This window comes from Hibiscus syriacus, unplaced genomic scaffold (assembly GCF_006381635.1).
Source record: "Hibiscus syriacus cultivar Baekdansim isolate YM2019G1 unplaced genomic scaffold, ASM638163v2 tig00003403_pilon, whole genome shotgun sequence".
Classification (NCBI taxonomy): Eukaryota; Viridiplantae; Streptophyta; class Magnoliopsida; order Malvales; family Malvaceae; genus Hibiscus; species Hibiscus syriacus.
Genome location: NW_024061970.1, coordinates 558009 through 630097, shown reverse-complemented (window position 1 = coordinate 630097; position 72089 = coordinate 558009). Strand labels below are relative to the sequence as shown.

At 35.1% G+C, this 72089-nt stretch overlaps 3 pseudogenes; 1 reads left to right on the top strand and 2 right to left on the bottom strand.

Annotated features, from left to right (window-relative positions):
- The first annotated feature begins 29515 nt into the window (after nt 1–29515).
- On the top strand, nt 29516–30724 carry LOC120176778 (annotated as a pseudogene).
- Nucleotides 30725–39558: 8834 nt separating this feature from the next.
- On the bottom strand, nt 39559–40352 carry LOC120176719 (annotated as a pseudogene).
- A 7250-nt stretch (nt 40353–47602) lies between these two features.
- LOC120176707 lies at nt 47603–54619 on the bottom strand (annotated as a pseudogene).
- Between the last annotated feature and the right edge of the window lie 17470 nt (nt 54620–72089).

Genomic DNA, 72089 nt, shown 5'->3' with positions numbered 1-72089 from the left:
ATATTCCAACAAATTGAGAGTATTATATATGTTTCTAAAAGAATTATTTGGATTACCTCTATATTGAGATGTAATATATAAAAAGGAGATGTTACCAGGTAATGTGTTTATTTCTATAGCCTCATATTGAGTGGCTCTAACTGAGCCTAGAGAACTAAAGGCATAGTTATTAGGATTGTTAAGATCCAATATTTACAAGACCAAGTGTGTTATATAAGACGCACTATTATTATTTGTGAGAAAGAAAGACGAGTATTTGCAATTGCATATAGATTATTGTCAGTCAAAATAAGGAAAAGTAAATAACAAATATCTTTTTATGAGGATTGATGATCTTTTGATCAATTAAAAGGTGTGTTGCTGTTTTCTAAGATTCATTTCAGATTTGGATATTATCAGTTAAAGATTCAGGAAGAAGATCTTCCTAAAATAGTTTTCATACTTCAGTATGGACACTACGAGTTTACGGTAATGTCGATTGATTTAACGAATATTCCTATGACATTTAAGGATTTGATAAACTGATTATTTCAGTTATACTGAGATTAATTGGTGGTAGTATTTATGTTAAGTTGGTCTATTTTAAGACTAAGAAAGAATATAATGGTATTTTTTGCATAATTCTCTCAACATTTCGAGAGAAAATGTTGTTTGTTAAGATGAAAAGTGTAAATTTTAATTGTCTGAAATTGCATTCCTTGACCAGGAGGTCTTAGAAGAGAGGGTAATAATAGACCTCAAGAAATTACAAGCTATAGTCAAATGATAAATTTTAAAGAGTGGTTTCAAGATTTGAAGTTTCTTGGGACTTGTTCGTTTCTGTTGAGTTAAAGGTTCATAAAGAACTTTTCAATAATTATCTCCTCTATAAATAAGCTATCGAGAAAAGATTTGTATTCATTTAGACTGATAAGTGACAAGGAATTTCGAGACATTAAAGAGAATACTGACAGACGTCCAATGTCAGTGCAATCCAATCTGGAAAAGATTATATGATTTATAGTGATGCGTCTCATAATGGTTTGGGGATACGTACTCATGTAAGAGGAAATGTCACACCCCAATTTAGGGGCTAAATTTTAATAATTTTAAGTATCAAATTAAATTCGTATCAAGGTAGAAATTGAGGACTAAATCATATTTTTTAAGGTTTTAGCTTAGTTTTAAAACTTGTGGGAAATTTAGGGATTTGAGCCCGAATTATTCCATTTTTATGGGTAAGTGAAAAATAAACCCATTTCCCCCGGTGAAATTCCAAAAACCCATAAAATTCCCTTAAGTTTTCCTTCAATCGTGAACCACGATAACCCAAACAACACTACCGTCACCCCTCCGGTCAGCCCCTCAAACTGGTGGTTGATTGCGCTATCGGTGTTATCGGCCTCAGCAATGACAGGCGGTCCAAGCTCGACCCTTAGAATATCATTTCGATCGTCATTCATCGCGTGGATAGAGTTAGGGAAAGAATCGTTCGATTTCCCTCGTCGTCATCCCTACTCCGGCCGATGGTGCAGGTTACCTCCACCTACAATCGTCACGCCTCGTTAGCCCGAACAAACTTACCCGTTTAGTCATCGAAACCCTGCGCCATCCGTCGTGTAAGAGGGTTCGAAAGCTCGACGAAAACTTAGCAACCTCTCAGTTTTTCAAATTTTTTGGTCACCACAATTGTCCTCTTGCCTCACCGCCATCACAGTTGTGTTCCCCAGACGATTCCGACCAGAACCCGACTGGGTTTGTCGTCTGAAGCCCTCCCGTCGTCGATATTTGTTTTGGGAGGGGTAAGTTTCGAATGTTCCATTTAGTTAAGATGTTTTGGGTTGATTTAATTGTTATTGTGGATTGTTTTGGAAGAATAAAAGTTGTCGGAGTGCTCGCTCGCTGACTATACCCCGTTTCATCGCTGCACGCGCCGCCACGCGTCAACGGTGTGCGTGGGCTTGTTTTAGTCCAAGGACTTTTCCAGAACCGGGTTGACCAGACCCACCTGCACAACATGTGTGATCCGACCCGACTCAACCCGCCTGGTCTAGTTAAGTCACTGAGACAACTCGGTCGAGTCAACTCATTAACTTTGACAGAGTCAACCCATTGACTTAGACCAATCTGACCGTTAACCTTTGACTTTGACCGAAAAAGTCAAATTTTAAAAAAAAACCCCTATTTTATTATTTTTTGACGTCCTGAGTCCATATCCGAAGTCCGTTTTGCCAAATTCGCACCCGGTAAGTCATTTTCAGTGATTTACCTTCGGATTCAATATGATTTCTCAATTAAGTTCAGTTTCTGACGTAAAATTGTTTATTATGTATCCGAGGAATTATTGGACGTTTAATTCAAGTTTGAGGGCGATCGAATGGAGTTGAAATGGTCGATCGATATGACAAAGAAAATGAGGTAAAATATTACTATCTATTTCATGCTTTGTGGAACATGTTGATATTGATTTCTGCATGGATAAGTATAATTGGTCACATGTATGTAGTGATCACTCCCTAAAATCGATCTGAATATTATAAAAAATTCGGTAATCGAATATGACTTATATGGTTCGCTTAAAAAATGGAAGATTAATCGAAATAATAATAATAAGTTCGGTGATTCTATATTAAATTATTTGATTTTAAGATCCGTGAATTTTGATAAATTTTCTTAAAGGTTAAATACCGAGATTATTTGGATATGAAATTACCGAAAAGAGCACCATGGATAAATTACGAAAATGCCCTTGTTCTGTAAAAGACTAAGACTTCCCCAGAGGGTGTAAAATAACTTGGAAAGGACATACTTGACCAATTATCATAAACAATGCATATGATTGAATTGAAAAAAACTACTGAAATGTCCTCGAGCTTCGTAATTACTATAATAACCACTAATGATCAAATGAGCAAAATACCCTGAGCGCTAAGGAAATTAGAATACATTCAAGTCTAATTTATCGAAAGTGTGTATCTGACAAATTTGAATGAAATGAGGATGATACACTTATAGTGTAAAAAACACAATGGATGGCTAGGATGATGGAGACGACATGAGAACTCATATCTTGATACACTTGAACCTTGGAATCATCGATTTAAAGTCTGGATCTAAATAGGAATGTCCTGAAATATAAAAATAACCCAAGGAACGTCTAAGCACTGTAATAACTAAATACCCTCCAGTTCTGAAATGAATATATCAACCTCGAATACCAAATGACCTAGAAATTCTATTTCCTGAGATAAACCTCAGAGACTGATTTATCAAAGGTACTTTACACGTCTGAATTTCATGAAATGACTAAAGTATATAGCCAAGTTGAATGGATTGGAATAATTGTATGTATCTGAATTTTGGAATGATTGAATTACTATGGAAACTCTGGAGTGATTAAGAGACTTAACTACTAAATGAACTAAGTACCTTCAAAGACCTAGAATTAAGGAATGACTTAGACAAGTCTGGAAACGTTGGTATACTTGTATGTTGTACAACCCTCAAGGGTTTTAAACCCCAGATCAAGAAAGTCGACATTTATTTATATCATTACATTACATAAAAGAAATAAATAACACTGAAATACCTACTCGTCTCCTCAAGAACTGATCAAGGATGATTCTGATATTGAGCAGATCAACTGGTGCATTCAGTAATAAGAAGTGAATAATAATAAAGTATCACGGTCCAAATGATTGACAAGTATTACAGAGTCGGGATTGTTAGTTCAATTGGACTTAAAATTCTGATAATTCAATACATAATTTTGAATACCCTTGATTGTTTGAGTAATGGAATTACTTTTAGTAAATTTGTATCTAGAATTATTCTGATATAAAGGTTCCTGAAGACCTTCCTGAATGCACATGAATAAAAAAGAGTCTTAAAGTATCAATTTTAATGGTCTGATAGATATGTTAGTAACGATCCCTTTTCAATAGGACCTCATTCCTGGAATCCGATCAAATTGCATAAGTTTCATGTTTTTCATTACTAACAATTACAAAGTGCCTCTGAAAAATACTTGAATCCTCTAGTGTGTTCCCCATGTACTACTTGACTATTTTGTATGTTATGAAATACGTTTCACCAAAATTTATTGATGTACTAGCTTATGAACATGGCTACATGGTATGTGTTCTTTGATTACGGTTTTCACTGAAAAATATGATTGTTCCTGATTTATGGAATCATATAATTTACTGGTTTATGAATTATGGTTTCCTGTTTTCAATTATTTTATTGGGAAATTATCTTGGTAGGCTAGAGTATGGAGATTCAGCTCTGATCAAGCTTGTAAATCCTTACAGACCTAGGGGTACCCTTGGGTAGGCTCTGAGGCCCCGAGAAACTTTCTTGGGTAGGCTCTCAAGCCCCAAGGCACTCCCTTGGGTTAATCATGGGACTACATATGGCGTACGAGTGGAGGGAAATTACATGGTTTATTTCATTGTCACGTTTATGAGACTTCTAAAGGATCATGATCCATATGTTATGGTTTACTGTTATAACTGATTCATATTGGATTTTATACGGGTAGGATTATAAAGTGTGGAGGTTCATCTCTGATCTAGCTGGTAAATTCTTACGGACCTAAGGTGACCCTTGGGTAGGCTCCGATGCCCCAAGATCTTTCTTGGGTAGGCCTTGTGGCCCCGAGATCATTCTTGGCCAGTCCCCATGGCCCTGAGAAACTTTCTTGGGTAGGCATTTGGGGCCCCAAGGCATTCCCTTAGGGTGGCTCCCTTTGCTGTGTGCTTCTAGTAAGCCTTTATGGATGCAGTTCTGGGAACTGCATAACGGTGTATGGTTGGAGGGTTCCACTATGATTTTTAAAAATATGTTTTAAACATCTACTGTTTTAAAAAGATCTGTACATTTCACTAGTTTTGTGGGAACACACTAGACACCCTATTCTAATCTCCTGAATCTGGTTCTCTGAATGTTTTCTTTGAACTATAATCTTTATGCCTGTTACTCAAAGAAATATTCATGGAACTTCAGCTCAATCCGAAAACCTATAGACGCTTGGATCGATAAGGAAGTTTTATGTTTGCCTATCATCTGCATGTCCTTCAACATCACTTGGTAGTTTTGTATTACTCAGCTTTCCAAAGCTCACTCTGTTACACACTATTTCAAGTTAAAAGGATTGAACCAGTGCAACTATCGACATCAGTAAAGAAGTTCCACTGGCGTTGCTTCCGGAGTACGGTGCATGTGATTAGGGGGCATGTAGCTTGTATTTTGTTTTTTTGTATCCAAGTACAAAGTCTGTTTTATTTTTTAATATTGTTAAATACTACTTTTTTATTTATAAATTGTTTTATATTTTACACGTTTTAACATAAATTTTAAAATTTTCCAGGATTTTTACTGTGGGTCACTCTGGTGACCCTAATGTGACACCTCGGATCGGGTCATCCGCATCAGTCTGAGTGGGTTACATTTAGTGGTATCAAAGCCTAGGTTGAGTCAAATTTTTCGAAATAGACCGGCTGGTCGATAGTCAAAAGATTTCTAGTTTGTACATGCCCTTGACTACAACTGTACTTCTCTAAGCCGGAACTCCATAGTCGAGCTTTTCTCAGTAACGAGCTAACATAAGTTTTCTATCTGTTAGGGCTCGACCTATGCATAAAGGATACCATTAACATTTGTCTAAATTCTGTAAAGTAACTCACGAGTAATGTAAGAGTTACTTATTCGAGAAATTCTGACCCGACTCAAGAAATGAGATTGAGAGATGTTATCGCTATGTGAACCTAACCTCGTAACCAAGGCTGAATTGATTCCACAGGGATAATTCAGTTCTGATTCTTTTATTAGAATGAGGGAGAGTTATGACGAGAATATATACTCAACTATTTAAAGATTAATAGAGGACCAATACTTATTAAAAGTTACTTGAAGATATGGAAGAACTGATGGAAGCTTCATTTCTGAATTTTTATGACTTGAGTGAATTTCGAGGATGAAATTCTTTTAAGGAGGGGAGAATTGTCACACCCCAATTTAGGGGCTAAATTTTAATAATTTTAAGTATCGAATTAAAGTCGTATCAAGGTAGAAATTGAGCACTAAACCGTAATTTTTTTAAGGTTTTAGCTTGGTTTTGGAGCTTGTGGGAAATTCTCGGATTTGAGCCCGAATTATCCCATTTTTATAGGTAAATGAAAAATAAACCCTTTTTCCCCGGTGAAATTCCAAAACCCAAAAAAATTCCCTCAAGTTTATCCCCTATTGGTAAACCACGATTACCCCAAACAATACCACTGTCGCCCATCCGGTTAGCCACTCTAGTTGGAGGTTGATTGCGCCGTCGGTGTCATCGGCCTCAGCAACGACAGGCGGTCCAACCTCAACCCTTAAAATGCCATTTTAATCACAGTTCATCGTGTAAAGATAGTGAGAGAGAGAATCATTCGGTTTCCCTCATCGTCGTCCTTGCTTTGGCCAACGGTGCAGGTCACCGCCACTTACAGTCATCGTGCCCCTTCAGCACAAACAAAACCCACCCGTTCAGTCATCGAAACCCTGTGTTATCCATCGTGGAAGAGGGTTTGAAGGATCAATAGAAAACTTAACAACCTCTCAGTTTTTTGAATTTTTCAGCCACCACGATCGTGCTCTTGTAGTCACAGTTGCGCTCCCCAGACGATTCCGACCAGAACATGACCGAGTTTTTCATCTGAAGCCCTCCCGTCGTCAATCGTCATTTTGGTACGGGGTAAGTTTCGAATGTTTCGATTAGTTAAGCTGCTTTGGGCTGATTTAATTACTATTATGGATTGTTTTGGAAGAGTAGCAATTGTCGGAGTGCTCGGGTCATCGACCAGACCCTGTTTCATCATTGTACGCACTACTACGCATAGGCGGTGCTCGTGGGGCTTGTTTTAGTTCAAGGATTTTTCCAGAACCTGGTAGGCCCAACCTGCCTGATCCGACCTGACCCGTCTAGTCTAGTCTAGTCACTGAGTCAAATCGGTTGTATCAACTCACTGAGTCAACTTATTAACTTTAACCGAGTCAACCTGTTGACTGTTGACTTTGACCAGTATGACTGTTGACCATTGACTTTGACTTTGATAGAAAAAGTCAAATTTTCTGAAAACCCCCTATTTTATGTTTTTTGACGTCCTGGATCTGAGTCCGAAGTCTGTTTTGCCAAATTCGCACATGATAAGCTGTTTTCAGTGATTTACATTCAGATTCAATATGATTTCTCAATTAAGTTCAATTTTCAACGTAAAATTGTTTGTTATGTATCCTAGGAATTATTGGACGTTGAATTCATGTTCGATGGCGATCAAATGGAGTTTAAATGGTCGATCAATATGACACAAAAAACCAAGGTAATATATTACTACCTGTTTCATGCTTTGTGGAACATGTTGGTATTGATTTCTGTATGGATGAGTATAATTGGTCACATGTATGTAGTGATCACTTCCAAAACTTGATTCGAATATTATAAAAAGGTCGGTAACCGAATATGACTTATGAGGTTTGCTTAAGAAAGTGGAAGATCAATCGGAAATAATAATAATAAGTTCGGTGATTCTATAAAAATGATTTGATTTTAGGATCTGTGAATTTTGATAAATTTTCTTCAAGGTTAAATACTGAGGTTATTTGGATATGAAATTACTGAAAATGGCACCATGGATAAATAACCTAAGTACCTTTAAAGACCTAGAATTAAGGAATGACTAAGATAAGTCTAGAAACATTGGTAAACTTGTATGTAGACCGCCTCATGGGTTTTAAACCCCAGATCAAGCAAGTCGACATTTATTGACATTATTGCGTTATAGAAAAGAAATAAATACCATTGGAATACCTACTTGTCTCCTCAAGAATTGATCAAGGATGATTCTGATATTGAGCAATCAACTGGTGTATTCATTAATAACAAGTGAATAATAATGAAGTATCACAGTCTAAATGATTGACAAGTATTTCAGAGTTGGGATCGTTGATTGGACTCAAAATTCTGACGATTCAATACATAATTCTGAATACCCTTGATTATTTGAGTAATGAAATTACTCTCAATAAATATGTATCTATAATTATTCTGATATAAAGGTTCCTGAATGCACCTGAATAAAAAGGGGTCCTAAGGTATCAATTTTAATGGTATGATAAATCTGTTAGTCACGATCCCTTTTCAATAGGACCTCATTCCTGGAATCCGATCAAATTGCATAAGTTTCATGTTTTTCGTTCCTGATAATTACAAAGTGCCTCTGTAAAATACTTAAATCCTCTGGTGTGTTCCACATGTACTACATGATTGTTTTGTATGTTGTGAAATACGTTTCACCAAAATTTATTGATTTACTGGCTTATGAACCATGACTACATTGTATGTGTTCTCTAATTATAGTTTTCACTGAAAATATGATTGTTCTTGATTTATAGAATCATGGAATTTACTAGTTTATGAACTATGGTTTCCTGTTTTCACTAGTTACTACTTGAATTATTTTATTGAGATATTATCTGGGTAGACTGTAGTATGGAGGTTCAACTCTCATCAAGCTGGTAAATTCTTACGGACCTAAGGTGACCTTTGGGTAGGCTCTCAAGCCCAAGGCACTCCCTTGGGTTAATCATGGGACTCAATATGGGTAGGATTTTATAATTGATTCGTACTGGATTTAATATAGGTAGGATTATAGAGTATGGAGGTTCACCTTGATCCGGCTGGTAAATCCTTACAGACCTAAGGGACCATTGGGTAGGCTCCGAAGCCCCGAGATCTTTCTTGGGTAGGCCCTGTGGCCCCGAGAAACTTTCTTGGGTAGACTTTTGGGCCCCAAGGCATTCCCTTAGGGTGGCTCCCTTTGCTGTGTGCTTAGGGTAAGCCCTTATGGATGTAGTTATAGGGAACTGTATAACGTTGTACGGTTAGAGGGTTCTACTATGGTTTTTAAAAATACGTTTTAAACTATTATTATTTTAAAAAGATCTGTGCATTTTCACTGGTTTTGCATGAACACACTAGACACCCTATTCAAATCTCTTGAATCTGGTTCTCTGAATGTTTCCTTTGAACTGTAATCTTCATGCCTGTTACTCGAAGAGAACTTCAGCTCATTCCGAAAACCAATAGACATTTGGATCGATAAGGAAGTTTTATGATTTCCTATTATTTGCATGTCCTTATGCATCACTTTGTAGTTATGTATTACTGAGCTTTCCAAAGCTCACTCTATTACTCTCTATTTCTGGTTAAAAGGATTGAACCAGTGCAACTATCAACATCAGTAAAGGAGATTCACCGGTGTTGCTTGCGGAGTGCGGTGCATGTGATTAGAAGGAATGTAGCTTGTATTTTTTATATTTGAGTCTGGAATCTATTTTATTTTTTAATATTGTTAAATACTAATTTTGTATTTATAAATTATTTTTATGATTTTACACAATTTAACATAAATTTTAAAATTTTCTAGGATTTTTACTGTTGGTCGCTCCGGAGACCTAATATGACACCTGAGATCGAATCGGGTTACCCGCATCGGTCTGAGGGGGTTACAGGAAAAGTTATAACTTATTTTTATATCATTTAAGAATCAAGAAGGATATTATCTCACTCATGATCTCGAGTTAGCAAGAGTTGTGTTCACCTCATAAAAATAACGCCACTATCTATAAGGTGAGCAATGTTATATTTACATCGATCGTAAAGGCCAAAAGTATGTGTTAACTTGATACAGTTAAAAATAAAGGAAATGGATTAAATTCCTTAAACAATAATGATGTGCTTATAGATTACATTCAATAAAGGCTAATGTGGTGGTTGATACGATAAGATCGAAAGATGATTCTATTTTGGGAGTTTCGAATACGTAATTGTCTTTAAAGAAAGATAATACTTTTATTGTAGAATTAAAGTTAAAGCCTATTTTTCTAGATCGAGTAAAGGATCTTAAAAAAATGATGAAAAGTGATTGTCAAAGATTGAACAAGTGGAAAAAGTTAAAACAAAAGACTTTGAAGTTGAGTCTCATGGATGTTTGTATTATCAAACAAAGCGTCGATAATAGTGGCAGACATGGAAAGAATCATCACTGAGTTTGTTTCTAAATGTCTAATATGTCGACAAGTTAAATTATAACATTAAGTACCTTTTGGATTATTGTAACTGATTTCCAACCCTTAGTGGGAATAGGAACGAGTTACAATAGACTTTGTAATGGTTAACGATTATTTAAGATAATCTCAATATAGTTGTCGATGTACAAAAGATATATTCAGATTTGAAAAGAAAAGAGACATTCTATTAATTTGGTGATAAGAGTTCTTAAAGAATTGATAAGATCTTTCTCATGTTAACACACCGGAGGATATTAAATTCAATAAGAATTTGAATTATGAAATCAATACTTATTAAAGTTAGTTAGAGAAATCAAAAGTTGGAAAAGCTATTTGGAACAGAAAAAAATATATGAAATAACAATATCCCCATCTATTTACACCATATGGGCATTGAAAATTTGAGGATGAATTTTCTTAAGGGGAAAGAATTGTAACACCCCAAAATTTTGAATTGTAACACCCCAAAATTTTGGTTTGTAACCAAAATGTAAATGTTGAAAGTTTAGTAGATAAATTATAAAGATTGGAAAAGTTAAGGGTCTAAAAAGGCAATTTTCAAAAGTTAAGGGACCAAAAGTGTAATTATTAAAAATTAGGTTTTTTCGACATCATAAATGAATATTTCACCCTCAAGAATGACATTTTGGTGGGAATCAGATTTTTGTTCCAAAATTTATGTTCAAAGTTGTAAAGTGTTAAAGTTCGATAAAATTCTGTAAATCGGATCAAACAACAATTTTGAGAAAAGTTGAAGGATATTAATTATTTCCACATTTTAAAATGATGGAAAATAATATGGACCATTGGATTTGAGAATTTATTTCCATGTTCAATTTGGACAGTTGTATGAAAATGGCAAGATTGAAATTCTTGGAAAGTTGCATGGATAAAGTTGTCAAGGGTATAATATTTTGTTCATCTTGACTCAAGAAGATGATAACCAACATGTGTCTTGGTATGGATGTAATTATCAAGTTTCATTAATGGTAAAACTGTTATTTCCTAATGAAATGAATTTTAAATTCATTTAAACTTAATAAATGAAAAAATAACATGAAATTAACTAGAAATTTCATGAAAATAAGGCCTTCTTCAACCTCTATTTCGTGCTCCTCATAACCTAGGTAAGAGAAATTATATATTTCATTTTTGATTAATTTTCATTGGATTTTGGATCGAACTGTGAAATATAAATTGTTATATTCAAAGAGCTCTATCATTTGGTACCATTATTGCATGTTAATCTTGCTTGAATGTTAAGTTCCCAAAATTTAGGGTTTATGATCATGTTAGGGTTTTATGAATTAATGATGGATTTTGAGGTTGTAAAATCATTTCCAAGCTTGTTTGATGATCAAAACCACCTAGAAATGCCATATTATTTTTGACTTAAACCCTAAATTAAGAGAAGTTTGTAATTTGATGAAATTGAGTTAGGGGTTTGATTGTAGAGGTTTTAAAATGTTGAATAGATGTTGATTTCATGCTAAAATCAAATTGAAATCATAAAACCCTACCCCCTTAACATTCGGCCTAAGCTTTTGAAAGTAAGAGAACTTATGGAAAAAATTATACAAGGTTTAGAAATGATGTAAGAATGATCCTACAGGCTTTAGAAAGTTATTTGGACCAATATGTAATTTTAAGAAAGTTGGGGGGGTCTATTCAAAATTTTTGAAAAGTTATGGGTTTGATGTGTTATTATTCGATACATGAAGTAATATGTTGGAAATTAATGTTAGAGTGATGAATTTTGTATTAGAATTAGGGATGGGCATGAGACCTGAACCCGTCGGGTTTTGACCCAACCCGAATTGATTGGGTCGAATTCTTTTTTTTAAAAAAATCTGGGTTCGGTTTGGGTCGGGTCGAGCTATTTTAATGTGATGTTCGGGTTGGGTCGAGGTCGGGGTTAGGTTTAGGGTGAAAAATACCCTACCCGACCCAAAAATATAATTTTACCTTAAAAATTTAGGAATAATTATAATAATACCCCTCTATATATTCTTTTTTTCCAATTAAGTCATTGTTTTTATTTAATAAATATTTTTTTATTATTTTGGGCGGGGCGGGTTTGATGAAAACTTATTTTGGTCGGGTTGGGTCGGGTCTCGAGTGGAGGACTCCTTATTCTCAGGTCAGGTCGGGTGGACCAAAACCCGACCCATGCCCATCCCTAGTTAGAATTTGAAATTTGACTATTTTGGGAAGTTGTCAAAGTTTGAGTAATAAATGGTAAATAATGAGAAAGTTAGTGACTTAAGTGGTAATAATGGAATCTTTGAGGATTTGGGCTGGAAATTAGATGCTGGAAATTTAATTAAGTTGTTTGAGACTTGAATTGAAGTAAAAAGGCAAATGACTATTTAGAATAAAAAGGAAAAGTTGAGATGAATTCTAAAAGAATTCATAATTAGTAGTTAAATTAGAAAGTTAAAAAAGGTTATGTGATGTTTGGGTGAATTTGAATAAAAAGGGACTTGAATGGTAAAATTGAAGTGTTAAAGTCAATATTTATGTTGTGACATGGAATTAGTATCGAAAGAATTTTAGGAATTTATTTTCTATTGTGTGCCTATGTTAATGAGATTCTAACATGTGGTTTGAAATGTATATGTTTTGTAAAATGATGTTCATTTTGATTGTGTGCTTGAAATCAAGATCAAGCAATGTTCAAGCTAAGGAGAGCTTAAGGATGAAATATGAATTTCTAAGGAAAATTGCAAGCTAAGGACTCTATATAAGTGCATATTTAATTTGTATTTATGATATCGTGCAAACATTGGCTTGCGAAGAGCTAGTGACGGAGTTTCTATGGTAAGAAGTGACTCCTAAATGTTATGAAATTTTGTGATTCATGCATATATGTTCATTTGGTATGCTACGAAATTAGTGAATAAGCTGAAAATATAAGTTAGTGAAATCTGCCCAGATTTGTGTTCTGAATAATAAGTTTAGAAAATCACCATAAATTCTATGGAAATAATTAGGGAATGATTTTTATGCTGTTGTATTTTGTATATCAGTCTAGTTTTGTGGAGAACAAATGGATATTGATTTCAAGAATTGTACAAAAATATATGATTTTTAATCGAAGATAGATAAGAAAACAGGGCAGCATATTCTGCTCAAAATAACTTCTGTAAGTCAACTTTAAAATTTCACTACAAATTGTACAAGATGAACTAGAACGAGTACCTTATATGGTAAGATTTGAATTCAAGTCTAATTTTCATTGGTATAAATGGAATAATTTTTTAGTGTGTAGATTACTATAGAATAATATTTCTTTGAAGGTAGTGCAAACTGCCAACATGTGAAACTTGTCATAAATTATGTTTTCATGTTAATCCTATGTTATATGCTATTATAAATGTTGAAATGAGTCAACTTTATTACTTTTGGCATGATATTTAAGATTATTTATTTCATGAAGAATATGATGTGTTTATGTTCAAAAAGTTAATTGAGGATGATTATGATATATAAATGTTATGCTGAAAATAATTTTTTAGGGTGTGAATTGCCCATTATGTTATGATATGAAAAGTCATTTATGTCGATATATTGATATCAATTCAATAGCTTATAAAATAATGGAAAACCTAATAGTATATTTCATTGAGAGTCGTAGGTACACTTGGCATTCCAGGAAGTTGAGTAAAGTTCAAGTCAAGTTATGGTACATTCGTGTACATTACGTATGGCACCGTTGGTGCATATGATATGTTTCGAACTTGGAGTGCATCTTATGATGATGATTGGCACAGTAAAGTGCTTAGTACGCACATTATGTATGGCTCACATACCTTGCATTCTCATAAATATGCATTGGGCTATGAACTTGAAAATAAGTTATGAATCTGAAATAAGTTTTGAGTTTGAAAACAAGTTCTGAATCTGAGAATGAATTTTGAAATGTGAAAGTTTGGATTTTGATAACTAAATGTGAAAGTGAATATGAAAGTGTAAGATGAAAATGAGATATGAAAGTTTTGTATTGTATATGAATAAAAAAGAATATGATTGGCTAATATGTATGATATTGTTTATCATGGCTTTGATATGACTATTATGTATGATATTGTTTATCATGGCTTTGATATAATCGTGAGATGATGATTTTCATGTACTTGATGAGGAAAAATGGCTTGAATAAATATGTTTGGATATTTAGTGATTTTATTGGAATTTAAGTTAATGTTTTAAATTGTTATGATATTATTAAGTTTTATATAAGTAAATATGTTGTTTAGAAGTTGCTAAACTGTTTGATATTTATATCACTTTAGTTTGCTTATAATGCCTCACTAAGTGTACACTTAGCGTGTGATGATTTTCACGCATAAGTAAAGGAGAGAAAATGAAGTAAGAAGCTGAGTGGGCATCAATCAATAAAGAAAAAGTTTCAAGTATTGGTAATGACATCCTACTATTTTAAATTTTCTAGATGGAATGTATACGAATAAGAAAAGTCTAGGATATGTTATTATAGATATAAATATGAATTTAAGTTTTGTGTTTTAAATAAAAATTATATTTTGATAGAGTAAAGAAATATTTTTAAATTAGATAGTAATTAGGCAATTTATTGTATGATATGGAACATCATAAACTATTTAGTTGTTGTCTGAAACTGATATTGATTTAGAGGCTTAAATACTATAATATTATTTTATGTGATTACATTTTTTATTGAAAGGATTAAATTGGATAAATTTTAAAAGTTCAAAATTTTATTGGATTTCAACCCTAGAATGTATGTAAAGCTATGTTGACATCTTTGACTCGTATTCGTGTACGTATACGAATTGAGGGTCTTACATTTATTGGTATCAGAGTTGCAGGTTTACCCAATTCTAATCCTAAATTAGCATGTTTCAAGTTGAAAAGTGTATACATGCCACTAGGATGTCATTATTACTGCTATGATGTTTATTTGATTTGATTAATGTTATTCCTTAATAATGAAAGTGGGTTAATACATGTATAAAATGTCTCAAATAAAATGTTTAAGATAAATGATCGAATAAAAGTTCGAGAATAGGAAGATGGTGGTAATAATATAGTTAATCATAATCCTCCTGATAAATCTGATTAAGATGATGCACCGACACAATAGGATGTGCTAGTGTAAGATTAAGAAACTCTTGTTCATCTAAAACCATCGCATTGATTAAAGAAAGGGATAATCTGATAGTGTAGACCCTAATTGATATCTGAACAACTATCCAGAGTGCGAGGGTAAGTCGTATTTGCAGACAATAAATGTCTTTTTAAGGTTCAAAGTGTTGAGTATTGATGGACTTGATAGAATTACCTTTCGAAGTTAATTTCTTGTATGGATTGGTTGCTTTCCACCATGCCATAATGAATTATCGATTAAAGTGATTGATTTAAAGAACTCAAAAGGTTCTAAGATTATAGCGGTAAGTAAATTCGTTAATATATGTGATTTTAGCAGTAACTGCCAAGAAGTTATTGCTACAAAGTTGTTAAGTCTTTTTAATCAATGTGAATGATATGCAGAATTTCAAGGTTATGTTGGAAGATATTCCAACTAATTGAGAGTATTAGATATGTTTCTAAAAGACTTATCTGGATTTCCTCTAGATTGGGATATAAAATATAAAAGGGAGATGTTACCAGGTACTGTGTTTATTTCTATAACTTCTTATTGAGTGGCTCTGACTGAGCCTAGAGAATTAAAGGCATAGTTGTTAGGATTGTTAAGATCTAGTATTTACAAGATCAAGTGTGTCATCTGGGACGCGCTAGTGTTATTTCCGAAAACAAAATATGAGCTTATGCAATTACATATAGATTATTGTCAATCAAAATAAGGAAAGTACATAATAAGTATCTTTTTCTAAGGATTGATGATCTTTTGATCAGTTAAAAGGTGTATTGATGTTTTCTAAGATTTATTTCCGATTTGAATATTATCAGTTAAAAATTCAGGAAGAATATCTTCTTAAGATAGTTTTCATAATTCAGTATGGACATTACGAGTTTACGATAATGTCGGTTGGTTTAACGAATGTTCCTATGACATTTAAGGATTTGATAAACTGAGTATTTCAGTTATACTTTGATTAATTGGTGGTAGTATCTATAGTAAGTTGTTCTATTTTAAGACAAAAAAAGAATACGATGCGTATTTTTTGCATAATTCTCTCAACTTTTTGAGAGAAAAAGTTGTATGTTAAGTTGACAAAGTGTAAATTTTGATTGTCTGAAAATTGCATTCCTTGAGAAAATATGATAAATTTTAAAGAGTGTTTCTGAGATACGAAGTTTCTTAGGACTTGTTGGTTACTATTGAATTGAAGGTTCATAAAGAACTTTTCAATAATTGTCTCCCCTTTGGCTAAGCTATTGAGAAAATATGTGTCATTTATTTCGATTGATAAGTGACAAGGAATTTTGAGTCATTAAAGAGAATACTGAAAGATTTCCAATGTTAGTGCAATCTAATATGGAAAAGATTGTATGATTTATAGTGATGTGTCTCATAATGGCTTGGGGATACATACTCATGTAAGAGGAAAGGTTATAGCTTATGATTTATATCATTTAAGAACCATGAAGGAAATTATCTGACTCATGATCTTGAGTTAGAAAGAATTGTGTTCACCTCATAAACATAACGCCACCATCTATATAGTGAGCGATGCTATATTTACATCGATCGCAAAGACTAAAAGTATGTGTTAACTTGAAAACGTGAAAATAAAGGAAATGGATTAAATCCTTAAAGAATGATGATGTGCTTATAGATTACACTTAGGAAATGCTAATGTGGTGGTTGATACGATAAGATCGAAAGACAATTATGTTCTGGGAGTTTCGAATACATAATTATCTTTAAAGAAAGATGATGCTTTAATTGTAGAATTAAAGTTAAAGCCTATTTTGCTAGATCGAGTAAAGGATCTTAAAAAATGATGAAAAGAGAGATTGTCAAAGATTGAACAAGTTAAAACAAAAGACTTTGAAGTTGAGTCTCATGGATGTTTGTATTATCAAGGAAAGAGTTGATAATAGTGGCAGGCATGGAAAGAATCAGCACTGAGTTTGTTACTAAATGTCTGATATTTTGACAAGTTAAAGTATAACATTAAGTACCTTTTGCATTATTGTAACCAATTTCCAACCCTTAGTGGGAATAGGAACGAGTTAGAATGAACTTTGTAATGGGTACAGATTATTTAAGATAATCTCAAGATAGTTGCCGATCTACAAAATATATATTCATATTTGAATAGAAAAGTATTCTATTAATCTAGTGATAAATGTTCTTAAAGTATTGATCAAATATTTCTCATGTTATTACATCAGAGGACATTAAATTCAATCAGAATTTGACTTATGAAATCAGTACTTATTAAAGTTCGTTAGAGAAATCAAAAGTTGGAAAAACTATTTGGAACAGAAAAACAAAATATGAAATAGCAATAACCTAATATATTTACATAATGTGCGCATTAAAAATTTGAGGATGAATTTTCTTAAGGGGAAGAATTGTAACACCCCAAAATTTTGGTTTGTCACCAAAATGTTAATTTTGAAAGTTTAGTGGATAAAGTATAAAGTATGGAAAAATGTAGAGACCAAAAAGATAATTTTGAAAAGTTTAAGAACCAAAAGTGTAAGATTTAAAAGTTAGGTTTTTTGACCCCTTAAAAGAATAGTTCACCCTCAAGAATGATGTTTTGGTGGGGATCAGATTTTTTATCTGAAATTTATGTTAAAAGCTGTAAAGTGTTATAGTTTGGAAAAATTAAGTAAATCAGATCGAACATAAATTTGAGAAAATTTGAAGGATATTAAATTAATCTTAGATATATTATTTCAATGTTTTAAAATGATGGAAATAATATGGACCATTGGATTTGAGAATTTATTTCCATGTTCAATTTGGACCGTTGAATGAAAATGGCAAGATTGGAATTCTTGGAAAGTTGCATGCATAAAGTTGTCAATGGTATAATATTTTGTTCATCTTTGACTTTGGAAGATGATAACAAAAATATGTCTTGGTATGGATGTAATTATCAAGTTTCATTAATGGTAAAATTCTCATTTCTGAATTAAATGGATTTAAAATCCCTTTAAGATTAATAAATGAAAAATTAACATGAAATTAACTATAAATTTCATGAAAATTAGGCCTTATTCAACCTCCATTTTTTGCACTTCATAACCTAGGTAAAAATATTATTATTCATTTTTGAACAATTTCCTTTGGATTTTGGAGCGAACCGTGAAATAGAAAAATTATTCTATTCGAAGAGCTCTATCATTTGGTACCATTATTTCATGCTAATCTTGGTTGAATGCTAAGTTCTCAAATTTTAGGGTTTATGTTCATGTTAGGGTTTTATGAATTGATGATGGATTTTGAGGTTGTTGAGGTTGTAGAATCATTTCCAAGCTTGTTTGATTATCAAAACCACCTAGAAATGCTATATTGATTTTTTGCCTAAACTCTAAATTAGGGGAAATTTGTGATTTGATGAAATGAGTTATGGGTTTGATTGTAGAGGTTTTAAAATGTTGAATAGAGGTTGATTTCATTCTCAAATCAAATTGAAATCAAGTGCAATCATGAAAACTACCCCTCAACATTCGGCCTAAGCTTTTGGAAGTGAGAAAAATTATGGAAAAAATTATACAAGGGTTATAAATGACGTAAGAAAGATCCTACAAGCTTTAGAAAGTTATTTGGACCAATTTATAATTTTGAGAAAGTAAGGGGATATATTTGTAATTTTGAAAAGTTATGTGGTTGATGTGTTATTTTTCAGTACATGAAGTAGTATGCTTGAAATTAATGTTAGAGTGATGAATTTGGTGTTAGAATGTGAAATTTGACTATTTTGGGAAGTTTTCAAAGTTTGAGTAATAAATGGCAAATATGAGAAAGTTAGTGACTTAAGTGGTAATAATGAAATCTTTGAGGTATTGGGCTGGAAATTAGATGCTGAAATTTAATTAAGTTGTTTGAGACTTGAATTGAAGTAAAAAGGAAAATGGCTATTTAGAATAAAATGGAAAAGTTGAGATGAATTCTAAAAGAATTCATAATTAGTAGTTAAATGGAAAGTTGAAAAAGGTTATGTGAATTTTGGGTGAATTTGGATAAAAAGGATTTGACTGGTCAACTTGAAGTGTTAAAGTCAATATTTATGTTGTGACATGGAATTAGTATCGAATGAGCATCGAAATATTTTTAGGAATTTATTTTGTATTGTGCCTATGTTAGTGAGATCCTAACATGTGGTTTGAAATGTACATGTTTTGTAAATGATGTTATTTAGATGTGTACTTGAAATCAAGATCAAGCAATGTTAAAGCTAAGGAGAGCTTAAGGATGAATATGAATTTCTAAGGAAAGTTGCAAGCGAAGGACTCCATGTTAGTACATATTTAATTTGTATTTATGATATCGTGCTAACATTGTCTTGCGATGAGCCAGTGAAGGAGTTGATATGGTAAGAAGTGACTCCTAAATGTTCTGAAATTTTGTGATTCATGCATATATGTTCATTTGGTATGCTACGAGTATTAGTGAATAAGCTGAAAATATAAGTTAGTGAAATCTGCCCATATTTATGTTCTGAATAGTAAGTTTAGAAAATCACCATAAATTCTATAGAAATCACTAGGGAATGATTGTTATGCCGTTGGATTCGTATATCAGTCTAGTTTTTTGGAGAACAAATAGATACTGATTTCAATAAGTGTACAAAAATATATGGATTTTTAATTGAAGATAGGTCGAAACAACTTCTGTAAGTGAAATTTGAAAATTCACTATAAATTGTACAAGATAAACTAGAAGGAGTGACTTATATGGTCAAATAATATTTGTGTCTAATTTCCATTGGTATAAATGGAATAATTTTTAAGTGTGTAGATTAATACAAATAATATTTCTTTGAAGGTAGTGCAAACTACCAACATATGAAACTTGTCATAAATTATGTTTTCCTGTTACTCCTATATTATATGCTATTATAAATGTTGAAATGAGTTAACTTTATTACATTTGGTATGATAGTTAAGATTATTTATTTCATGATGAATATGATGTGTTTATGTTTAAGAAAGTTGATTGAGGATGATTATGATATATAAATGTTATGCGAAAAGGAAATATTTAGGGTATGAACTACCCATTATGTTATGATATGAAAAGTCATTTATGTCGATATATTGATATCTTTGATATTCATTAACGTATAATAATTAATGGAAAAGTTCATTGTATGTTGCATTGAGAGTTGTAGGTACAGGCATGCCAGGAATTTGAGTAAAGTTCAAGTTATGGTACATTCGTGTACATTATGTATGGTACCGCTGGTGCATATGATATGTTTTGCACTTGGAATGCATCTTATGATGATGATTGGCACCGTGAAGTGCGTAGTGTGCACAATATGTTTGACTCGCATTCTCATAAATATGCATTGGGCTATGAACTTGAAGATAAGTTATGAATATGAAATTAAGTTATGAATCTGAGAATGAGTTCTGAAATGTGAAAGTACGGATTATGGAAATGAAATGTGAAAGTGAAAGATGAAAATGAGATATGAAAGTTTTGTTTTGTATATGAATGAATATGTATGATATTGTTTATTGTTGGCTTTGCTTTGATATGATTATGTATGTATGATTGTTTATCATGGTTTTGATAAAATCATGAGATGATGATTTTCAAGTAATTGATGAGGAAAAATGGCTTGAATATATCAATTTGGATATTTAGTGATTTTCTTGGAATTTAAGTTAATGTTTTCAAATTGTTATGATATTATTAAGTTGTATATAAGTGAATATGTTGTTTAGATGTTGCTAAATTGTTTGATATTTATGTCACTTTAGTTTGTTTATAATGTCTCACTAAGTGTATACTTAGCGTGTGATGATTTTCACAGGTAGGTAAAGAAGAGCAAGTGAAGTAAAGAGTTGAGTAGGCATCAATCAATAAAGAAAAAGTTTCAAGTATTAGTAATGACATCCTGCTATTTTAAATTTTGTGGATGGCATGCATACGAATAAGAAAAATCTAAGATATGTTATTATATATATAAATATGAATTTAAGTTTTGTGTTTTAAATACAAATTATATTTTGACATAGTAAAGAAATATTTTAAATTAGATAGTAATTAGGTAGTTTATCGTATTATGTGGAACATTATAGAACTGTCTAATTATTTCCTGAAACTGATATTGATTTAGAGACTTAAATACTATAATATGATTTTATGTGATTACATTATTTATTGAAAGGATTAAATTCGATAAACTTTAAAAGTTTAAAATTTTACTGGATTTTCAACCTTAGAATATATAAAGCTATGTGACATCTTTGACTCGTATTCGATTACATATTACGGGTTAAGAGTGTTACATGATCTTTCCTTCTAATGTTGGATAACCGCCTTAACTAGCGAGACACAACACAACCAACAGATTATAATATAGTATTTGTTTATAACTTGACAGCAAATATGCAACATACAAATAAAACCGCTTAAACTCATAATTTTTTAGAGAATAATTTTTTATCAATGAGATCACTTAATAAATTTATTAAATAAAATAATTAATTTAATATATGATTAAAAATAAATAATTTTTATCTCAAATTAGTCTTAAAATTAATTATAAAACGTTGACTGATTTTTGCATGTCATTTTTCTATGTGACGTGAAATTAACCTTGACTTTTAAATGTTCAGAACACATATTTTTATTTGCATTGATTAAAACATTCAAATTTTTTGTGTTGTTTTTAGTCAATAGTTAACGAAAATTGTGATTTGAGAAATTATGCCATTTTAGACCAAACCTTGAGATTATTATCTTTAATCAATTTGAAATATTCAGACGTTTACCGCCTTAAATCAGACATTTAATAACTCAATCATTATACGAAATACAACTCAAACCAGAGTTCTGATAAACGTCTCGAAATATAATATTTTTATTATTTTAAAGCCGCCAGCTACATGTGTTTCAAATGGGCGTTATTAGTTTAAAACCCCAAAAAAATCATTTTTTGAAATAGTATCTTAAACGGGATTAATTAGAAAAATACCTTCAAATTCAAACGTAGAATTACCTTATGTCCTACAAAAAGCGTGTAAACACCTCGTGTTATATAGAGCACAAGTCTCCTCTAACGTGGATACACGTTTTAGAGAATGTAATTTAATATTTCAATTTTTGACTTCATGTTCTACGTAACATTGGGTTCCTGATATATTGAAACGTTTCGCGTTCTACGTAACACTGGGTTCCCAATATATTGAAATGTTTCTGCAATTTATCATGTGTGTTATTTAACATACATCGCGTTATATAGAACGCGAGTTATGTAGTTTTCCAGCCCAAATCACAAGTGTTTATAGATACGTTTGAGGGGTATTTTCGAGTAGTTATTCTAAAAAAAATCATAATTTATAAGATTAGAGGCGTAATATTGGAATTTATCTTTCAATTGAGGTCAATATTGACACATACAAAATATTGTAAGCAGGTTAAAAATCTCGTTGAAAATTATTTCAAAGCTTGTTTTATGCATAAAGAAAATACTAAATTGGTTTGATAGGCATATTCGAAGGGTTTTTTCGGGTAGTTAATATGAAAATTTTCATAATTTATAAGATTAGAGTATCGTATTGTAACTTATCTTTCAATTCATGGTAGTATCAGTACATACGAAGACATTGTAAGCGGGGTAAAAATCAAGTTCAAAATGGTTCCAAAGATTGGTTTTCTACATGAAGACAAAGCTAGAATGACTTGATCGACATGTTCGGGGCGAGGCAAAAATCATATTGATGAAGGATAACTTAAACAAATTAATAATTAAAACTTAATTAATAATTTAAAAAACTAACATTATATTTGATTCAATTATATATTTAAAGCATAAAAAGCTATATTCAAAACAAATTAATCGATAGGAGGGCGTGATCGATTAGGACATTTGTTCTTCACGTGTTCAGGATTTCTACAGATACTACATAGCTTCGGATATCCGATTCTTTCTTGATATTCAATCAAATCCTCGTCACAGCAAATCCTCATTGATCATGGATGATTCTTTTTTCACGTTGACAACTATCGTTTCGATGTCAAATAAAAAATCCTTCTTCTTAATTAATAAATAAAGGAAATACGTAGTATAGAGAAGTAATGGTCAATTCCACAGGGACTTAGAAAATTATAAATTTCTGTTTGAATGATTTTACCAGGAGATAAATAGTGAAATGGGGGTTGGTAAAAATATATTAAATAGTAAAAAGTGCTTTAAAATAAGAATAAAGAAATTCAATAATTAAACGTTGAAAATGAATGTGGTAAAAACATCCTTAAATTTTGCTTGACTTAATTTCCTTTAGATCATCGAATTAGATATTTCTTTCGGGATTCACGTCGGTTACTTTGTCTACAAGGGCAATCCCTGTGACTCTATTTTGTATATCGAATACCCAAGGCAATCTTTGATTCTGGCTTCGAGAATTGATCTAATCAACATCAATTATCGTAGATCAATCACTGTTTAAGTTCATTGCGACCGACTCGAATTGTTGCTTTATAACCGTCAATTCCGATCTCAATTCCCTCTTGGCGAAGCTATCTCGCCAAATGTGTTCCCAAGAAGTCTAATTGCTTTCTATAAGTCGATCCTTCCTCCCACACGTTTAATCGCAACAATAATCTTGACCAAAGTCTTTCTTTGATTTCGAAAACTATTTTGATTTTGATTGAGTCATTGCTTCACCTCTCGGCTTATGAGAAAATTAGCTAAGCATGACAAAAGTCATACTTAGCATATTTAAAAACAAAGCTTTAAAAATAATGTAAAAATCGAAAAACTTGAAAAATAAAATAAAGGAGAGAACTTTTATAAAACTAGAAAAAAAGAAGATTGTAATCTGAGATGTGTGTTTAGGCTTACCCCAAAGGGTATTTATAGCATCTCAAAGCCTAAGGATAAACAAAGAAATTAAAATAAAATAATCCTAAAGATAATTATTTTTTCTAAATTCAAACTTTAAACAAGTCTCCTAATGCAACTCTGCTCGTCCATCTTCCAGAAGGCGCGTTGAGTAGATCTTCTAGAAACCGCCGCAGGCTGTACCTTTTAGAAACTGCCACGTTAGACTGTGTCGTGCCCATGTCTCCAACCATGACCAAACAATAAAAAAATGCAGAATGCACCCGTTTTATCACTAATTGGAAAGTAAGACCCTGCACGAAAAAAAGCATAACACAACCAAATCAGCAGCAATAAATCCACAAGTTCAAATAAATAACGAGAAAATATTAATGATTCTGAACTCATCACGCATCGTAGTGAAAAATCTAGTCGTATTGTAAGTTCATCATCAACTTCATATGTATCCCTTTTATTTCCAATGGGAGGAAAGTCGTATTGATAAACATTGAATATGATTTCAAATAGGTATATTGGATCAATAAAATGCATGTAGTTAATCCCTACAGAAGAACAATCAGCAATGACATACCCACATGAGTATTTGAATGTTTGGAATACTTCATAGTCATAGGTTAATTCATGTAGATTAACGACATATATGTTGTGTTGTATACCTTCTAATGGCCTTTAATATTCTGAAACACATAATTTATTTTGCTCACGTGATACCATATCGCATTCATTGTATTTGAGTGCTACACGAAGGTTTACAATTTTATGTGGAGGTCTGGGTGGATTGTGTTGTCATTTAAAATCCAGTCAATTGCTTGCTTTCCCAAGGTTGCAAACAAGTTTGCTAAATGATAATATGTAACTTTGAAAATGAAAGTGATAAGCAAATGTCGCACTCCCTTCAGTGATGAATTGATCGCCTCATCCAAGTTCGTTGTCATGTGACCATATCGTGTACCCCTATCAAATGATCGAATCCATTTCTCCATTATAATTTTAGCAAGGTAGTTATAACCTTCTTGATTCTTTTATCTCAATTCTTGAAATAGCTCATCAACCTCACGTACGAAATGCGAGTGATCAATCCATTAAAAAAGCAATAACTAATTATAAATAATAAATGAAAAGATATCTTAAACCCCAAAGAGTGAAAGACATACCATTCAAAGCATCATTGTGTGTTCATCTTCGTTCATGAACTTTTGCAAATAATTTGAAACAATATGACATAAACGTACTAGTGATAAATATAGGGAGTATGCGAAGACGGTCTTATATGCTTAATTGTGTATTTGATCCTTGTGCATTTGTCAAAAATAAGACATATCTCACCATCTATATCACGCAAAACATGTTATAGAACATGTTTGCACAAGTTCATAAGGAAGAATTCCCAAGAGTATGTCTTTCTTTTCGACTATTGAGAAGACAATGGGAATAGTTTTCCTATTGTCTTCTTGTGTAACCGTTAACAACAGTATTTATGTGTATCTTTCTTACAACCAAGTTTTTTCGATATGAACCATCATCTTGTAGTGGTGGAATGCATTAACACACTGCGAATATGTCCAAAATAGCCTGTAGAATTGGCACATACCTTGTACGACATGATTATTTTTTTACACCCTCATAGTTTCCAACTTCACAATTGTTCACGATATGTGTTTCTTCATCAATTTCAACCATGGCCATAACTTTTTGTACGATTCTTCCTATTGGCCATACACTTGTTGTTGAGTCTGATACCTAACATACCATGTTTTAAGGCAGTTAACTATATAGTCGTGTTGAGATATAATTACAACTATAAAGATGGTAACTGTTATATGTGGATTTCCTTTGACCAATGGTATGAAGAAATCACAAAGCACGCGAACATCTAAGCTTGGATGACCTTGACTGAGCCTGTTGGTGGTGCACGTATGAGGTTAGTCATTTTTGTCAGCTTCCGTAAGTTGTTCATCCTCTTCAAGCGTGATACACGAACCCTTCAATTACATCCCTCATATTTGTGGACACATTCAATCATGTACTTGTCTGCATCTATTTTTTCACAATCGACGTAACCGAGCGATGTATGTTATAGTACTTAATGAAAACCCTAACAAGTTTTTTTGTTCTGAACGTCATTTCAATATAGAGCTCACCATCCCCATATTGATTGTATTGCTCAAGATATGGGAGTTTCAAAACTTTTGGAGCATTAAAAGGTTCCATATCAATCATTATGAAGTGAGATGGTGGCTGGTAATAAGAACTATGAGGTGTAGCATTTGGAATGTCATCATTTGCTCCAACCGACATGTCAGGGTATTCTGGTTATTCATTGAAGGGGAATACCTCGTCACCATCGGGGTCGATCTCCCTTACCAATTTTTTTTTAGAAATATCCCCCTTAAATCAAAATAGTTCTACATCGTCGACTATGGGGATAATAAGAGTAGCATTTATGCATCGATCATGAGACCGCTCACAAGAACGCTCACGAATTATTCTACCAAGATCTAAGTCGACAACACTAGAACAAAAATATCTCCCCATAGATGCTGAGAAATCTTTGAATGGGTTAAATACTTCATGTTCTTGCAACCTCACAGTTGAGAATATCTCCTCCTAGATGCTTATTTGATATGGTAGTTTTATCTGAAAATGAAAGGGGACTAGCGTTGGACAAGGCGCTAGTTCATTGCCATGTCATGTTAAGATGAATCAACACGATCGAGGTTATTTTCTATTTAAATTCCTTTTGTTCCACTAAACCTAACCATCTCCATGAAATGTTATTCTTCCTTCATAAATGATTTATCCATTATCATAAAACTTCTAGTTTATAAAAGGCATCTTCTCCTGGTGGCATCATTTTCTTCTCCGTGCTGAGATAGGTACCATAAGTGCCTCTACAACATCAGATATAATTGATATTATTCTTCTTGGTCAAGACAAATCTGCACGACACGAGATTACCTACTTCTCATAAAACTTCTAAGTTTTTTTTAGGGTCTCGTGTCCATTTATACAAGGCATCCTCTTTTGGTGGCATATAGATTTTTACTTGGTTTTCTCGAGAAACTTCTTTTTCCATCAATTAGATTTTAGCGAACACCCTTTGAGAAACGCTATTGAGCTTTTTCCTTTGCATTTTTTACTGACTGTACCAAGAACACAAGTCTAAGACAAAATTTTCCTTTGGGTTTCTCTGGCGTGTTGGTATCCATTTATTATAAAAGGCTACTATTCTACTGGAAACATCTACTTGCCCCCACTAAGATGCCTATCGAGCTATTTTAACTTGTTCTTCATGCACAAAACCAAGCTTTAGAAACATTTAGAACATAATTATTTTCCCGCTTACAATGTCTTGTATGTGTTGATATAAATTTCAATTGAAAGATAAGTGTCAATACTACGCCTCTAAGCTCAAACATTATACAAATTTTTTTATTAACTTATTGAAAATACACAACGAACATGTTTACCAACCCATTTTAGCATGTTATTCATGCACAAACCAAGCTTTGGAATCATTTTGAACTTGATTTTTACCTCACTTATAATATCTCATGTGTGCTAGTATTAAACTCAACTGAAAGATAAGTTCAAATTTTACTCCACTGATCTTATAAATTACAAAACGTTTACAATCTACAACCTAGGAAAACGCCTGGAACATGGATAAAAAATGATTGTAGGCTGGAAATGATATGACCTCGATGGTCGCGTTTTACAACCAGCGAGGTCATTTCTGACATGTTGGATTTTATTCGAATTATAATTTACGATTTTTTTCAACGTATCTCACGTTCGATGTAACGTTAGTTCCTTTCTGACACATTGGATATTATTCAAATTAAAGGTCACGTCTTTTCAATATACCTCACATCCTACAAAATACGAGTTCTATCAATTTCTCACTTTTGAATGGGTGCAAGGACTGTTATAAATAGGGGCTCATTTGGAAGATTTCCTAAACATATTTCAAAGAAAAAATGGCAAAGAAAATATGTATTGATATTGTAGAGCTATTCCCAATAGAAGTGTTAGCTTTATCGATCAACCGAATGATGCCAAGAGGGGGTGAATTGGCCTTTTAAGAATTTTGGTGGAAGCAATTGAAAGAATAAACTTTTTTCACATCGATTTAAAGTGGTTCGACTTTTTCAAACAAAATCTACATCCACTACCTTAGTATCTGCTCTAACGATTTCTCAATTCCACTAGATTTACTTACCTTTAAGGACAATGTGTAACCTTACAAACACTTCAAGGTTTATACCTCAAAACCTTGAATACACACTCTCGTAAAGAGTAAATACAAATGATACAAACAAAGAGAAAACCTCACAAGGCAAATATGTTTGCACTAACTAAGCTGTCACCCCAATCACACTTGAGCAAAATAAACAATGAAGCTCACAAGTGTGTTTACAAGAAAGAATTTGAATAATTAAGAACAAAACAAAACTTTGATGTTGGTAGATTGGTTCATATGTTTCTTTTTTACCTTGGGAAGCTTTGACCTTCAATTTATACCTTCTCCATTTTTAGTCTTTGGAGCCATTGGGATCATTATAGCCATTACCTACAACAAAAAACAACATTTAATACATAAGGGATCAATCCTTTGGTGAAAGGGATCGATTCTTTTTCAAATAATTCAACCATTACAACAAAGGAATCGATATTTTTCCTCGAGGGTTCAATCCAAAAATTCTGCCATCCAAGGATTGATCTTTTGGTCAAAGGGATCTATCCTTTTACTAAGCGATTGATCCTTTGAGCCAAAAATCCTTAGAAACTCAACTTTAAAGCACAAAAACTATCGAGTATGTTTTTGAAAAGGTTCGACTAAGTTAGAAAACATTCAAACATATTTTTCAAGTTAATTTGGACTTTGAATTATTTTTGATAAATTTTGATAAATTTGATTAAGTCTAAAATCTTTTTGATAAATTCAATTAAGTGCAAAATCAAATTTTACAATTTGTTATATCAAAATCTTAATTCAACAATAAATGTTATAAAAATTCTTGTGCATGTGGCGTCTGATACTATCATCGATTTCATCAACACGCAGTTGAGTTGCAAGAATTTTCATGAAGCTACGGATCACAATTACATTTTCCAAAATGTTTCAATGAAAAATTTTGTTTTCATATCGTGGAATCAAGTCGAGAAAACTTTTCACAAAAGATGTCTTATTGCTAATAATCATGAAGTTTATATAGAGACGGCATGTATAATTGTTTTAGTGGAAGAAATCTGCATTGTTTGAAAGAAAGAAGTCGATAAAGGTAATATCAACATCATATATGTATATGGCCTTATGCTAATTTGTTATGGTGGTGAATTAAGATATGAAGGACTTCGAATCGTGAAAGCTCTCGATCTCTCTAATTCTAAGAAAATAAATTTAGAAGTTTTCATTCAGAGATGAATTCAATTTTGACTTAATGTCGGGAGTCGTCACTATATTGCCTTCTCAGAACAAATCGAAGCCTGCAATTGTCCTAAAAACTGTCCATGTAATTCATACGATCAAGTTTGGCAACCAAGGAACAACCTATGTATTTGTTATGATTCTTGTTTTTGGAACCATGAAGCAATTTTGTTTTGTAACATTTTACATCTGTACTGAATTGTAATTTAATAAGTATTGTTTATTTATAACGATAGAGTTTTTTTTATTATTATTATTATGTATGATACAATAAATAATGATTAAAGGTTGTTCAGCTTACTAGGCTTGACCCTCATGATGCTTGGCTTCCAATCACCGAATCGAGAAACGGGAACCCGTATTCTTCTGCGTTTCATTCTCTTTTCAGGGATTGGAATTCAAGCCCTTGTTCTCCCTGTTGCCTTTACAATTCTTGGGTGGTAAGTAATCAATCAATGGAATTTTATCCCCAATTTCATGATGCAATAGGTTGACTCTTCTTGTTGGCAGCTAAATAACTATGGTTTTTCAGGTCTTGGGGAATCATAACCTTGACTTTAGCCTTCAATGGCAACTCTACACCCTATACTTACTGCTGCAACTCCATGAATCTACTGAAACGGGAATGCGCTACAGCAAATACATGCAGCTTTGCAGTGTAACATTAGGTACTGTCTTTCAACCATAAAACTTAAAACTCAACGAAATTTGAACCATTCGAAACAAGTTAAATGTGAAACTTATGATCCATGTATGTTGTAGATGTTAGCAAAATGGCTCGCTATGTTCCCCGTCATGTACCTATCAGGAGGAACATGCATCACCTTGATCATCATTGGGGGCCAAACTTGTAAGATGTTCTTTGATGTCGTATGTGGCGGAACATGCACAGCTCAGCCACCAACCACCGTGGAATGGTTCTTAATTTTCACTTCTATCTCATTCCTTCTATCTCGGTCCTTCTATCTCAGCTGCCTAACTTGAACTCGATAGCCGGTGTGTCACTAGTTGGAGCCATCACGGCTTTCGGTTTCTGCACCCTGATTTGAATTTCTCGGCTGTTGAGGGAAAGATGACTGATGTATCATACAATCCGGTGAGAGGTAGTGCTGAAGTTACTAGGATATTTGATGTTTTCAATGCTCTTGGAATCATTGATTTTGCTTTCAGGGGTCAAAATCTCATACTCGAGATTCAGGTAACTTTACATGGGGCAAAATGATTACATTCACAATAAAAAATGGCCAAATTTGTAAAGCATATTTTGTTTGGTCATTTCAATTTACGTGATGCCAGCATTGACGACATGGAATCTGTATATGTTAAGAAAAAGAAGAAGGCGTTGCCGTGGTGTTCAGGTATGGATGCTTCTTCGTGGCAGTAGCAATACCATTCTTGGCAAGTTTTACTGGCCTAGTTGGAGGGATAGCATTGCCGGTGACCTTAGCATATCCATGCTTCATGTGGCTTAAGGTTAAGAAACCAAAGGCTTTTAGCCCAATTTGTTGCATAAATTGGGTGTTAGGTCTCTTAGGGATGGCCCTAAGTGGGGTTCTGGTAGCTGCTGGACTTTATGTTGTTATTGATACGGGAGTTAAAGTTAGCTTCTTCAATCCTCGGTAATTACTATTTAATCCAGCTTGTTCTTTTTTCTTTTTTCTGTAAGATCCCTATAAAACCACAGACATAATTGCATAAACCATCAAAATTCTAAAGAACCAATTAATTTATCTCCAAGTGTTCTAATAATTTCTGAAAGGTCATTGAAAAAATTAATTAAGAAGGAAAAGTGTGGATTTGGATCAAGAGAAATACTTCTTCACTTTAATTATATATGCATGCTTTTTGCATGGTTCTTTGAATATTCTGCAAATAATTGTCAATGCCTTGGCTTTCCTTGCATATAATTGTAATGAGACAGCATATTGCATTTACCCTCTTGGATGTGCTGTTGCGGAACTGGTTCACTTGGAATTGGAGCACGTAAACATCTTCAAGAATAATGAGCAATATCAAAGTATCCCTAGCCAATCCCAACAAGAATCCTCAAAAGAAAGGTGCTTGAAGAAGATATCTACATCGAACAACCACCGGGTACGTAAAAGTCGAAGAAGATAAAAGGGTTAAAATTGAAGAAGGCTCTTTACGGGTTGAAGCAAGCACCACGGGCATGGAATACACGTATCGATACATATTTCATGGAGAATGGGTTCAAGAAATGTCCCTACGAGCATGCCCTTTACGCAAAGAAGAATGGAGGTAACGTGTTATTTGTTGCTCTTTATGTTGATGATCTCATTTTTATGGGTAACAATGATGAGATGATAGAAGAGTTTAAGGGCACAATGACACGGGAATTTGAGATGACAGATTTGGGCTTAATGAAGTTTTCTTGGTTTGGAGGTTAGACAAGTAGAGACAAGTATTTTTGTATCACAGGAGACATATGCAAAAGAGATTTTGAAGAATACAATATGGAAAATTGCAACCGGTATCAAACACCAATGGAACCAGGTGCAAAATTATCAAAGTTCGATGGAGGGGAACGTGTCGATGCGAGTAGATACTGGAGTTTGGTAGGAAGCCTTCGATATCTCACATGCACAAGACCGGATCTTTCGTTAAGTGTCGGCATTGTAAGTCGGTTCATGGAGGAGCCGGTTATTCACATTGGAAGGTGTTGAAGCGAATCCTACGATACATCCAAGGAACAGTGTCACTCGGGTTGTTCTACTCGAAAGCAGAAGATTACAAATTGGTTGGGTACTCCGACAGCGATTGGTGCGGAGACATAGACGATCGGAAAAGCACATCGGGATATGTGTTTTTTTATGGGAGATACTGCGTTTACTTGGCTTTCAAAGAAGCAGCCGATCGTGACGCTCTCGACGTGTGAAGCAGAATATGTGGCAGCATCTGGTGTGTATGTCATGCGATATGGCTTAGAAATTTGTGAGCAAGATGGAGATAAAGAAACTAGGTGTAACTGTGTTTCATGTTGACAACAAATCAGCAATTGAGTTGGCAAAGAACCCAGTGAACCATGAAGAAGCAAACACATCGATGTTCGTTGTCACTTTATCCGAGATCATGTGAAGGAAGGAAGTGTGGAATTGGTGCATGTGGCAAGTCAGGATCAAGTTGCGGATATTCACAAAACCGCTACCGAAAGTACTTTCTTGACAAATGCAAGAATGATTGGCATGATGGATGGTAGAAACATTTAAGTTTAAGGGGGAGTTTTGTTGAATAAACTTAAATGTAATTGTCTTTATGAGTTTTAATAGAATTTATTTTTTGTTTTTGGAAGAGTAGTACCTAGTGCCTATAAAGGACCTTGTTGATTTCATTTAAATACACAAGAAATACAAATCACTTGAAAATAGTATAGTAGTTGTGGGTTAATTTGTTTCTATTTTTTCATTTTCCACCCAGGAGGGACACTGCTTTCAGATCCCATCACACTATAACCATCATAGTCATTTCTCATGGTAGAACATCGCTGTTTACTCGCTAGCTAGTTGTGAGCCCCACAGTTCATGGCAGCGCAATACCAGTCGCCGGCCAAAATTCCGGTCCTGTTGTACAATTAAGTCGATACATCAGGGACGCCACACTTGGATAAGCGCAGTTGGCATGCCTCCCTCTTTTGAAATTCTGGTGTTGGCTGGCTGCACACATCCAATCTCCTGTCCAGCTCATTTTGATCCCTGGTAACTATACTACAAACCAAAGAATCAGATTAAAGAAATCAAAGCCCAGATTTCATTCTAGTTTTGTATATGATGATGCTAGTGAAGCTCAAACAAGCTTAGAATGAAGAAGCTTGGTCTCCTTGGAAATTAAGTGCCCTGAGTTGGAGAAGTAGTACTGAATGAATAAACTGTTGTGCAATTAGTGATTTAGGTGTTGGGGTGGAAAGGCTATATATACTTGTTAAGGATGGCATTGGTTTGAGGGTCATGGATGCCGGTCTTTCATTTCATCATGGGATTCTTAAAGCACACATTTTTTTTCCTTTTTTTCTTTCTTTTAGACAAGTGTTCAGATAAAACCTAGCTAAGCTCTTCATAGTTCTGATGCGTTTCACTGTTCTTGGGAGGATGGCTTAGCAGTACACTGCATGTTATATGACTGCATGCATTCATGTGCTACTTTTGAAAATTGAAATTCCAAATTAAGGCATGCATGCCAGCTTCCTCTTTATGTGATTCCCTATCATTATTGCCGGAAATCAATGTGAAAATATATTCTCATCTCATACCCTCCAGCCAGGTCTTATTAGGGAGCTGTTTTTGGAAATGGAGGCTGTTGTTTCCCTTTTTTTTTGTCAAATTATTGTAAGTTTCATAAACGACACTAACTGAATTTTCCATAACCCTATAGCTCAATAATTGGATGAATTGATGTTTTTAGTTAATTTGCAAAGAGTTTGATGTCTTTCAAGTAAGATCTTGTAATCATCAAACTCGATTTGACTCCAAAAAGTAAAATCTGACTCGATTCGATTCTATACTTAATCGAGACTCGTATGATTATCAGACATCCAAAAATAATACGATTACATCAAAAAGTAATAAACGATAACTTAAATGATTCAATTTGATGTGTATAAATATATGTTTATATATATATTCACTTCTTAAGCTAGAGGATACCTTGTTAGTAGTTTATATGTACATACATGCTATCCCTTTCAAAAAGTTAAAGTTGCAATAGCATAATCAAGGATTGGTCCGCCCTTGTGCAGCAAATTAATGGTTGATGTGGAGTGTCCACGTGTATATGCACGTCATGCTCCTTCCATATCCAAAGCTGACATGGATGGACGTCAAGAGACTAAATAGGGAATAATCCGCTTGTTAAATATGTTGAAGAATCGGGCAAAGATAAAGAACACAAGAATTTTAACGAGGTTCGGCAATGTGCTTACGTCCTCGGTGCCTAGGCGTGGTAGAAGTTTATTCATGTCTCATAGGTTTAGGTTACATCTCACTCCGCTCCATCATCTGTCCTCTTTACTAGTATTTATGAGCCATACCTATCAAATCTCCACCTTGACGAATATCCTGCCCATTGGAAACTTCAATGTGGGTTGGGTTACCTTACTTCTTTAACAACTCAAAACATTCAACAAGTCCAAGCAATGCTTGAACTTGTCTGTCGTAACTGGCTTGGTGAACATATCAGCGGCATTCTCATCAGTATGTACCTTATGAAACAAAACCTCTCCAGATGCAACCAACTCTCTGATCTTGTGGAACCTTACATCAATATTTAGTTCTAGCACGATACACTTGATTCTTAGCCAAGTGAATAGCACTTTGATTATCACAAAGCAACTGAACTCCACCTTGTTGAACACCCAACTCCTTCACTAAACCAGTAAGCCATAAAGCTTCTTTTGCAGCTTCAGCCGTTGCCATGTATTCAGCTTCAGTTGTAGATAGTGCCACGACAGATTGAACAATAGACTTCCAACAAATAGGCCCTCCACCAAGAGTAACACATACCCTGTCGTAGATCTTCTATTATCCAAGTCACCTACATAGTCTGAATCCACATATCTACAACCAAAGGATTATCCCACTGACTACCAAAAATAATTCCATGTCCCATAGTACCCTTTAAGTACCGAAAAATCCACTTGAATGCTTGCCAATGTTGCTTACCAGGTTTAGACATGTACTTACAAACTTGACTAACAACATGAGCTAAATCAGGACGAGTATACCATCGCATACATCAAGCAACCAACAACATTAGAATACGAAACCTTTGTCATATCTTCAGCTTCCTTATCTGTCTTCGGGCACTGTTCTGATGATAGCTTAAAGTGATTCCCCAATGGAGTGCTAACTGGTTTTGCGCTGCTCATCGCAAACCTTTCTAGCATTTTCTCAACATAACCCCATTGAGATAGCCACAATTTCCTTGAGTCTCTGTCCCTGCAAATTTCCATTCTAAGAATTTTCTTTGCAGTACATCAGTTATAGCCAATCTTGATCATATAGGAGTCAAACCGTTTATACCACTGTCTCGGAGACTGTTTCAACCCGTACAAAGATTTCTTCAATATGCAAACTAAATGCTCGTTTCCAAGTTGAGTGAAACCTTCAGGCTGTTGCATGTAGATCTGCTCCTCTAAATCACCATGCAAAAAAGCAGTTTTAACATCCATCTGCTCTAAATGCAAATCCCAACTAGCCACCAATGTAAGTACTGCTCGGATTGAAGTGTGACTGACCACAGGAGAAAAGATTTCATCATAATCAACTCCTTTCTTCTGTGAAAAACCCTTTGCTACCAAGCGAGCCTTGAACTTCTCCCCCTCTTTTTCTGTTACTGTTGGTTTCTTCTTATACACCCATTTGCAACCAATCGACTTCTTACCTGTAAGTATGCTCGGATTGAAGTGTGACTGACCACAGGAGAAAAGATTTCATCATAATCAACTCCTTTCTTCTGTGAAAAACCTTTGCTACCAAGCGAGCCTTGAACTTCTCCCCTTTTTTCTGTTACTGTTGGTTTCTTCTTATACACCCATTTGCAACCAATCGACTTACCCTCAAGAAGGGGAACTAACTCCCATGTACGATTGTGATTCAAAGACTCCATCTCCTCAACCATGGCAGCCATCCACTTGTCGTTTTCTGACTAGTAACGGCATCATGAAATAGTAACCGGATCATCATGCTAACAGTAAGTGCAAAAGAGACCAAGTCTTTAAAACCCAATGTGCTCGGGGGCTTTATATAAGTCTGTCTCACCCTGTCTGGCGGAGAGACTATAATTATACAAATCCGTAGCGGAACCACCAGAAGTCGGTTGAGAAGTTTCTGGTTTCTCAACTGGAAACTGCTCGAATCCACACTGTCGTGTCTTCTTTTGCGCAACATGGATTGTTCATCAAAAACAAACATCTCGTTGATCACATTTCTTCGCAACTGGATCCCAGAACTTGAATCTTGACCTTTCTTAACCCAGAAAAATGCACTCCTTCAATTGCATCAAGTTTGGATCTCTTATCAGCATGTACATGCACATAAGCAGGACAACCAAAAAATCCGTAAGTTATCAAAACTAACATCATGACCAGTCCATACCTCTTCTGAACTTTCCCATCCAATGATGCCATTGGTGATCTGTTGATAGATAATACGCCATGTTAACAGCCTCGGTCCAGAAGGTTTGGGAAGCCCCGCATCAACCGCAAAACATCTGGCTCTTTCATTCACGATTGTTCATCTGTTCCACAACACCATTCGTTGTGGTATCTTGCGCACTGTAAAATGTCTCTTAATCCCGTGCTCCTTACAGAAGTGTAAGAACTGAATCTTGTACTCCGTCCCATTATCAGACCGCAAACACTTGATTTTCGTCCTGTTTGGTTTCTACCTCAGCTTTCCACAGCTTGAACTTCTAAAAAAACGTCTGACTTCTATTTCAAAAAATACACCCAAATTTCATGAAAAATCGTCAATAAAAGTAACATAATACCTAGATCCACCCAGAGACGATGTCGTGAAGGCCCCCATACATCAAAGTGCACATAATCAAGAATCCCTTGAGTTGTGTGCTTCGCAGTCTTGAAACGAACTTTAGTCTATTTACCAAGAACACAATACTTGCCAAAATCGAGCTTACAGCTTTTGACACCATGCAACAAATTTTTGTGTATTCTGCCATACACGTTCACTAAGATGAGCAAGACGCATATGTCACAGTTTTTTAGTATCATCACAGGACTCAACAGAATGAACTCCAGCTACAACGGTATCCCTAAAAATCTGTAAATATTCCCTACCGTGATCTTTCCTTTCATCACAGTCAAAGCTCCTTTAACAATCCGAATTGTCTCCCTATCCTCATCAGCCTTAGGGATAAACCATCTTGTGCAAAGTTCCCAAAGAAATCAAATTCTTCTTCAAATCTGGGATATGACGAACACCACTCAACGTCCGAACAGAGCCGTCATACATCTTAATTATGACATCCAATACCAACAATATTGCAACATCGATCATCACCCAAATAAACAGAACCAAAATTAACCGACCTGTATGTCGAAAACCATTCCTATTTGGCGTGATGTGATAAAAACATCTAGAATCAAGAATCCACGCATCTGTCAATTGAGTCGTTGAAATAGAAAGCATATCACCTCACTGCAATCAGAATTGTCATCCTCGACCACGTTCACAGTCTTGGATGAAACATCACGCTTCTCATCAGTTTGCTTTTTCAACTTCGGACAGTCTCGCTTCATATGTCCCGCCTCCTTGCACTTGTAACAGTGAATTGTCTTATTATCCCTAGATTTGATCTGGAATTTCTTGCCAGACCCTGCCTTCTCTGGCATCCGTCCACGGTCTCGATTTCCCTTGACATATAAGCTATCGACTTGAGAGTTTTCCCCTTCATTCTGCTTCTGCTGGTGTGAGCTAACAAGGTTGCAGTAATCTCCTCAACGTTGATAGTCTCTTTCCCATATGTAAGAGTAGTCACCATGTGTTCGTAAGAGAGAGGCAACGAACACAACAAAATCATCGCTCGCTTCATCCTCAATTTTCACATCAAGCCGAGCCAAATCAGAAACGATTGATGAAGACATTCATGTGTTGCGCCAAATCATGATCGTCCTGCATCTTCAGCCCATACAGCCGCTGCTTTAGATACAATTTTGTCGTTAAGGATTTGGACATAAACTGACTTTCCAACTTCTCCAATTTTGTCTGGAGACGACAGATGCATGACGTGATATAACCTCGTCCGCCAAGCATAATCGTATGGTTCTTGCCGCCTGTGTTGCAATTCTTCCCAATCGTCCTCATCCATGACGCCGACTTTGTAGGTCGCAAAGCCTTCAAGATCCCCTGCGCCAACAGATCCTTCACCCTCGTTTGCCATAATCCGAAGTTACCCTAATCATCTAATTTCACAACTTTGAATTTTGCTCCTGACATCTATGATACCAATTGTTGAAGAATCAGACAAAGATAACGAAGAACACAAGAATTTTAACGAGGTTCGGTAATGTGCTTATGAGCCAACCTATCAAAATAAACCTTCCATGAGTAGCTTATGCAGATGGAACTGTACAAAAAAAGAAAGGGCCAAGAAACATATGGGAAAACACATATACACAAATATATATCATTTAGATTTATTCCTTATAATGCACATCCATTGCAAAATTCCAATTTTTTGTAATTGCAACAATTAGAAAGGTATAATAAGATTCACATCAATTGGAGCCTTATGAAATTTAATGCTCTTCCCGGTGCTCTTTCTGTGTATATTCCAAATGTGAGTTGTTCTTGACCCACTTTCTTGCACTTTAAGCCTTCACATCTGCACATACAAAAGGGAATTCGATGATTCTTTTATTGAACTCCCGCAGATAGACAAAACGTTAGATTAATCTATACGGGATTAATAAAAATCATTGATATTGTATGCCTACGTAGACTGAAGTTGAAATAAGATTCTTTTATAAATAGAATGTCCACACAAGCTTAAATTCTTTTAGGGTTAAAAGCATATGTACACAATCATCTTTTGACACGCTTAAGGTGCAATATATGATGTATGTAAAAGACCAAATGAGCCATATATGGTGCATAGATCCCAACTTCGGGGGTTTCTAAGATCCTGATTTCAAATTTCAACATCATCTTCTTTCTCCTTAAGGTTTTAATTTTTTATTATATTTAAAGCCTCACCAGTTACGTTAATCATGGATAAACCACCATGAATATCTCAAAGATCAGAAGTCCAAGACGAGATCTGGAGTCGGAATCTGAAAATAAACTGGAAACCATTTTAAAGCCGAGAGCCATATTTAGGCCAATTAATCTTAAAGCCATGTACTATGTAAGCTAATACCCTGCAAAGCAGCCAACTCTGGAAGTGAAATTTCTTGGTGCATAAAACTTAGATTCTTGTAAAGGAAAACCATCCTTATTTATATATTACAAATCCGATTGATTACATAGCAACTGGAGCAAATAGCAGATTCTTAGAGGATACTAATTCAACTCACCCCATGTGATAATATGGCTCGCATAAGATGCCGAATCTAAAATTTAAACCAAACTCAGATTCTTGCCTCCATGTGAGGGGCATGCATGAAGGAGTTCTTCCGTGCTGTAGCCAAAACAGTCTTGTCTGCAACTATAAAATAAGCAGCTCCAGCCGCTGCAACAACGATCGGAACTTTAGTAACAAAAACAAATTATAACTATAGCAAGATCTTGAGAGAAACTGGTAAAAGGAAAATGATGAAAAACCTAACCTGTGGAGATTATGAGAGCTTGTGCGTGTGATTGAGATTGGCTCTTGCCCATGGCAGCATCCTTACACTAGCTAACTGCATCATGCATATCAAGAACATTTAATCGCCCCCAAAGAAAAATCAAGGATAATCTATTATGAGATTGCCCGGTCCTCGATATACTTACAGTTGGAATTCCAGTGGCAATGGTAGCAACTACGGCTGCCTTAGCTCCAGCAAGCACGCCCTCTGATGGTGCAAAACAAGAAACAGATCCAATATTCAAGTGACTTTTAAAGGAACTAAAAGCATGTTGTTGTTATCCCGTGATGTTTTACCATGATGAGGTTACCAAATATGTAAAAAAATGACGAAAGCTAAGAGGAAAGGGGAAAACTACCATGAGAGCAACTCTTGGCCGTGGCCAGCTTTTGGTCAAGGGAAGCCAAGGTAGCAGATTGAGCAACATTTTTAGCCATTGGGAAAGAGAAACAAAAAGGTGATTGCAATGAAACAAGTTTGAGAGGAAAATAAGAAAAAGTGTTTGATATGATGGGTTCAAGGTTTGTTGAAGAGATTGTGAGAATTCGATGGGTATTTACAAGGGGATAAAATAGGATGGTATGGAGTTGTAGAGATTTGTGGAGTGTGCCTCAGGTGTAGGGGGTGGGGTTTGATGGTTTCACTTAAGTCCTTGCCACAGAGACTTGTTTTCACTTGGATTTCTGCTATTCGGTTTGGCTCTGTGCTCCTGCACTCTTCCCTATGTTATCTAAAACAAATAAAAAAGAAATACATATCTACTAAGTGGTGCAATATCTAAATAACCCACTGACGACCACACGTGCAAGACTTGGAATCACTGTATCTGTATTCCTTACCATCTTGATATAAGTTAGTTATGCAAAGGGCACCTTGGTCATTAGCAGTTAGATAAGTTGATATGGAATTACTAAAAAACGGGGGCATTGGAATTTGGTGATTTGCGCACTGGTTGCTTCTCTCACTTATGCACAAATCCCATGAAAGCTTTTTCTCATGACGGACGTCGCCGAAGCCACTGGTTTAGCTTTCACAAAACCATGGGTAACCTAATCGTATTCAAGAAACATGATATTTGTTATACTTGAATCATATAATATTATTATTCTATAATTCCCTTTTGTTGGTATTTCACTTATGTGCTAGCTATTTCATGTGCCTCAGCCTCAACTGAAGTGCCCATCAAATAGGAACACGCGTCCTACAAAAATAACAAATATTCAATACACTGCGAAATGCCAAAAACTACCAAGTAACAAGTTTGATGGTTTTGTTGTAGCAGTTCACAGCTTTTAAGTTTGAGTGGATCTGTATTTTTATTTATTATTTCTATATGCATCGGATTAATAAAAATTAATATTTATAACTTAAATTATAAAAGTTTATTGTATTAAGTTAAATTAACTTATTCGATATCCCTTTTTTCACATGGGCGGTCAAGGAAAATGTTCATTTTTTAAAATAAAAAATTATAAAAGTAATTAAAAGAGTTCATTAAGTTGTTGGTTCATTTAAACAAGTATAAAAGAAAAGAAAACGAAAGTTTGTCACATTTTAAGTCCCAGGCCCTTAAAGCCTAATACTTTTCCTTAAGCCCATGCCATTTTTTGTTTCGGCTTCTGGAGTAGTCCTGGCCCATATTTTACTGCTTTCATGCCCATATTTTCAGATATAACAGAGGAAGTCGAGCGTGGCTTTTTTTTTTATAATCAAATTTGTATCATTCAAAAAAGTAGCAAGATACTACAAGTAACAAACAACTAGATTAGGTCTCAATCTATGCACAACTACCTATTTACATCATCTATCATATCCATGCTATACCTATACAATTTGATTCTAACAGCCCCTTTAATAGTATTTACAATAGTATCAGTCGAACGCATCAATCATCTAAAAATTCTATGGTTGCGCTCTCCCAAATGAAGTAAACGAATCCATTCCATGCTAATTTAAGAACATGAACTAACAAGGACTTACCTTTCAAATTCCTAGCCATCCAACAGAGCAAGTCTTCCCAGCTCAGCCTTTGCTGTTGCAACCCACATGATTGCAGAATAGCATCTCAGACCTCCCTCGAGTAAGAGCAGTCAAAGAAAAGATGATTTCTTGATTCCAGTTTAGTACCACAAAATCCACACCTAGTATCTGCCACCATGGCAAACCGAACAAGTCTCTCCTTAGTAGGCAACCTGTCAATAATAGCCATCCACGTAATCAAAGAGAACTTAGGGATATGAGCAGAAAACCAAATGAGTTGATGCCAGTCAACTTTGTCATTCTTTTCCCGAATGTTATCCCAGATCCAGCCTCCCCTAACTTGTGACCAGTTAACAGAAGAAGTAAACATTATGTAGCCTCCTCACGCATCTTGATCAGTATCCTGAGTATCCAGCTAAAATGAGGTTTTCTTCAACACTCCAGTAGTCCTCAAGCTTCAAACAGTAGGTCTTTATCCAGGTAATCCACATAGATCCTTCACCAGGTAAGATATTTTTAACAAGCATGAGGCATCAAGTTTTGTTCCAACCAACCAAATTCCTTAATCCCAAACCTCCCTCAGATTTAAGAGAACAAATATGGTTCCAACTGACTCTAGCACCTCGAGCCGAGGTATCATTTCCCTTCCAAAAGAATCTCATACATCCTTTCAATATCCTGATGACTCTCTTAGGAAGAATAAGCTGCCTACTCCAGTAATTAAAAATGCTAAACAAACCGCTTTTACAAGCTGCAGCCTCCCCCAAAACCCAGTTTCCTACTAGACCACTGCCTCAGTTTGTCTTTGATCCTCTCCAGTAAAGCTGTGCAGTCTTTCCCTAAAAGATTTCAAGTCACTAAGGGTACCCCCCAAATACCTGACAAGGAGATGACCAACTCTAAAACCTGTTGCTCTCTGAATTTATTCTAATTCATCCCTATTAATCCCACAGGCATAGAGCTCAATCTTCAAAGCATTTAGCTTAAGCCCAGACAATTCATAAAATTTATCTGAAATGCTTATCACTCCCATCATTGAATCCATAGAGCCATGGCAGAAAAATAACAAATCATCAGCAAAGAAAAGATGTGTAAGAGATATCCTCTTACATCTTGGATGGAATCTGAAAATTCCATTCCTGGCAGTACATCAAGCAAGCTAGAGAGCACATTCATGACAATTACAAATAGGTAAGGGATAATGGGTCCCCTTGCCTAACACCTCTAGAACCTCTAAAATAACCTACTAAACTGCTATTCAAAGCCATTGAGTATCTAGGAGTTGTTACAAAGCTTTAATCCAGCCATAAAACCTAGCAGGAAGCCCTACAGCTCCAAGAACATTCAACATAATTTCCAGCTAATTGAATCAAATACTTTTTGCATATCAATTTTTATTGCACACCTAGGAGAGAGGTTCTTCCTAGAGTATCCTCTAACAATATCTAGTGCTAATAATACATTATTAGCAATGATTATGCCCTTGACAAAAGCTGAATGGCTTGCATAAATCATTCCAGGAAAGAACTAAGCTAGCATAGTGACCAAGATTCTTGTAATTGTTTTGTAAACAACATAACAACAAGAAATAGGCCTGGATTCCTTTTCCATACATGCATTCAAGGACTTTGGCACTAAAACTATAGTGGTGGCATTAAAGGCTGGTAAAAGATAAGAAGTCTGAAAAAAGTACCTCACAACACTTAGGAAATCTTTGTTAACAATTTCCCAAGCCACCTTGAAGAACTAGGAAGTATACCCATCAGGCCCTGGGCTTTTATCTTTCCCTTGTCTAAACAAGGCTTCCTTGATTTCATTGTATGAGATCTCTCCATCTAGGAATCTCTCAGCACCAGCAGGTAAGGAATAGTTCAAGAGGTCCTTTAACCACTTAGGATGACATCCTTACCAAAGATCAGCAACACCTATTAGTTTGTTGTAGAAATCCACCAGCTCTGCAGTCATTCCATCAAATGTCTCAAGAAATTGCCCATTTTCATTCTTGATGACTCTGATAGTGTTTTTCTTCTTGTGGGATTCAATTTCTGGTAGAAGAACTTGGTGTTTAAATCCCCTTCCTGCAATCAGTGGACCTTTCTCTATGCTATAAAATTCTAATTCTACCACTTCAAGATCAACTAAATCTGTCTGAGCCTTTTTTCCTCCTCCATTCCAATTTGATTAGCACAAGCTAGGTTTGAGAGCTGAATATGTTCCAGTTCAGCCCTCTTAGCAACTACCCTAGCAGAGATGTCAGAAAATTAATTCCTATTCAGCTCCTTCAGAACTGGCTTCAATCTTTAGTTTGTTAAACAACACATGCATAGCATTGCCATCACTATGTTCCAGCTAGGAGTCCTTTACACTGCTTAAAAAATTTTCATTTGCAGTCCACATTTCAAAACTTGAATGGCTTTGGCTTATGGATTTGGGCATCCTTCTGAGTCCAAAATATCCCAGGAGAGTGGTATGATACTCCTGGGCACTTGAATTCAGCAAAAGAATCTGGAAATTCCAGCAGCCACTGAGAGTTGATTAGGATCCTATCCAGTTTCCTAGCCATATAGGACCCTCTTGCTTGTTAGACCAAGTGAATAGAGGTCCTACAAAGGATGATTGTATCTCCAAGTCCTCTATACAACCTAGAAAATTCTATGTCAGATGAAGAATATGAACCCAAGGAAACATAATCAGAGCACTCTTGGGCATCAGCTATGACATTGAAGTCACCTCCAATCACCCAAGGAGTAGGACCAACCTTACTCTCCAGATTTCTCAAATACTCCCAAAGACCCCTCCTTATCTGACTATTGTTACTGCCATAGACTGCAGTAATCACTACTCCGCGGTCAACAACATCACCCATAATGGAGAGTTCTTGGTCACAACCCTAATCACAGAGAATGATAACATCTTCTTCCACAGGATCCAGAGTCTCTCACCATCAATGAAATCATAATTTGTCACATAATACCACTCTTCAAATAAACCATCAACCACCTTAGGAACATTAATACTTATAATCCTAGTCTCCATGAAACATACCACATCCACCCTAAGTTATCTAGTCATTTAAACACCTTACCTTGCTTGAGGGTATTGTTAATACCCCTTACATTCAAAAAACAGATGATCATTAAGCAAGGATAGGAGGACCTCCACTGCCAGCCCCAACACTTATCTCATTACCTTTAACCTTATTAACATATCTTTCTTATTGGCTTTAATCTCATTAAGTAGTACAACAACTCTCAGAGCAGTTGCACAAGGCTTCCGAGTGCCATCATTACCTTCACCACCTGCCATCATTTCTATTTTGCTGGAAGATCCAACATTCTCCTTTTTCCTTCCCTTAACTTTCTTCTTATGTAACATGGAATCCTGCAAGGAATGAAACTCACCACCAGCATGAGGACCATCATGGATAACTTTAGGTGTTGTCATATCCCTAGCCAGCTGTTTTACTACTTCATCATTAACAATCTGTTTTACCACTTTATCTGCCTGATCCATCCTAGCATGATATGCATCAGGCTAGAGAGTGACATCACTACTCTCTTGAAGAGCCCTCACAGTCATCTCCACAAACAACACCAACTTGTAGCTCTGAATTCTTTGTTCCCTCAACACTAGCATCGGACTTAGCTACATTAGGATAAGGAATAGAACTAGTAAAGCCTACTCCTAAACCCTCCTTACCAACCAACCTCCGCTTCCCATTAATCTCAGCAGGATTAGAGACATCTTTCTTCCTCCAGATTTGGGTTTCCTTGTTCTTCAAAGGAGCAGTGGATGCCTCAGCACACACATTAGAATGATGCCCGAAGACTTTACAATGAGAGAAAAATTTAGGTAGCCAAGGTACATATACCCTTATCCTTACTACATATCCATCACTTAGTGCCACATGAACCATCTCAAGGATCTCTGCACCTGCCCCTATTTCCACACAGACTTTAGCATACTCGAGCCTCTCCTTAGATGCAGTAATGGAATCCATGTACAAAGGATGACCCATAACACTCACAATGTAACTAAGACCCATCCTATTGTAGAGCTCCAGAGGTACATTGTACAATTAAACCCAAACCGGAATGTGCTTAAGATCGAAATCAAGTTTCTGTAGGCTTGGCTCCCATTTCCTCAGCACAAGCGGCTTATTTTGCACATGCCATGGCCCGTTCTTGAGAATCCAATCTCTCATATTCTTGTTCGAGAAAGAAAAAACGTAAAGGTTAGATCCAACCAGACTAACCTTAACAGTCGAAGACTTCCCCCATAGGATTTCAGTGATTCTCTGCATAGAGCCAAAGTTTGGAGCCGCTCCTATGAATTGCCCCACCACCGTGTGGCTCCATTCAGCAATCCCTTCGTCAATCACAGTGGATGGATGTTTGACAGTGGAGATTCCCTCTGAAATCTCAAGTAGGATGCAATTTAGGGATTGTTCTTCTGCCCCCAAACAACTTCCTCCAATCCAAATTCGAGGCCATAGAGCCAATGAACACCACCGAAAACAACCCCGATGAACCCAGAATCACTAGAGAAAGAGATAGAATCAGCATCGAAGAAGCAATCCTTAAGAGCCATTAGTCCTACTAACGTGCGCCGAGAGAGAGTTCATCGCGTTGTTCTAAAAGTTTTAATTAAATATTCAAATTTGTGGATTGTCACGCATGGTTAAAAGCAGAAGAGAAGATAAAAAGTTGAGTGTTATCCCCTTTTAAGTCAAAAGAAAAACAATTTCCTAGACTTGGTGATAAAAGGGTTTGGAATTTGGATACCACCTACTAAGCATTTACCATTATTAACAACGAAGATTAGTAAAGGAAAAGATGAGATATTCTGTATATAGGAAGATTCGTTCTGGTATTACTTGGTTGAAGATCTCCATAACTCTGCCCGCCTGTGTTTGTTGAATTTGAGAAACCTCGCATGCTTCTGCAAGCTGACGACCCACCGGTCCCCAGTCCCAGTCCCAGTCCCAATATTCCATATCAAATGGTTCACTCCAATTTCGCCTTTGGCTTTGTCTCTCTCTCTTCGGAGTTGAATCTACCTTATAATGAACCTCTGGACCATAACATTTATATACATAACATATATTCCTCTCCAGAGTTCTGATCCTTAATCAAATAATAAGGTCCCATGGAACGAAACAGTTAACTTAATCAGTTGTTCTAGCACCTCGAAATCACAACAGAGAAGCATGCAGTAAGTTTCATAGATTCTTAGTATCTCTTATGTTCTTCCTCGAAATTTACAAATGGGATATAAAATAAAGAAAGAAAATGATGAGTCATCTGCACAAGGGCTCAAATTATCACTCTTCTTGATGTAGTATATAAACGAGTTTAATTAAATACATGATCTTAATTCTTTTATATTTCTTGATTATCATGTTATTATTCCCACCTCATTCTAATAATCATGAAAGTGGTCCACACCTGATATTTGATCCATCTGTTTAATTTTTTCGTATGTTTTTTTTCACCCCAAAATTTTGCCTGGCAAGAAAACATGATTGGTAATTTGTCCTTTTATTCTATATTTTTCTTACCTTTGATCCGTGAAAGGACATGTGAATGAGCGACTATGAACGTGCTCATTTTATGAAAAAAAAAGTGACAGAATTGATAGAAGAAGATACAAAGGAAAGCCATTAGTTTTTTTTATAATAATATTTTTTACCATCATTGACAAGAATCATAATTGTCATCACATGAAGTTCATAGAATTTTCATGGAATCAGATTGGACAATTATGGGATCCCTTCCTTTTACACGTCAGAATACATAAAAATAAATTAAATGTTAATTAATTCAAACCATACAAATTAGAAGCTTAAAATAACTTAAAAAAAAACTCTCTGGGCAGGATAAACAACTCTTTGCTTTGGTGTGATGCATGTTTTCTTTCACTTGCTTCCTGTTTTGTTTTTGGGTACTTTAATTACATTGTTAAGAGTTAAAAATAGTCAAAATGATGAGGGATTTGATATGGGGCATCTCTTTCTTCTTTGCTTAACTTCGGAATGTGAACTCTACTGATCTTACGCTTATATACATCACCGGAGACTTCAGGCGGCCTTACTGATCTAATAAGAGCCCAATTCACCCCTTTGAAGAACTCGTGCCTTTTGATTTCAGCAGATCCCTTCAAGTTTCCTATTCTCCTCTTTGGATTCTTCACCAGCAGCTTGCTGATGAGATCTTGAACTTTGACCATCTCTTCAAACTCTTTGCCGCTTTTAGCGTGATTCTCGGGAATGTTAAAGGCTGTTTAAGGATGTTGATCAATGTTTTCCCATTGTCTTCTCCTTTGAAAGGTGTTTTCCCGTACAACATTTCGTACAAAAACACCCCTAGCGTCCACCAGTCCACTGCACTCCCATGGCCTTGCCCTGAGATCACTTCTGGGGCTAAGTATTCGTGTGTTCCGACAAACGACTTGGACTTAGCGTTGATAGGTTCGGCCACCAGTTTCGGACCGACTTCATGGCCGCACTTATTGTTGGGGAAAACGGGTTATTTCCCACACGAATGTAGTTTTAAAATTGACCTAAAATGTCAAGATTAAAACCACCAAAGGTTGCACAGCGGATAAACCTGTCAAACTATTGAATATTGAAACACAATGGAAAAGAACCGAATAAAAAACAATAAAGGAGAGAACATACCAAATTTACGAGGTTCGACGAGAATATCGTCTACTCCTCGGCATCACACCGGATGATAACTTCACTATATCGCCAATTTACAACAATGGAATTCTTTGGAATTCCCAAAGTGGGAGAATGAAGAATACAAGAGGAAGAGAACTTGTTTTTGGGATGATTTCTAATGGAAATACTTAGGCCTATTATAGTTGAGTTTCAAGAACAATATGTTCAAAGTTTGGCCACCTACCAAAGAATTTTCCAATGTGTACAAGTTAGCCACTAAATATGAAATTCACATGTTCAAAGTTTGGCTACCAACCAAGATGAAATTTCCAATAAGTTGGCCACCAACCAAGATTAAATTTCCAACTTGTCAACTTAATTTCTAGACAAATCTAACAAATCTCCACATTGGCTTGAAATTACCAAGCCTACTCAACTTCTTCAACTCCCCAAATTTGTAGTGCCTCTAATTGCGCTCACAAGCGCCACACACCCGAAGGTGTTCATACTTTCATGATGGTAATCAAGTTCAAACAATGATTGAACTTGATTACTGTTACCACCTTGGTCATCATATCTGCAGGATTTTCTGATGTCGTAATTTTCTGAATTAGAATCTTTCCTTCTTCAAAGATCTCCCGCACAAAGTGATACCTCACGTCTATATGCTTAGTCCTTGAATGGTAGACTTGATTTTTCGCTAAGTGAATAGCGATCTGACTGTCACAATAGAGACTAATGTGACTTTGAACAACTCCCAAGTCTTCCATCAACCCGTTAAGCCAAATTGCTTCCTTTATAGCCTCTGAAACTACCATGTATTTTGCCTCTGTAGTAGACAAGGCCACCGTAGATTGCAATGTAGACTTTCAACCATATCCAACCATACACTGACCAAGTGCTTCATCCTGTTCAAAAACTAAACCAACATCCATGGTTTGTTGGAGATACCGTAGAATCCATTTCACAGCTTGCCAATGTCCTTCTCCAGGATCATGCATGTACCTGCTCACAACTCCAACTGCTTGTGAAATGTCAGGACGCGTACACACCATTGCATACATCAAGCTCCCAACTGCATTAGCATATGAAACTTTTGCCATATACACTCATTCTTCGTTAGTTTTAGGAGATAATTGAGAACTAAGTTTCAAATGAGAAGCCAATGGGATACTTACATGTTTGGTATTTTCATTCATGCCAAAACATTGTAATACCTTTCTCAGATACTACTTCTGTGTTAAACAAAGCTTCACTCTCTTTCTATTTCTGCTTATCTCCATACCAAGAATCTTCTTGGCCTCACCTAGATCTTTCATCTCAAACTCTTGATTCAACTGAGCCTTTAATTTGTCTATCTCCTTTTGACTCTTCGAAGCGATCAACATATCGTCAACGTACAAGAGAAGATAAATGAAAGATCCATATTTGAGCTTTTGCAAATACACACAATGATCATATTTTCTTCTAGTATACTTTTGCCTCCTCATAAAGCTATCAAATCGCTTGTATCACTGCCTCGGAGATTGCCCATATAGCGATTTGTTCAGCTTACAAACCCATTTCTCACGACCACCATCTTTGTATCCTTCTGGCTGAGTCATATAGATCTCCTCTTCTAAATCACCGTGCAAGAAAGTCGTCTTTACATCAAGTTGAGCTAGCTCCAAATTCAACTGTGCTACCAATGCCAACAATATTCTAATGGAGGAATGCTTCACAATAGGGGAAAATACTTCATTGTAGTCGATTCCCTCCTTCTGAGCGTAGCCTTTAGCTACCAACCATGCCTTGTAGTGAACACCTTTCTTGTTATGAGATCCATCTTTCTTTACAAATACCCACTTGCATCCAATGGCTCTTTTACCTTTCGATAATTGTGCCAGTTTCCAAGTGTTGTTCTTTTGGAGAGATAGCATTTCTTCATCCATGGCACTTTTCCACTTATCACTTTCCAAGCTTTGTATTGCTTCTTGGTAAGTGATAGGGATATCATCATCAACAACTTGAAGAGCATAGGCCACCATATCAACAAATCGAGCAGGTCTACGAATTTCTCTCCTTGGCCTTGTAACTGCAAGTGTTTCTGGTGTCTCCAATGGTTCTTGGGTTTGAACCTCTTCATCTTCTGATTCTTCTATTGGAGTTGAAGAATCAGCCGCATCAACTTCTGGGATAATCGTCTGCTGAAACTCCACCTGTTTTGGAGTATGCTCCACCTGCTGCGGAGTACTACTTGTTTGGACAGCTTCACTTGTTACCTTCTTTACTAGGGCAGATTCATCAAAGGTAACATCTCTGCTACAAATTATCTTCTTGGTGTCTAAACACCAAAGGCGGAATCCCTTCACTCCATGGGTGATTCCCATAAAGAGAGCCTTCTTTGCTCTCAGATCAAGCTTGGATTCCTTCACATGATAATAAACAGTGGATCCAAATACATGTAAGGAATCATAATCAGTAGCAGGTTTTCCAGACCATACCTCCAATGGTGTTTTTCCTCCTATTGCTGATGACGGCAGATAATTGATGAGATGGCCAGCATATGTCACAGCCTCAACCCAAAATGCCTTGCCTAACCCAGCATTAGACAACATACATCAAACTTTCTCCAATAGTGTTCGATTCATACGCTCTGCCACCCCATTCTGTTGTGGTGTATGTTTAACAGTGAAGTGTCGAACAATACCATACTCATGGCAAACGTCAAAGAATGAGTCACTTTTATATTCCCCTCCATTATCTGTCCTAAGACGTTTGATCTTTCTACCAGTCTGGTTCTCGATCATATTTTTCCATTTCAGGAAAATTTGAAGCACTTTATCTTTAGACTTCATCGGATACACCCAAACTCTTCTGGAAAAGTCATCTACAAAAGTTACAAAATAATGGTTTCCTCCCAAAGACGATGTCTTTGAAGGACCCCATACATCTGAGTGAATATAATCTACAATACCTTTTGTATTATGTATAGTGGTGCCAAACTTCACTCTCTTCTGCTTTCCCAGAACACAATGCTCGCAAAAGTTCAATTTGCAAGCCTTTGCACCTTTCAACAATCCTTTCTTTTCCAGAATTTGCAAGGATTTCTCTCCAGCATGTCCCAACCGCATATGCCACAACTGGGTTGCGTCCAAATCATCACCTCCGGAAGCTGCTGCAACTGCTCCAATAATTGTAATACCTTGGTAGTAATACAAATTATTTTTCCTGATGCCCTTCATCATCACAAGTGCGCCATATATGACTTTTAAAACTCCATCTCTCATAGTGACTACTGAGCCTTTGGATTCTAAGGCTCCCAACGAGATGAGATTTTTCTTCAAACTGGGCACGTATCGGACATCCATCAGAACTCTGGTTGATCCATCTTGATTCTTCAATCGAATTGAACCTATCCCAACAGTTTTACAGGCATTGTCATTGCCCATATAAATAACTCCTGCATTTAGTTCCACTAAATCGGAGAACCACTCCCGATTAGGGGACATATGATAGGTGCAACCCGAATCTAATATCCACTCATAGGAATGGAATGTTGTTGATGAAGCAACCAATGATATGTCAGATTCATGTGTATCATGCTCTGCAACACATGCATCTGGAGCAGCTTTTCCTTTATTCTTCAGCTTCGGACAATCTTTCTTCCAATGGCCTTTCTCATGACAAAAGGCACATTCATCTTTTCCCAGTCTGGACTTCGACTTTGATCTTCCTCTCCACTTTGGCTTTTGACTTTTCGAGCGACCTCTTGCCACCATGGCCTCTGCTGCTTCGTACTTGCTCTCCTTCTTGGTTTTCTTCCCGAGTTCATAACTATACAAAGCAACAGTTACATCTTTAAGGGTAACATTATCCTTACCATGAAGTAACGTTGTCTCAAGGTGCTCAAATTCATCTAGAAGAGATGACAACAACATCAAAGCCAAATCTTCATCTTTGAAGGTTTTATCCATGCCCAATAAGTCTTCCACTAGCTCATTGAACGCAGTGATGTGTTCATTCATACTGGTGCCTGGTTGATAATCAAATCTGAACAATCTTTTCTTCATGTGGAGACGATTCTGAGAGCTTTTCTTCAGGAATTTTTCCTCCAAAGCTTTCCACATCTTACTTGCAGAAGTCTCGTTCTTGTAGCCATACTTCTGCTCCCTGGAAAGACAAGATCAAATCGTGCTGCACACCAAACGATTGATTGTTCCCCATTCTTTCTCCTCCATATATTCGGGCTTTTCTTCCTCAATGGCGATGTGTAGACCTTGTTGGAATAAAGCGTCTAACACCTCGCCTTGCCACATGCCAAAATGACCGGATCCATCGAACAACTCCACCGAGAAATTTGCATTTGACATCACCCTCCTCACCAGTCCAGATGAAGAGCTTGATGTCTCAACTAATCTGTATTTTGGCATTTTAATTCTAACGAACAATATTCAATATCACGAACTGTATCTTTTCAGCAACGGAACCACCAGGATAACCTCAACCGAAGCTCTAATGCCAATTATTGGGGAAAACGGGTTATTTCCCACACGAATGTAGTTTTAAAATTGACCTAAAATGTCAAGATTAAAACCACCAAAGGTTGCACAGCGGATAAACCTATCAAACTATTGAATATTGAAACACAATGGAAAAGAACCGAATAAAAAACAATAAAGGAGAGAACACACCAAATTTACGAGGTTCGACGAGAATATCGTCTACTCCTCGGGCACCACACCGGATGATAACTTCACTATATTGCCAATATTACAACAAATGGAATTCTTTGGAATTTCCAAAGTGGGAGAATGAAGAATACAAGAGGAATAGAGAACTTGTTTTTGGGATGATTTCTAATGGAAATACTTAGGCCTATTTATAGTTGAGTTTCAAGAACAATATGTTCAAAGTTTGGTCACCTACCAAAGAATTTTCCAATGTGTACAAGTTAGCCACTAAATATGAAATTCACATGTTCAAAGTTTGGCCACCAACCAAGATGAAATGTCCAATAAGTTGGCCACCAACCAAGATTAAATTTCCAACTTGCCAACTTAATTTCTAGACAAATCTAACACTTATCAGCTTGTTCTGTGATTGTTGTGACTCTAGAACCATTCTTTTTCCTGTTGGAAGATGAGAAACAAGACAGCACTGGCTGCATGGGGGTAGCACATGCGGGAGTCAAGCAATAGCTGTCGTAATTTTCAGTGTCTTCCGAGTTTGGTTTATGTCTTAGAAGCTTCGGACGACGTCGCATTTGAAGGAAAGATCGAAATCTGAAAGCATAATATGCCCATCTTCTCTAACCAAAACATTCTCTGGTTTCAGGTCCCTGTAAACAATGCCCATCATGTGCAGATACTCTAGTGCTAAAAGTATCTCAGCAGCGTAAAACCTGCATTATAACAATAGTTTATAATTAGAGACCTTAAGTCAATGAACCATTACTTAAATAAAAAATTACTAAATAGTACATAATTAAGACTTAATAATTAAGATAAACTTACTTAGCAGATGAAATGCTGAAACGCTTTCCCGGTTGGCGTTGCCTTGCAACATACAAGTCTCCACCAGGGCAACACTCCATTACCAAACAAGAGTAATGAGAAGCCTCAAACTCTGCATACATAGTGGGCACAAATGGGTGATCAAGCATACCCAGAATCTCTTTCTCCATCTCAGCTCTCTGCAGCTTCTTTCTTACAGCAAGAGCTTCTCTATCCACAACTTTCATGGCGTAAAAGCAATGAGGCAAACCAACCACAGGGTTCCTTATCTGGCAAAGATAAACATTTCCTATGTCGCCGCTTCCCAGCCTACGAAGGATCCGAAAATGGTCGAGCCCGATTTTACCCTTGGCTCTCTTGAGTCGCTTCATGGCTTCCCATGCCGCCTGGTTCGCCTTGTGTGGCTTATGTGAGCTGCAGAGAGAAGTTTCGACGAAACAAAGTGAAACCGAGCTCCGGCGGCTGCCGAAGGTTAGGTTGCTCATCCAGCTCCAGCTGGAATCGGGTACGGTTATCGATGAGGAGCTGCTGTCGTAGTCGGATTCATCTCTGGTTATGGCCGCTGCCATTGTTGGTGTTGGACTGGAGCATGAAACGGTGATGATAGTACTTAGATATCTGAGAAATTTATAATGTTTTTGCGAGGGTTTTTATCTTTTGATGCTTTCTTAGGCTTTTTATATACGAAATACTTTACCATGAAATTTGTAATGCCTGATCGAAGAAAGTTACAAAGCCTTGCTTTTCCCCTCTAATTCAGGCTTCCAACTTCGATTAATAATTGTGATGGTATAATTTTATGCGGTAATCTAAACAACTCTACTTTTTCCATTTATCACAATAGTGCCCTTGTTACATTCCCCCTCCCCCCTAAAATCTGATATTCAAATTTATTGAAAAAAATCATTCAAATACACAAAATATACATTGCATTGAACACAAAAATCATAAAAAATATTTTACAAAGAAGAAAACGTATTATTGTATAATTTGGTGCTAACATGTGATCAATATATAAAATTACATGTGTACTATGTTATTTTTTGTTTTTAATTTTATTAGATGAGAAATGAATTTAAGATATATATATATATATATATATCTTTTACTATTATATTTATAATGGTGATAACTATTTTTTTGAAAAATTATTTCAAGAATAATTATGATTTCATTTTGAAAATTTTTAATTTTGGTTTAATTTGAAAATGAATTTGGAGTCACCTTCGACTTTTGGGTTAGGTAGGTCGATACCTAAAAATGTCTTTTTAAAATAATTTTAAGAAAAATCATTTTTAAAGATGAAAATTGGTCTGCATGTTACCATAGATTCCTTTTTAATGATTCGAGAGTCAATTATGTGTGGGGAAGGGTAAGCATCCTCACAACGCCTAAAATTGGTACCTCTCGGTTATACGTTGTCTAACTAGTGGAACTTTATATATTTGAATCCAAATTTTTAATTACGATCCTTTTATTTTGATGAATTCTAAAAATGAGTGAATCTACTTTTAAAATATTTGACTCAATAAAAATGATTTAATTCACTTGATTTTATTTAAAAATGATGTCTCCTTACTACGTAAATTAATGGAAATTAAAATCCAGTCATACTCGACGTAATTCCATTAACTTATGACGTAAAACAACATTGTCTTTAATTGTTTTAGAAAACGAGAAATCAATTGCATGATTCATGAATGCAACAATAATAAATTATATGTACATGATGGATGAAATATCAAATATAATATGACAAATAAGATAAATAAATAAATGTCTCGCACAATATTTATATTTATTAAGATAACAAAATTGACGGGATGTTCCCTCACTCGTACGTATTAAGGAATCAAACTCCATATAATTTGGAGGTTTTCCAATGTAACGTTCTTCGTTCGGGATATTCCCAAAATAGATATAAGTTGATTTTTATTAAAATAATTTCACTATATAAATATATAAAAAAATATACCTTTAAAATGAAACATGTTTATATACCTTAAAAACATAAAATACAAAAAAAATTAAATAATAATAAAATATCAACTTTATTTGAATAACCCTTGGAAGGACATTCTATGTTTTTGGAGGTCTTCCATAGGTTAATCAAAGAAAAAGATTCAATAAATACTAAGAACGTCAAAAGAACAACGTTATTAAAAATGATACCTTTAATAAAATAAATATCTAATAAAGTAAAATTAAAAAAAATCACCCTGGATAAAATATGTACTTATTACTATATCATTTTTTATGCATAATATATTAAAATATCAAAACATATATAATATAGGGACTATAATAAAATAACATAAAGTATAGGTACAAAAATGAAATCTACACAAAGATGGTGAGTCGAGAAGCAAATAACAGAAACTAATAAGGGATTAAAATGAAACCTTTGTAAACTAGCAACATAAATCTAAAATACTAACAAAAATAATATAATAAAAAGGATGAAAATGACATTGAACACAAATAACTTGCTCGAAATATGAAAAATCAAAACTTTGTTCAGTGGCCAAAACGAACACGTACAGATGGGAAGGATCTATCATACTATTTCCCCCAAAGTTCAAAACGCGAGCTCCTCATCCTTCAAAATGGCGACATATTGAGGTAAGTAAATAAAGGAAAAAATGTAAATCATTTCTGCCACTTTTTTCATGAAAGAGAGTGGAAGAGTTCTTTGAAAACTCTCTCTCCCCAAACTCCACTGGCGCTTCAAGTTCTCCTGATTCGGGCAAGCCTCTTCCATGAAGACTACTGCTGGTCGGTGCCGACCACTGCTCGTCGGTAACAACAAAGGGAGAGATCACCGTCGATCGACGTGTCTCTTCGCCCTGAGCATGGATCCAAGCTTCGATTAGCCTAAAAATGTATCTACTGCCGTAGATATAAGAAAATTCCTTCATTTTCTTGGATTTCATGTGACCTTTTGGCTTTCCCGATGAATTAAAGTACTCTTCGGTGACCAACGAAACATATAAGTTATCCCTTTCCTTTCATTTTTTTAATCTCATTTTCTCTATTAATTTTTCCCAAATGGCTCCTTCCCTTTATCCTTATTTCAAATTGATCTGATGCTTAAAAATAGTGAAGCTTGTGTTTGATGAAGGTTTGGTAAGGCTAGGGCAAAGCGGTATGGGTTTTACAGAGGGTAGGTTGATTTTGTTTTTTTTAAATAGATTTTATTTTTATTTGGTTGATTTGTTGGGATTTGGAATCGATGCAGGTGACGATGGTGATGTCAGTGGCGATGATGATTGGAAACAGTGAAGGCGACAATGGCAGGAGTGACAGGCATGTAACACCCTAAACATCGAGTTAGTGAGTAAAGTGTAAGATTTAAAAACTTCGTGATTAATTTTGATAAATTGAAAAGTTTAGGGATTTAATTGGAATTTCTTTGTGTAGGAATGATTAGAAAAGATTAAAAGATGGAAGGGCATAATGGTCTTTAGGCAAGAAATGCATTTAAAATTCATTTGTAATGTATTAAATACAAGCGGAGAAAAGAAAGTCTAGAATTTTCTCTTCATCTTTTCTTCATATTTTCCACCATGAGCTTCATGGTTAAGGTAAGGAATCTTTAAGTTAGTTATTTCTTGTAATTTTTTATTGTTTTTTATTCTTGGGGTATTAGGGAAGTTTGAGAAAGATTAAAGAGGAATAGAAATTAAAAGATTGATAAGTTATTGGTGATTGAGTAAATAGGGTTTTTGAGAGAATTGATGAGAAATGATTAGTAAATGGATTTTGAAGCTATATTTGACTTTTAATAAGTTAGAATAAGAAGTTTAAGGTGTTGGAAAAGGATTTGGGATATGTTGAATAATGGCTATGCTTTTTAGTCTCAAGTGTTCTAGTGGATTTTGGATGTTTAGGAGTGATAAAGAGATATAAGTTGGTTTTGAAATGTAGTTGAGTTTAAAGGCATGAAAGGAGATAAAAGTGGGAGATTTATGTGAGTTTTGGTCAATTTTCAAAATGAAATAGGTAATTTCTAAGCAAGGGTATCAGTATTGGAAGAACAGTACTGAAACATCAAGTAAAAATAGTCGAAATTATCTGAATCGATAGAACAATATCGATAAGGGTATCGATACTAATGGACAAGTATCAGTACCATTTTTTTATAGACGAATTCCAGAATGCAGGTTGGGTATCGATATCGAAGGATATTATCGATACCATAGTGAGAAAGTATCGGTAATGAGTATAGAGTACTGATACTATTCAGCCTGAAATTTTGAATTAAGTGTTTCTTTTAGCTTAAGTTATTGATGAATGATGAATAGTAATATGAACTTCGATAATCATCCCTATTGTATTATTGTGTAGATATTGAATGAAGGCAAGTTCTGGACGATTTGACGTTATAAGATATCAACCAAGAGTGATAAGGAGTTTTCTAGGACTGAGTGAGACAAAGTGAATGCATATTATTATAATATATTGTTATACAGAAAGAAGACTTGCGATGAGTCTATTTCCAATGTTTTGATTAAAACAATATTTTGAAAGTTTATTAAATGTTATGAATACATGTTTACATGAATATAAGCATGATTTTGATTCTATTACTAGATGTACATGCATTGTTTGGATTTTATACTATGTGTTATTGATATATGTGAATATATGAATATGTGATATAAGCTATGGGAAATGTATAAATTGTAAAGCCAAAAGTATGTGATATGATAGCTAAAGGTATAATTGGCATGCCAAGAGTCGAGGATTCTACGCGGACATTCAAACAATTCTATGTGATCTTTCGGGACAAATTCTACGCGGTCTTTTGAAACATTTATATATGGTCCTTCAGGATATTTCTACGTGACACTTCGGTGAATTCTATGAGATAATTTTGGCTTCAACCCAGTGCACAACCTCAATGTATTCACATACCTTGAGTTTTCAATGATATACTATAGGTTATTAAAAGAAACGACATGAATGGACAGTACATGATAATATATGTTTTAGTTTTATGAAATGTACTGTGTTTTCTTTATCCTATGATTTTTCTAAAAGGCTAAGAATAAGATTTAATGTTTTAATGTTATTTTATGCACATTATGCCTCACTAAATCAAAGACTTAGCGTGTGAGTTTTTCACACGTAGGTCCAAAGAAGCCAGTAGAACAAAGCTAGGTCAGGATAGGGCAACTTATCTCTTCTCTATTGAAGATCAGATCAGAAATGATTTAAACAGTAAATTATTTTGTTATACCAAATTTTTTCGCATGTAATTAAATGTTTAAATCGCATATGCTCTGATCAGTTTTGTTAACATACATTGTTATATATATGTAAATTAGTAAGTATTTATTTTTAATTTGAGTTTGAGTTTTCAATATTTACTTTAATTTAAAGGTTTTACCACTTTAATTCAAATAAAATATTAAATTTTCAAACACTTTTCAAGAGTCAAGGATTTGAAAGGTCAATGTGACACCTCGGATTTGTATCCAGGTCATATACGGGTTAGGGTGTTACATTTGTTGGTATCATAGCTATGTTTTAACTGATTTTAAGTTTGAAATAAAGTAGTTTTGTTTTAAAAAGTATACATGCCAACAAAAAAGTGAAAAATCTCTGATCTGATAGTCTAATGAGTATGATGTTCTTGATAATAGAGTTAAATGGTTATAACTTAATAGATGTCAGACTACGAGGGATCCCGAAGTGAAGCGGAAGATGAAGGACATGAGGGTAGTAGCAATTCACTGCCCCAGCCAGACAAGGTAAAGAAAAGACGCCTTAGGGAGTGCCTATACAAGATCAGAGAGTGTTTTTCAGACGTTGGACGCGATCCTGATGCATTTCCAACCGTCTTCTGCCTTACCTCCTAAGATGAATGTGGCAAAGGAGCTTAAGAGTTTAGGAGCATATGCGTTTAGAGGAAAAGTTGAGAAAGGTCTCGCTTCTGTGGACCTTTGGTTAAATCATGTGAAGATAATTCTAGAGGGTCTCCATTGTTCTAAAATGGAGAGACTAGATGGAATAATCTTATTGCTAAGAGGAAAGAAAGGATATGATGGACTAATGCAACCATGAGAACACCTAGATATCAAGTGACGTGGTCGTTCTTTTTGGAAGAGTTCAAGAATAAGTATATCGATGATTAATTCATCCGTCAAATAAAACAAGAATTTATGAGTTTGAAGCAAGGGAATCACACCGTGTATGAGTACGAGTGCGAGTGTAATAAACTGAGTAGATTTGTTGCCGAACTAGTTCCGACTGAAAATGATTCATGTGATTGGTTTGTAGAAGGCTTGGGCCCCAAACTAAAAGAGTTGTTAATAGTTTTGAATCTATCCTCGATCATGCTTAAGCTCTAGAGATAGCTCAAAATGAGAGGATTTAAGAGAAAAAAAGCTCAAATGACCAAGCGAGCTGGTGCTTCATCGAGCTCAATACCATCAAAGTGAGATAGAGGTTCAAGTTTTTAACCCCAAACTAGATCTGAGTCAGTTACATCCTCGGATAGAGGATCAAATCCAATGAGAGCAAGACAAACTCAATCAGTAGGGTTTGAAGCTGGAAGATCAAATCAATGTTAACCGATGCAGTGTCAGCATTGTGGGAAGATTCATACTGGAGTATGTCGAGTGGTCTTAAGAGCATGCTCCAGATGTGGGGACACTAAACATTTTATCCGGGATTATCATTTGATGACCAAAGAGCTTGCATGAATAGAGTGATTGCTACAATACCTCAAAAAGGTATATGAAAATGTAGATTATGGAATCAGTCTGAGTCATATACTCAACCTGAAATGTGCTCAACTGCTCGGGTTTACAATATTAAGACTAATGAAGATCACGATGATCTAGAGATCACTGCAGATACTTTTTAGTTATTTGATAAATCTGTTTTGGTTTTGATTGATCCATAACAACTTATTCTTATATTAGCAGCAAATTGGTGAGAGAATTGAAAATCCAATTAGAAGTTATAAGTAACGATGTAATAGTGACTAACCCATTAGGACATATTGTTCGAGTTCATCAGTTGTGTCGAGAGTGTCCCATAAGGATTCAGGGAATTGAATTCCCTACTAATCTGATAAAATTACCCTTTGACGAGTTTGAAGTAATCTTGGGAATGAATTGGTTGTATCATTATCATACCAAGATCAACTGTATATTGAAGAGATAGCTTTGATAAGTCCTGACGGATTAGAAGTGATTGTGATTAGTGAAAGATTTAATCCATTAGCTAATGTATATCAGTGATTTTAGCTAAGAAGTTAATGTTGCAAGGATGCCAACTTTCATTGCCAATGTGATCGATACTCGAGTTAAGGAGAGAAGATTAGAGAGACATTCCAAAGACGACTTTTAGGACTCGATATAGTCATTATGAATTCGTAGTTATGCCGTTTAGGTTAACTAATGCACTTGGCACATTTATGGACCTCATGAATAGTGTGTTTTAACCTTATCTTGATCAGTTCGTGATCGTCTTCATTGACGATATCCTAGTGTATTCATAGACCAATGAAGAGCATGACGCACACCTTAGAGTGATTCTTCAAACACTTCAAGACAATAAACTTTATGCTAAACTGTCTAAGTGTGAGTTTTAGTTAACTGAAGTGGCATTCCTTGGACATGTAGTATCTGCAGAGGTAATTCGGGTTGATCATTAGAAGATAAAAGCTATATTAGATTGGGAAACTCCAAAGAATGTATCAGAAGTTTAGAGTTTTCTAGGCCTTTCTGGTTATTATCGAAGGTTCTTTAAGAACTTCTCGATGATAGCTTTTACTTTGAGCAAGTTTTTAAGGAAAGAGGTGTCTTTTGCTAGAAACCTTGAACATCAAAAGAGTTTTGAAGTGTTGAAGTAAATTTTGACTGAAGCTTGGGCATTGGTCTAACCAGAATCTGGAAATGATTATGTGGTTTTAGTGATGCATCCCATAATGGCTTGGGATGTGTAATGATGGAAGAAGGTAAAGTAGTAGCATATGCATCCAGATAATTGAAACCACATGAGAAAAACTATCCGACGCATGACTTAGAGTTGGCTGCAGTAGTATTTTCTATGAAGATATGGCGTCACTACTTATATGGTGAGCATTGTTACATCTACACGGATCATAAGAGTTTAAAGTATTTGATGACTCAAAAGGAGCTAAACTTGAGATAGCGAAGATGGATTGAGCTTCTCAAGGATTATAATATGGTAATTAATTTTTACCTCGATAAAGCAAATATGGTAGCTGATGCTCTAAGTCGGAAGACGTTTTTAGCTTTGTGAGCGTTAGATGCGAGATTGTCATTAAGTAAAGATGGTACATTACTTGCGTAGTTAAAGTTTAAGCCAACGCTACTGGATCGAATTAAAGATTTACAAGGTAAAGATGATAAGTATTTGAAAAGAATGGAGCAAGTGAAAAATAAAGAGAATAAAGGATTTTTGAAGTTAAGCTCGATGGCAATCTGTATTATCGTGTGAGACTTGTTGTTCCAGATAATGAGGAGTTGAAGAATGACTTGTTGTCAGAAGCTCATTATAGTCTGTTGACTATGCACCCAGGTGGGCAGATGTACATGGATCTTCAAAGTCGTTATTGGTGGCCAGGAATGAAAAGAAGGATTACAGAATTTGTGTGTAAGTGTTTGACGTGTCAACAAGTAAAAGTTGAACATCATGTTTCTTCGGGATTGTTGCAACCAATCTCTATTCCTCAGTGGAAATGGGAAAATGTTACAATGGATTTCGTAATGGGGTTACCCTTGACTCTGAACAAAAGAGACTCAATTTGGGTGATAGTTGATCGATTGACCAAGACATCACATTTCATTCCCGTCCGCGCTAATTTTTCTATAGAAAAGTATGTTGAATTGTACATTAAAGAGATTGTTCGACTTTTTGGTGTTCCTACTTTGATAGTATCCGACCGGGATCCACGAATCACTTCAAGATATTAGAAAACTTTGTATGGAGCTCTAGGGACTCGATTGAACTTTAGTATAGACTTTCACCTCAAACAAATAGACAGTCTGAGTGGACTATCCAAGTCCTGGAAGATATGCTAAGGGATGTGTTGTTGAGTTTAAAGGATTTTGGGAGAAGTATTTGCCTCTTGCAAAATTTGCCTACAACAGCAGCTACCAGTTAATTGGTACGAACTCAAAGATCGAGACGTTCTTGGTCCTGACTTGATCAAGGAGTAGAAGAGAAAGTTCAACTGATTCAACATAATCTCAAAGTAGCAGCCGATAGATAGAAGTCATATGTTGATTTAAAGAAAAATGAGATTGAGTTCGAAGTTGATGATAAAGTATTTTTGAAAGTCTCTCATTGGAAGAAAGTGTTACGTTTTAGCCGGAAAGGAAAACTTAGCCCTAGATTTATTGGCCCATATGAGATTGCTAAGAGAGTGGGATCAATAGCATATCAGTTAGATTTATCACCAGATATGGAGAAGATTCATAATGTTTTTCATGTTTCCATGCTTAGAAGATATTGATATGATCCTTCTCATATCATTATGTCGGAAGAGATTGACATTCAACCAGATTTGACTTATTAAGAAGATCCGGTGAAAATTTTAGGACATGGAGTTAAGGAACTTAGGAACGAGAAAATTCCTTTAATCAAAGTTTTAAGGAGGAATAACAAAGTAGAGGAAGAAACATAGGAACGTGAGGATGATATGCGTAGACAATTTCCCCACCTCTTTGTGCAGTGAAAATACGAGGTCGAATTATCTTAAGAGGGGGAGAATTATGATACCCCAAACATCAAGTTACATACTAAAATATAAGATTTTAAAACTTCAAGATTAATTTTGATAAATTGAAAAGTTTAGGTATTTAATTGGAATTTCTTTGTATAGGATTAATTAGCAAAGATTGAAAGATAGAAGGGCATAATGGTCTTTAGGCAATAAATGAATTTACAATTCATTCTTAATGTATTATATACGTGGAGAAAAGAAAGTCTAGAATTCTCTCTTTACCTTTTCTTCCTCCTTTCTGCCATGAGCTTCTTGACTAAGGTAAGTAATCTTTAAGTTAGATATTTCTTTTAATTTTTGATTGGTTTTGATTCTTGGGGTATCAGGGAAGCTTGAGAAGCTTAAAGAGGAATATAAATTAAAAGATTGATAAGTTATTGATGATTGAGAAAAGAGGGTTTTTGAGAGAATTGATGAGAAATGATTAGTAAATGGATTTTGAAGCTATATTTGACTTGTCATACGTTCGAATAAGAAGTTTAAGGTGTTGGAAAAGGATTTGGGATATGTTGAATAATGGGTATAATTTTTAGTCTCAAGTGTTCTAGTTGGATTTTTTATGTTTAGGAGTGTTAAAGTGATAAAAGTTGGTTTTGATAAGTGTAGTTGAGTTTAAAGGCATGAAAAGAGACAAAAGCGAGAGATTTATGTGAGTTTTTGTCAATTTTTGAAATGAAATAGGTAATTTATGGGTAAGGATATCGGTACTGGAAGAACAGTACCGATACTTCAAAGCAAAAATAGGCGAAGTTGTATGAATCAGTAAACAATATCGATACCGAAGGAGAGGTATCGATATTGAGGGTATCGATACTAAAGGACAAGTATCGGTACCATTTTTTTAAAGACGAATTCCAGAATGCAGGTTGGGTATCAATTCTGAAGGATAATATCGATACCATAATGAGAAAGTATCGGTACTGAGTATAGAGTACCGATACTATTCAGCCTGAAATTGTGAATTATGTGTTTCTTTTAGCTTAAGTTATTGATTATTGATGAATAGTAATATGAACTTTGATATTCATCTCTATTGTATTATTGAGTAGATATTGAATGAAGAAACGTTTCGGATAATTCGACGTTATAAAATATTGACCAAGAGTGATAAGGATTTTACTAGGACTGAGTGAGGCAATGGTGAGTGCATACTATTATAATATATAGTTATTTGGAAAGAAGACTTGCGATGAGTCTATTTCCAATGTTTTGATTAAAACAATATTTTGAAAGTTTATTAATATTATGAATACATGTTTACATGAATATAAGCATGGTTTTGATTATATTACTATGTGTACATGCACTGTTTGGATTTTATACTATGTGTTATTGATCTATGTGAAAATATGAATATATGATATAAGTTGTGGGAAATGTATAAATGGTAAAGCCCAAAGTATGTGATATGAGAGCTAGAGGTATAATTGGCATGCCATTAGTCGAGGGTTCTACGTGGTCCTTCGGGATAATTCTATATGGTCATTCGAGACAAATTCTACATGGTCCTTCAAGACATGTCTATGTGGTCCTTTAGGACATTTCTACGTGGCACTTCGTTGCATATTCTATGCTGCACTTCGGTGCAATTCTATGTGGCAGTTTTGGCTGCAACCCAGTACACAACCTCAATGTACTCAAATACCTTGAGTTCTCAGTGATATACCATGGACTATTAAAAGAAATGACATGAATGGACAATGCATGATAATATATGTTTTTGTTTTATGAAATGTACTATGTTTTCTTTATCCTATGATTTTTATAAAAGGCTAATAATAAGATTTAATCTTTTAATGTTATTTTATGCACATTATGCCTCATTAAGTCAAAGACTTAGCGTATAGGTGATTTCACATGTAGGTTCAAAGAAGCCAGGAGAACAAAGCTAGGTTAGGACAGGACAACATATCTCCTCTATTAAAGATCATATCAGAAACGATTTAAAAAATATGTTATTTTGTTATACCGAGTTTTTATTGGCATATAATTAAATGTTTAAATCGCATATGCTCTGATCAATTTTGTAAACATACAATGTTACATAATTGTAAATTATTAAGTATTTATTTTCAATTTGAGTTTTCAATATTTACTTTAATTCTAATAAAAGATTAAATTTTAAAACACTTTTCAAGAGTCAATGATTTGAAAGATCAATTTGACACATCGAATTCATATTTGTTCAAATACGGGTTGGGGGTATTATATTTGTTTGTATCAGAGCTATGGTTTAACTGATTTCAAGTTCAAAATAAAGTAGTTTTATTTTAAAAAGTTTAGATGCCAACGAAAAAGTGAAAAAGATCTGATATGATCTTGTAATGAGTATGTGTCCTTGATAATAGAGTTAAATGGTTATATATTAATAGATGTCAGACTACGAGGGCTCCCGAAGTGAAGCGGGAGATGAAGGACATGAGGGTAGTAGCAATTCAGCTGCCCCGGCTAGGGAAGGTGAAGAACAGGCGCCTTAGAGAGTGCATGTACAATATCAGGGAGTGTTTTTAAGGATTTGGATGCGATCTTGACTTGTTTCCAACCGTTTGCTACCTCAACTCCTAAGATGAATATGGCAAAGAGCTTAAGAGTTTAAGAGAATCTGAGTTTAGAGGAGAAATTGAGGAAGGTCCCGTTTCCGCGGACCTTTGTTAAATGATGTGATGATAATTTTAGACGGTCTCCATTGTTCTGAAATAGAGAGACTGGGGTCAGAACAGGACATCATATCTCCTCTATTAAAGATTAGATCAGAAACAATTTAAATAATATGTTATTTTGTTATACCGTGTTTTTGTTGGCATATAATTAAATGTTGAAATCGCATATGCTCTGATCAATTTTGTAAACATACAATGTTACATAATTGTAAATTATTAAGTATTTATTTTCAATTTGAGTTTTCAATATTTACTTTAATTCAAATAAAAGATTAAATTTTCAAACACTTTTCAAGAGTCAAGGATTTGAAAGGTCAATGTGACACATCGAATTCGTATCTAGGATGGATACGGGTTGAGGGTGTTACATTTGTTTGTATCAGAGCTATGGTTTAACTGATTTCAAATTCAAAATAAAGTAGTTTTTGTTTTAAAAAGTATACATGCCAACGAAAAAGTGAAAAATCTATGATATGATCGTGTAATGAGTATGATGTCCTTGATAATAGAGTTAAATGGTTATATATTAATAGATGTCAGCTACGAGGGCTCCTGAAGTGAAGCAGTGCAATTCAGACAGGGCAATTCAACTGAGGGTAGTAGTAATTCAGCTGCCCCGACCAGACAAGGTGAAGAATAGGAGCTTTAGGGAGTGCCTGTACAAGATCAGGGAGTGCTTTTAAGGACATTGGATGTGATCTTGACACGTTTCCAACCGTCTGCTACCTCAACTCCTAAGATGAATGTGGCAAAAGAGCTTAAGAATTTAAAAGAATCTAAGTTTAGAGGAGAAGCTGAGGAATGTCCCATTTTTGCGGACCTTTGGTTAAATGATGTGATGATAATTCTAGACGGTCTCCATTGTTATTAAATGGAGAGACTGGATGGAATAATCTCATTGCTATGATGACAAGCAGGGATATGGTAGACTAATGTGACCATTAGAGCACCGAAATATCAAGTGACGTGGTCGTTCTTTTTAGAAGAGTTCAAGAATAAGTATATCGATGATCAGTTCATCTGTCAAATGAAAAAAGAATTTATGAGTTTGAATTCAGGAAATCAGATCATGTGTGAGTACGAGTGCGAGTGTAATAAGCTGAGTAGATTTGTTGCCGAACTAGTTCCTACTGAAAAGGATTCATGTGATTGGTTTGTAGAAGGCTTGTGCCCCAAACTAAAAGAGTTGTTAATAGCTTTGAATCTATCCTCGTTTCAACAAGTGGTCAATCGTGCTAAAGCTCTAGAGAGAGCTCAGAATGCAAGGATTGGAGAGCAAAAATCTCAGATGACCAAGAGAGTTGGTGCTTCATCGATTCAATACCATTAAAGAGAGACAGAGGTTCAGGTTTTTGACCTCAAACTAGATCCCACTCAATTGCATCCTCGGGTAGAGATCAACTCCAATGAGAGCAAGATAGACTCAATCAGTAGGGTGTGGAGCTGGAAGATCAAATCAAGGTCAACCGATGTAGTGTCAATATTGTGGGAAGAATCATACCGTAGTATGTCGAGTGGTCTTTGGAGCATGCTTCAGATGTGGGGACATTGGGCATTTTTCAGGGATTGTCCTTTGATGAACAGAGAGCCTGTACAAATAGAGTGATCTGCTACAGTACTGTTGAGTTAATCGATTGACGGAATCAGCCAAGAGGGGGTGAATTGGTAATAAAAATTTTGGTGGAAGCTTTTGTAGAAAATTGAAAGAAATTGCACAGCGATTTAGAGTGGTTCGACTTTCTCAACCAAAGTCTACGTCCACTACCTTAGCTATCCACACTATGGATTTTCCATAAATTCACTAATTTGTCTTTCTTTTGAGGACAAAGAGTAACCTTACAAACCCTCAAGAATTATACCCCAAATTCTTGAGAACACTCTCTCCCAAAGAGAATAGTACAAATTTGCAAACTTACAAGGAAATCCTCACAATGTAGATTGTTTGCACAATTCTAGAAAAAGAAAAGAACACTCAAGAATGAATACAATTGAGCACAATAAGTGTTCTTGAAAGCAAAATGAATATTGAATGAAAAATAGGCTTGAAATGCTCAAACTTGAGGTTTGATGCTTTCTCTTTGATTCTCTCTTGATTCTAGTTGCTTGATGTTTCTTGTTATTGATCAATGGCTTCTAAGCTTTCTTAGATACACCTTGAATCACTTCTGAACGTTGGGGATCATTAATGAAGATATATAGTTGTTTTAGTATGAAATCAATTAATAAAACAGTTTGGAGCGTGGGGGGAGTCGGTACCCCTTAGGGGGAATCGGTACCCCTTAAGGGGAATCGGTTCCCTAAGTGTAAAATTCAAATATTTCGATCGTTAAACAGGGGGAATCGGTACCCCCTGGGGGAGAATCGGTTCCCTCCGAGCATACTGGAATTCTCGGAGCCAAACCATTCAGGGGGAATCGGTACCCCTTGGGGGGGAATCAGTTCCCTCAAAGCAATCTGGAATTTTTGGCTTTGAGATAGTTTGAAATATTTTATAAAATCGTTTTGAAATTATTTTAAGATTAAAACTTAATTTTACACTTGAGTAAGGATTAAAAATGACATTTGAAAGATTTGGAGTAATATTTTGATATTCGAATAATTGTATCAAATATTCTTAGAAAATCTTTTTGGAAAATCTTAAAATTCATTTAACTTAATTTTTTATATCGAAATATCAAAATGTTATCAACAATCTCCCCCTTTTTGATATAACAAAATATTTTAGTAATTTTAAGATTTTGAAATCAAGTTTTGAAATTACTCCCCCTTACTTTAACAATTCTCCCATTTAAAACACTTAACACTTCTCCCCCTTTTTGTTAAATCAAAAAGACATTTTAAAAGAATTTAAACAAGGTTTTCAAATCATTTAGCCAATTATATATAGTTTAAGCTGCTAAGATCACAAGCAAGAGAAACGTTAGCCATTAGTTTCATAACCAATATTCATAATTAATGTGACATGGCAAAATTGGTCATATATCTAACATGATGTAAATGATGCAATAATGAATAAATTTAACCACACAATATATAAGTTCAAACATCCAAACAAATCCAAAGTCTAACAATCCACAAAATCAAACATTCCAAAATATTCAAAATGTTGAAACAATAATCTTTTAGTTCAAAGTTCTAAAGCTAAACACAGAATAAAACATCCGGATCGGGAGGAGGAAAACGAGCTCGCATAGCAGCCATCTCACGTGAGAGTGCATCAATACATTCATTCATCGAAGCGTTGTTTGTGCGCATCTTTTGGAGAATTTCTAATTGTTGAGCTCCAATTGTGGATAAATGAGACTCTATAGAAGTAAAGTGCGAATCCATGGTAGCAATCGGAAATCGAATGTCTCCATAAAAGATTGAAAATATGGAGGCATTTGATGCGTTTGTTGTGCTTGCTCCTCGGGCTGTTCAGGCTCATCTTCGGCTTCATCGATGTCTTGCATTAATTGTTCAAGCTCGGGATCATCGTCAGCTTCTGGTGGAGCTCGTAAAGAACTAGCTCCCAGAGTATTTTCAGAAGATCAAACCCATTCACCAGTTTCCTTATCCTTTATCCATCCGCTCTCGTTAAGGAAATAAGATTAATTTGTTTCTTTAGAGGAAAGGAGGCATCTAGACCTACTCTAAGCCTGGCTTTAGAAAATAGATTACTCAAAATGCAACCATAAACTAGAGATGAACAAAGTTTCTTGTTAGGAACAAGATTTACGGTTTCAACAATTTCAGCAAAAATGATCTAAGGTAGGTTAATTTTAATACTGTTTTCGAAACAATGTAACCACCAAAGATCCATGGCTCTAAGAGTAGAATAACGACCTCCGGATGGTCGAAACCACCAAGAAATCATTAGGTGAAGAAAACGTTCATGAAGGTCTAAGACACTCGCACTATCCCTTCTTTTATAACGAGAACCTAATATTTGTTTTTCATTTGAAATACCATCGTTATCTAATCCTAATGCCTTGGCTATGTAAGCTGAGTTAATATATAAGAATTGTCCTAGGAGGTAGGAACGAACTTCTATGGTCTCAGTTTGAGCTCAATTTTTGACACAAACGACATTAGAATAAAAGATTCAAACAAGTGGATGGTAAACTATAGGTTCAAGGTCACAAAGTTTATCGAATTTCCACTCTTGTAAAAGAGGAAAATATTTAAAATTAATATCTAACATAGCTTGACGAGAAGGGATACATTCTTTTCTAATTTTGTAAGAGTCGAAATATTGATAATACCAAAAATGATGATTTCTGGGACCAGGATGATTGAAGCATAAATTTTGGATAGTTAAATTGGGATCAACTGGATTAGGATTAGGAATTGGAATTTCAGAAATAGGCGGAGGATTTGTAGGTGGATTTGGTTGACGATGTGAGTGACTAGTTGATGACCTAGCACGTTTAGGATTGGACATGGTTTAGGAAATCAGAATACATGGATAACCTACAATTTAGAAAACACATGTATGCAATTCAATCAATCCCAAAACTCAATTGAGTCCTCAATATTTCAAGGTTCTCTAAATCAATCCTAATGGGAAAGTTTTTGAAAACTATTGAAAAATAATATTTTGAAAAACAATATATGTATAGTTTTCATAACAACAACATAATTCAATTAAAACACAATAATTTGAAAAACACATTTATTTTATTTCGAAAATTTCAAAATTTTTGGAAAATTATTGTGTTTTTGATGAAATTAGTTACAATATCTAGTTTCTAATCACTAAAAAATCAATGCCCGATCACTATTTCTATCTAGAACTAATTAAAATTAGTCCTATGTTTAAAATCAATGAAATAGAGAGTTTAGAAAAATTTACCTTGAAAGATGAGATTGAGTGGATTTTGATGTTGTTTGCACGATTTTAATGATGCTAGCAGGTTTAGAAGATGATATTTGAAGTGAATTTCGATTAAAATCGTTGATTTGAGGCAAAATGGAGATATAGGGTGATAGTGGAGAGGTGAACGGCGTGAATAAGGAGAGAAGAGAGTTTGAGGCAAAGAAAGAGTTCTGGGCGTGATATAACCAGAACCCTCAGGGGGTATTGATTCCCCTGGAAGGGAATCGGTTCCCTCATGGGGGTATCGATTTTCTCTGCACCAAAATGCTAAAATCCGATTTTAAACACACAAAATGCTAAATTAATTTTCTCTAGTGGTATTGGCAACTCATATATTGAAAATTAATCATGTTCAAACAATTAAATTAATCCTTAAACGATATTTGAACATAAAATTAATTTTTCATCAAGAATCATAAACTCCCCCTAACTAATAGCAATGAATGCAATCAAAAATTACTATTCTAAGCATTTTTCATTTGGTCTTTAAAAGTGCTAAAATTATTTTAAACACTAAGTGAAGATAGGTTGGTCAAACCTAATTCTCTCCTAAGTGTCCAAAATCTTTCCTTGTCTAAAGGTTTTGTAAAGATATCCGCTAATTGGTGCAAAGTATCAACAAATTCTATCTTCCTTAGTGACATGGTCTCTAATGAAGTGATGTCTTATTTCAATGTTCTTAGTTCTAGAGTGTTGGATGTGATTTTTAGTGAGACAAATAGCACTAGTATTGTCACACTTGATAGGAATGGTACCAACTTCAATTCCATAATAAAAAGTGTTGTTTCATCCATAAAACTTGTGCACAACAACTACCAGCTGAAATGTATTCGGCTTCAATGGTAG